Source organism: Cantharellus anzutake, assembly GCF_015039405.1.
Source record: "Cantharellus anzutake strain C23 chromosome Unknown EI90scaffold_44, whole genome shotgun sequence".
NCBI classification, from domain to species: Eukaryota; Fungi; Basidiomycota; class Agaricomycetes; order Cantharellales; family Hydnaceae; genus Cantharellus; species Cantharellus anzutake.
In genome coordinates, this window is record NW_024066994.1 from 113,809 (window position 1) to 184,503 (window position 70,695).

General features: G+C 49.9%; 8 protein-coding genes across 8 annotated transcripts in view; 3 read left to right on the plus strand and 5 right to left on the minus strand.

Annotated features, from left to right (window-relative positions):
• Positions 1-11,214: 11,214 nt before the first annotated feature.
• EI90DRAFT_3069020 (uncharacterized protein) lies at positions 11,215-11,896 on the minus strand (the record flags this gene model as incomplete). The annotated part of the gene is given in 3 exon segments (XM_039061129.1): positions 11,215-11,329; positions 11,381-11,523; positions 11,534-11,896. Coding segments are annotated over 3 exon segments (196 nt in total), but the record flags the coding sequence as incomplete, so codon positions are not given.
• A 29-nt stretch (positions 11,897-11,925) lies between these two features.
• Positions 11,926-13,252, plus strand: EI90DRAFT_1871027 (uncharacterized protein). Its single transcript, XM_039052285.1, has 8 exons — positions 11,926-12,272; positions 12,324-12,387; positions 12,444-12,461; positions 12,511-12,552; positions 12,605-12,670; positions 12,724-12,751; positions 12,808-13,056; positions 13,108-13,252. The coding sequence occupies exons 1-7, from the start codon at positions 12,091-12,093 to the stop codon at positions 13,035-13,037; spliced, it is 630 nt and encodes a 209-aa protein (XP_038913118.1). The 5' UTR covers positions 11,926-12,090; the 3' UTR covers positions 13,038-13,056; positions 13,108-13,252.
• Positions 13,253-15,263: 2,011 nt separating this feature from the next.
• Positions 15,264-15,927, minus strand: EI90DRAFT_3146411 (uncharacterized protein; the record flags this gene model as incomplete). Its single annotated transcript, XM_039065407.1, has 5 exons — positions 15,264-15,309; positions 15,362-15,415; positions 15,475-15,677; positions 15,730-15,745; positions 15,803-15,927. The coding sequence occupies 5 exons, from the start codon at positions 15,925-15,927 to the stop codon at positions 15,264-15,266; spliced, it is 444 nt and encodes a 147-aa protein (XP_038913119.1).
• Positions 15,928-17,848: 1,921 nt separating this feature from the next.
• Positions 17,849-19,914, plus strand: EI90DRAFT_1870759 (phosphatidylinositol-glycan biosynthesis class S protein-domain-containing protein). The gene is made up of 8 exons (XM_039052284.1): positions 17,849-18,113; positions 18,166-18,313; positions 18,365-18,466; positions 18,516-18,692; positions 18,743-18,940; positions 18,992-19,081; positions 19,132-19,514; positions 19,569-19,914. The coding sequence occupies exons 1-8, from the start codon at positions 17,934-17,936 to the stop codon at positions 19,815-19,817; spliced, it is 1,527 nt and encodes a 508-aa protein (XP_038913120.1). The 5' UTR covers positions 17,849-17,933; the 3' UTR covers positions 19,818-19,914.
• EI90DRAFT_3156394 (uncharacterized protein) lies at positions 19,819-21,788 on the minus strand (the record flags this gene model as incomplete). Its single annotated transcript, XM_039066050.1, has 10 exons — positions 19,819-20,249; positions 20,309-20,405; positions 20,461-20,556; positions 20,614-20,944; positions 21,006-21,113; positions 21,180-21,316; positions 21,383-21,403; positions 21,462-21,533; positions 21,599-21,660; positions 21,722-21,788. The coding sequence occupies 10 exons, from the start codon at positions 21,786-21,788 to the stop codon at positions 19,888-19,890; spliced, it is 1,353 nt and encodes a 450-aa protein (XP_038913121.1). The 3' UTR covers positions 19,819-19,887.
• Positions 21,789-44,830: 23,042 nt separating this feature from the next.
• Positions 44,831-45,296, plus strand: EI90DRAFT_3127575 (uncharacterized protein; the record flags this gene model as incomplete). The annotated part of the gene is made up of 3 exons (XM_039064020.1): positions 44,831-44,985; positions 45,040-45,225; positions 45,281-45,296. 3 exons carry the CDS (start codon positions 44,831-44,833, stop codon positions 45,294-45,296), a joined length of 357 nt encoding a protein of 118 aa, XP_038913122.1.
• An 8,322-nt stretch (positions 45,297-53,618) lies between these two features.
• EI90DRAFT_3069045 (uncharacterized protein) lies at positions 53,619-55,741 on the minus strand (the record flags this gene model as incomplete). Its single annotated transcript, XM_039061130.1, has 5 exons — positions 55,509-55,741; positions 55,385-55,460; positions 54,914-55,322; positions 54,411-54,863; positions 53,619-54,384 (listed from the first exon to the last, which is right to left on the minus strand). The coding sequence occupies exons 1-5, from the start codon at positions 55,689-55,691 to the stop codon at positions 53,622-53,624; spliced, it is 1,884 nt and encodes a 627-aa protein (XP_038913123.1). The 5' UTR covers positions 55,692-55,741.
• Positions 55,742-68,053: 12,312 nt separating this feature from the next.
• Positions 68,054-70,695, minus strand: part of EI90DRAFT_3127578 (uncharacterized protein) — a gene marked incomplete at both ends in the record, with an annotated part of 6,576 nt that continues 3,934 nt past the window's right edge. The window contains one exon of the mRNA XM_039064021.1: positions 68,054-70,695. This exon is cut by the window's right edge and continues 3,934 nt beyond it. Within this exon, the coding sequence (XP_038913124.1) occupies positions 68,054-70,695 (2,642 nt within the window).

Below are 70,695 nucleotides of genomic sequence, written 5' to 3' on the forward strand. Positions count from 1 at the left end.
ACGGAAGTTACCAGTGTTCCGTACAATTATTACACATGGAAAAAACGCCTGATCTACATCCAGGATCGTGTAGATGACATTGGTGGACAGCCTGCCAAGGTCAGACCTATCTTTGCTAAGTGTAGTCTCAGCGAATCCACTTTCGACTTTAACACCCGTCTGGATGCAGACGCAGCATTCGTATACAACGTGGGTCGTGGGGCAAACAGTGAAGACCCCGAAAGACTGTCCCACGGCACAGCACTCAGATGGGTGCTGGATAACTACCACCGATTCTCACAACCGCCTGCGGCTCCAGAAGGGAGCAAGAGGTGTGTAGACCAAGTTAGGTCTAACTCAGGAAGAAGGCCCCGTCGTCCGAATGGGGACGGTGATGACGAGATTGGTGGCGAGGGTGGCTCGTCCTGGGCCAACCCACCATTCCTTGACCCATTTGGCACCGAGATAAAATGGGAGCCTTCATCCAACTTTCCAAACCGCTCGTCTGTACAACCCGGTTTGTTTGACTCAACCATGCGTTCATACGCAGCACCTGCGGCACGAGTAGTGCCTGATCCATCTGAGTTCATGACTCAGCTTCTTGAATCTGCACACCGAAGTGTAGAGGTTCGAATCCTACAGCCACTGCCTGCAGATGTACGCCCAGAACTGCTCAAAAAGATGCAGGGACTGACTCCGACCATCAAATGGTCTGGAGAGAATAACTCGAAGATATTCCACAACTGGCTGCACTCCTGGCTAGTGTCATATCCATACAATCCTGACCTCCGCTCTGGGCTCCCGGAACTCCGAACTCCGACTTCCGGAGTCCTACTTCCCTTCCGTCACCTCCTCCTTGCCGACTCCCAAGAGGTTATCCCACCTCCGGCTCGGACACCACCTTCGGTCCGACTCCGGAACATTCCGGGTCCGACCCCAACCTCGACACCTTCCAGACGAGTACGCAAAACCTATGCTCCCAACTCCGGACCTCCGCTCCGGTATCCCGTTCACGTCTCGTCTCCGGAACCTCCGGTCTTAGCTCCGACCTCGGACTTTGACCCCACCTCCGCTTATACCCATTGTATTGGTTAGCTCATTCCATTTAATTACGTTTGCCAATATTCCGGAGTTTAACCTCCGAGTTCGGACTTTCCGGACTTACTCCGGACCTTGCAACTATTGCATTGTCCATTTCAATTCCGCTATTCTCCCTCATTCCTATTTGGGCTGCTGCTTCCTTTCTATTCAGTCAGCTAGCCATTCCCCACTCCCAACCTCCTTCCTTCCTCCTTGGGCCTTGGCCCTTCATTCCTCCTTTGGGAAACACCATTGAGTCAAACACTTGACCCTCAGTGTTGTTCCTCTTTCCATCTCCCTTTGTCTCCTTTTGTCCTACCCTTGTTCCTTTTGATTCCGGACCCCTCCTTATATACAATGTACCTAGTAACTTGTAACCTCAGTCCGAAATCGACATGAATTCCCCCCAAGAGACTTTCCCCCTGCTAGATCCGAAAGTAGGGACCCCTAGGACAACCAGCAATGGCACAGCGCTCCGCCTGAGTCGCTGAGGCCGAGGTCCTTCCACGCTAAGTCTCCGATTCCACTCCGGAGTCGTCCGAATCCACCCAGTTCTAACAGCTAGCCTATATGTCGTCGTGTGGGTGGAAGGGTGAAGCTTATAACGAGTTTCACATCCACACTTTGACAACCGCCGTTGAAGGCGAGGTGCAAGACCTCCTGATGCACTATATACGCATTGGAGTGCAGAACGGGGTAACTCCCCCATTCTGGGATCTACTAGAGATCCTTATTTGCACCTTCATGAAGAAGTCTGCAGCAGTAGCATCTACGAAAGCATTCAAAACGCTTTCATACGATTCCACGAAGGGAATCAAACACTTCTATAATCAGCTGTATCGTGCAGCTGAGGAGATGATCACACCTCCTGACCAGGCAACGTTCAATGAACGTTTCCTGAACACCATCCCTGGCGAGATGTGTCGGGAGATGGTTATGCGCCACGAAATTTCCGTGGACTACACAACGAAAGATGAGTTGTGGACCGCCGTGCTCCGCCTGGACCACGCGTACAATTCTATTAAGGCAATCTCTGCGTATCGTAACGACTTGCAGGCGCCAACCGCATCGAAAACGACGCAAAAACATAATACCAATGCTGCAGCAGCTCCCAAAAAGGCTGCTGATTCTTCGTCTGCCAAGAAAGTTTACAAAAACACATTCGGGGGAAACACGTCAACTCTGAAGAGCAGACAACGCTCAACCTTCCGTGTGAGCTATTCGCCGGCTCCAAAAACAGAAAAGTCGACGTCGTCTACAGCGACGAAATCGACACCATCCTTGGATAAGGATGGGAAACTGTGTTGTTATAAATGCGGGAAAGTAGGGTATCAACGTGATTGCCCAAATCATGACAAGCCCAAACCGTGCATGTACAACATAGCGGTTGAGTCTGACGAACGAGACATACAGGACTCGGAGCCTGTAGAAGAACCGGAAGGTGTTGAAGATCCTGCAGAGGTGCAGGACTATATGGCCGACGATGAGGCGTTCGACGATAAACTCGTGGACGACCCGTACGACCCCAACCTCCTCGCTGAGGCGGAGGAGGAGTACGTAGAGGTGGACGCCGACATGTTTGTCGGTGCTATGACGTTCGTGGATCCCATGGACGAAAACTTCTCCATTAAATTAGCGTCTGCTTGGCAAGCAGACAAACTGCCATCTGATGAGCAGATAGTAGCTGAGCTTGTCGACGACGCAGTAAAAACCTACAAGAGGGACGGTGTTATACCAGTCCCAAAGTCTTCATCCAGCAAACCGTCAATGCAAAGTGTGACGAGTTCTTCAGTGCCTAACAAGCTTCTGAAGAAAATCCTGCCAATATTCGATGCGAAGTTTAGAATCTCACGAGAGGCAGGTAAATACCCTGAAAACCGCAGCGCCGACTTAAGGTGGACGCTCACTGGCGAGGTTAACATCGCCGGGGTAAACGCTTTTGTCCTATTTGATAGTGGCACTGAAACAGATGCCCTATCTCCAGATTTTGTCCAAGCAGTACACATCCCACTGCTCGAGTTGCCAAACCCCTTGGTTCTCCAGATGGGGACCAAAAACAGTCGTTCGTGCATAATGTATGGCACGAATACTCCCGTAACCATTCACGGGGTTACGTCTACTCACTATTTTGACGTCGTCAACATTGACCACTACAATGCCATTCTCGGAGCTCCTTGGCTGAATGCCAACAGAGCGTCCCTCAATTTCGAAACTCACACCATCCACATAAAGACGGGCGACATCAAAACGTTTGATGTCCTGACGGAACGGGGTAAAACCTCCGTGGGGGCTGCTGCACGCGGTCGCCCCAAACTTCCCCATGCACCGAGATCCGAACTGCCATCTAGACAGACAGCATGACGCAATACGGCGAAGGCTGAACACCCTTCGCCATGCATCCTTGCCATGTCCGCTCAAAAGGACACGGATACCTCCCAGTGGCCCAATCACTGGCCAAGCCCGAGGTCGAAGGACCTCAGGCTTCCTGACTGTTCCCATTTAGAAGGGCTGCCAATGACAGACCCTGAATTCGTGCCACTCAGGAATTGGTGGCGTGAACGTTTCAAGGACGTCATGGCACCAGCCCCTGAGGTCCTACCTCCGTTCAGGGAGGTTAACCACCGGATCAACTTGATTGATCTGAATAAAAAATATATAGAAAGAAGGGCTATGTGCCCTCAAGCCCTCGAACCGCAGCTTCGAGAGAAAATCGCTCATTATGAGCGTGCCAAGTGGTGGGAACGCAAGGCAGTCGCAACGGCTGCTCCACTTCTTTGTCTTGCAAAGAAGGACGGTTCTTTACGGACTGTAATCGATGCGAGAAATCGCAACGCGAACTCTATTCTCGATGTCACGCCCATGCCTGACATGCGTTTCATCATGGATAGCATGGCTCGGGTAACTTATCGATCAAAAATCAATATGATGGACGCGTACAAACAGATTTGTATCGAACTAGACTGCGTACAATACATGGGGATGAGTACCCCGTACGGTACTTTCATATCGAATGTGCTGCAACAAGGGGACTGTAACGGCCCTTCCACATTCCAGCACGTTTTGACTTGGATCCTAAGGGACCAAATCGGTTGAGCTGTCCATGTATGGTTCGACGACATATTCACTGGAACTACAACAGTGAAGCAACACAACGAGAAATTCTTGTGGATATATACTCGTCTAAAGGACGAGAAGCTCTATGTGAGCCCAAGGAAATTTGAGCCATTCGCCCCTGTACTCGACATACTGGGGTGTAAAGTGGACTCAAACGGAATCCACGCAGATTCCGACAAACTAGACAAAATAAGGAACTGGCGGACACCAGAAAACCACACCGAGGTTCTGCGATTCCTGGGTCTCATTGAGTACCTAGCAAAATTCCTGCCCAACATCAGTGCATACACTGGACTGTTGCAATCCATATGTACCAGCCATATGCTGTTCCGCTGGAGCGCCCTACACGAAAAATGTTTCGCGCAAATCAAAGTAATCATGTGCAAGACGCCGATTCTAAAGCCCATAATCTGGGATATACCAGATTCAATTGGTTCAGAAGACCAAGACAAGTACCGTGTCTGGGTGATCACTGATGCCTGCCCCACTGGCGTTGGGGCCATGCTCGCACAGGGTGCAGAATGGCAAACATCTAACCCTGCTGCGTTTATGTCAAAGAAATTCACCCCGACTCAATGGGCGTATTTCGCCTATGAGCTGGAAGCTCTAGGCGTTCTGGAAGCGCTCACCAAATGGCTCGACAAGCTGACTGGTGGGCGAAAATTCACTGTGGTCACCGACCACAAGGTGCTTACTTACTTCAAAGAGAAGAATCACACTGCGCCGTGTCACATTCGTTGGCAAAATTTCTTTCACAGCTTCAATTGTGACATCGTGTATGTACAGGGGCACACAAACAAAGTGGCTGATGCCCTGTCACGGTACTATGAATCCTCGTCAGATGAGGATGTCCACTATGACGATTACGTATCCGCAGATATATGGATTGATAGAGGGCAACAACCTGCCCTTGGCACATGCTGAGGAAGCACGAGAATTATTACACCTGCACAGGTTAAGACTGCAGTGCATACGCCTGGGTGCGTCCCACTCTATCGGAGACGCTCAGGAGCCACGAGATCTCGAGGCATCGGAGCTTGATCCCCCTGACAATCGTCAAGGGAGGAGGGAGCTTTCCCTCGAAGATGTACTGCCACCATTGGCAGAACTATGTCCTCATGTGGAGGACAAAGCTTTCATCGCAAGTGTGAAAGATGGCTACTCCAAGCACACTGCTTGGAAAGGGATCCTCGCAAAACCTGAGGATTTCCCTAAGTTCTCGATCATCGATGGCCTAATTTTCCGTCTGAATGATTCAGGCAAGCCACGACTTGTCCTCCCTGAATCTATTCATAAAGGGGAGAGGATTATGGGCATCGCGATCGAGCACACACACCGAATCCTTGGTCACCTCGGCGTCAAGAAGATGCTCAAGTACATACGCAAACACTACTGGTGGTCTTCGATGTCAAAAGACATCGAGAAATTCTGCACATCCTGCGGGACGTGCCAGACGACCAAGAAAAGCAAACTCAGATATCCGGGACTGCTTCACCAGCTCCCGGTCCCTGAGAAACCTTGGGAGTCAATCGCCATGGATTTCGTCGGACCATTCCCGACAAGCCTGAGTTATAACTACCTTTGGGTAGTTCTGTGCCGACTAACGTGCCAGGTTCACCTAGTGCCTGTGACGACCCAGGTCAAGACTATTGAGCTGGTGCATCTGTTCCTGCAACATGTCGTGCGCTTGCACAGCATGCCAACATCCATCGTGTCAGACCGTGACATGAAGTTTACGTCTCAATTTTGGACTGAGTTACACCGACTAATGGGTGTTAAACTCAAGTTAACTACCACGTTCCATCCTCAAGGGGATGGCCAAGCAGAACGAGCGATCCAGACGGTGGTCCAGATCCTTCGGTCATTCGTCCGACCCGATCAGCGAGATTGGGCCGTGCATATACCCATGGTAGAATTCACATTGAACTCAAGTGCAAATAAATCAATGGGATTCGCCCTGTTTGAGTTGGTATACGGATACCTCCCACAGATGACCGTGTCCCTGCCGTCATCCGAATTGCCGGGGGTAAAATCCTTTGCCCAGTGGGCCCTGGACAACATCCAGGCCGCTCACGACGCTATTATTAAGAGTCGTGTAGAACAGGCTATCCAGGCGAACCGACATCGGCGCCCTGATTCCCCCAAACTGAAGAAAGGGGACTACGCATATCTTTCAACGAAAGATCTGAACCTCCCCAAGGGGAGGGCGCATAAGCTGTTGCCAACTTATATTGGCCCCTACGAAATACTGGAGGTATTTGAGGACTCATCAAACTACGTCCTCAGGCTTCCCCCAGTACTGACGCAAAGAAATATCTTTGCAAAGTTCCACGTCTCACGGCTCGCACCTCATGAGCCGAATGATTCTGTGCTGTTCCCTGGATGCGCCGTAGAAGTATTTTACGACTTTGGCGACGACCCAGAACGGGAATATCGGGTCAAGGAAATCGTCGACCATCGATGGGACGACGATAAATCTTTATGGTTCCGTGTCCGATGGGGACTTGGTGACCTTACTTGGGAACCCTTGGCCAATGTAAACGATCTAATTGCGTTGGATGACTACCTAACAGTACAAGGGGTAGAGAACGTCGAGGAACTGAACCGTCAACGACAGGATCAGATGCCGGACAATAGATCCAGCAGACCATCACGACTGCGGCATGAACGTTGCCTACCGGTCCGATACCAGCAGATATCAATGCCTTATCACGGCCAACTATGGCGTTGAAGCCATGAGTTGCCTAAACTGGCAAGTCCGGGAATATCCGAATAATATCGGATAAATGCGACGAAAGCGGGATCAAATCCTGCTTCCTACCATCAAATTTGAAATCGCTCAAATGAACGCGACTGAATCCCCCCTCGCTGATTCTTCCCTCGACCTTTCCCCCATCAAGGAGGCCCTCATAGACTCCAGCCCAAACTCCCCACCTGTAAGTCCCACCACGGATGCTGCCATGTCATCGATGGACGACAACTCCACAGTCGCTCAGACTGTCACACCGGAAGCGCCCAGCACGGGCGTTTTAACCCCAAAACAGGACCATTTGGTCCTGCCCACTCGCGCAAGTGCGAGTGAGAAATACCCCCACCTGCCGCATTCCACGCAGACAGGGCTCGATCAACTCGAAATGATTACAGAAGTCGTGTGGGCCCATATCGAGAAGAAACTCGAGAAACGTAAAGAGACTACGTTCGAAGACGAACGTAGGAATGATGAGCTCGATGAGCTCAGGAATAAGTATGAGATGCTGCAGAACGAGGCCGACAACCTGCGTTCTGAAAATGACCATCTTCATCAACGGGTCGAATCCCTCCGAAAGGCCAACGACAAACTCAACGAGGACGTCTTTAGAGTTGCACGCACGGCAAGGGGACACCCTGCGTCTCCCAAACCCACCCCGATCCAATCTTCTGCTCCCTCGTCGTCACGGCCCACTGTTCCCCAAACCATCGTTATCCCCGGGGTTGGCCTGGTGGATCCTGCGTCGGCCAAGTCTGCGCCGTCAAAAAAAACCACCTCTTCCAAGAGATGGGCCCCCACGTCCAACGATGACGAGATGGAAGGCGAATGGGTCGTCGACCCTGATGCCCCCTTCGAAGAATTCGTCGCGAACCGTCCACCCAGCTACCACTACTACGAGTACTACGACGCCAAACTCACTGAAGTGCATGGCGAACCCCTACCCCCACCAACATATTGTCGATCGGTGGCCCTTCCTACCCGCTTCTACGACATCAACCATGTCGATAGAATCGAATTCCCAGATGCGGCTGCGCTCGTCCGCGACAAAGAACCTAAGTGGTTCGAGTTGGTTCGAAACTACATACACACCGAAGAAGGTGTGAGGTTCTATGCTACAATGTACCATCTTGCCTGGTCGTTCAAGACGGGCAAGCCCTCGCAAGAGGACGTTGACACCTGTACCGACTGGTACAGGGTGGCTACAAACAACCGTACCTCACGAATGCATATGTCGCGCGACGATATTGAGACAGAGGCGAAAAGACTTCCTGACCAGTACCCCCCGGCTCGTATTGCATGGATGTACATCCTCGCGTGTCGATGGATAAAACCAATGACTGACGACGCTTGCGAGCGTCGTAAAATTCAATGTCAGGAACGAGCACTTATGTACTCGAACCCTCCCCCAACATCGTACTCAAACCCACCTATGATGTATGCGAACCCACACCCTGTGGCGTATTCGAACGCCCCACCTCCACCGCAATACCCCCCTCCAACGTATGCACACTCGTCGGTGTACGAATCCGCCCACGCACCACCAGTGCGAGGGCGTGCTCCCTCCTCTTCTCATGGATGCGGCCATCCCATGCACCATGTCCATTACTCGCACCGTCGACAAGACGAGGATTCGTCCATGAACGACGCTGACGTCGAGACTCGTCACTACGATGACAACTATCTCAGCGATGATGTCACTGTCGATGCAGCTAGGTCCACGACAACTTGTAGGACTACATCAAATCGCCCGTCCGGCTCTGGCCCATCCGGGTCCGCACCACGTAAACGAATGAGGAACTGAGCCCTCATATCCATACCTTCATCAACGACAATGCTGTCGTTGGTTACTCACTTTCATCAACGACAAGGCCGTCGTTGATTAATAACTTCTTACCTTCGTCAACGACAACGCTGTCGTTGATTGTATATTCTGTACCCTTCGTCTTTCGCCAATGACAACGTCGTTGAGTATTCAATTTCTTCGTCAGCGACAACACTGCCGTCGACGACCTGCACTGTCAACATCGTCACGGTGGACGATGATATTTAATAAACTCACAACGACGAGAAAGTCATTCCATCGTCGACAACACTGTCGTCGAGACCTGGGTGCATATGTTCCAGGAGAAACTCTAAGTGGGCCTCACCTACAAACTACTATTATAGCCTCCTGCAATGAGTGTGCCCCCGTTTGCATACATCTTTTGTATGTAGAACGTTAAAATTTTATTTCTTTAAAACTGCTTGCTTTCCTCTTGTGTATATATGCTTGTACCCTGTCTGCGATTTAATATCGCAAGGGAGGAGGATGTGAGGCCCCGGCCCATGTCTATATTCTGCCCACAACATCAGTTGATGTTGTGTTGTGTAATAATTATGTCGCGACGCTAATTTAGCGTCGCGGAAGCTTCTCTATTTATTTGTGCCAAGAATGTATTAGATTGTATATAAACCCTCGGTAGCTGTAAAAGGCGGATCAGCCTTTACTTCTACCCCGTTAATATACAGCAAACTCAAGCGTATACTTAGACGGACTTCTGAGGCCTGAGGCGAATGGGGGAACGGAACATTACCGTCCCCAAACTAGTAAGAAACCTTTCAAACCCGGTCTCAGGCTGCTACCTCAATTGCAACTGGAACTGTTGGAGGAAGGGATCAAGTGATCTCCCAAACCATCAGGGAAGGGGTACCCCCCCCTGGCATAATGGGCGAGTAGTGTATGGATGCACACTAGAAGTCCTGGGTTCGATACCAGGCTTGTCCATTTTATGTCATTTGTCCAGTCACGTTGGTTTATGTCATAAGAATTTGGAGCTCCGGATAAGTCCAGTAGTCGCACCGGATACAAATTTCCTCAGGAACAAATGGAGGCGATACTATTCAGATGATAGTGCCAATTGCTTCCTCAACTGATGAAGTATATGGCCTTTCACACCATCTTGCAGCCAGTCAAGCTCGATGTGCCCAAGAAATCTCAAGTGATGATCCTTGTGCAGAACTCGAACGTTATCTTATCAAACCACTTGCATTGCCAGGAACCGACATTCTCAACTTCAGGATGGTAAGCCGCATTGCCAGCACTCATTTTGATCTCAACTGCAACCTGGACTTATCCTTTCCAACTTCCAGAAAAAAGGCGCTGCATATCTGGTTTTAATGTCTATTGCTCAGGACTTACTTTCGGTTCCAGCCTCGTCCATTCCGTGTGAAAGGGCATTTTCTGCTGCGAAACACACTGACAACGACAATCGGAATCACCTCACTCCTGAGCACCTTGGTGCTATCCAAATTGCCAAGGCTGATATACAGTGTCGTTATTGTGAGGAAAGGGAAGCAAAGAAGACCTCAGAGGCAGTGAAGACCCAAGAGTGGTGTGAATATGGCTGCATGTCTGCAGAGAGATTGAGAGTGGGAATCAACCTAGATTCTTAATGTTTGGTTGAAATTTCGTGTTCCAAGTATTATTAGTGCACTTCATAGTGTAATTACAATAATTAACTTGGACAGTAATACGAGGCTTGCTTGAACCATTCCAAAACCGAACCAAACCGTTCCAGAACCGAGTTGTGGTTCAGTTTGGTTCATATACTGGTTCGGTTCTGGTTTGACATCATCGCCCAAACACAGAACCGGTTCAGTTCTGGTTCTCAAAAAATTGCCCCAGAACCAAACCAAACCAAACCACAGCACCCCTACTTTTATTTACGTTCTGGTGATCTGGGAGACCCAGAAACGGCGTTAAACATGCAGGCAGAATCCAATTAATCAAGGTGACATGCAGGTTGACACCGAATGTGCGGACCCCTACCTTCTGCTCCGGGAATTGCCGACCACCCCTTCTTCCCATTGCGACTTTGTCGCCTAGCCCACGTGATTTTTCCCGCGGGTTCGCGCACATAGGGAAATGTGAGTGATGGCAGGGAAGGTAGAGGGGACAGGGACAGGGTTGGGTGGTCCACGTGCTATGCCCTGACAACCAGCCCCGGAACTTGGCCCGAATTACCTGCACAGCAGTGTCACTCTCCACCTAGTGAAATTACGTAGTTTGTGCCACTTGTGCTTACGTGTTTGACTCTTCTGTGACATCACGTGTATAATACAATTGAGTTGGTGTCCCCCAACAGCCAATCCGATCAAACGTTCATCTTCCATCTCTAGTGTCTTGCATGATGTCTTCGTGAACAATGTAACGTACACGTTAAATGGTGTATCTCAAGGGCATACCGATGTACTCGATAATCTGTAAAAGCGTAAGCAACATCCATCGTTATCTGATCACTTTCTTGTCTCCATTGCGCATGTTTACCTCGAATGTTCGTTGGATGGGGAAGACTGGAATCGTTGACTCTCCCAGCTCTTCTATTTCCGAACTTCGATATCACTCTAATTTCACTAGAGCGCAACTCGGTGGGTATTTCATTTCTTGCACCGCACCCGTCATGTCTGAGTCTTCCCAAGGATCAGCCCATATTCCAACTATCTGCCCTTGAACTCCGTTCACCACATCGATGTCGATGTCTAAGTTCGTTGTTATAATGACTTTGCCTCTGATTGCTATTTCCACGACACTTGGGAACCCTCCCTGCCACCCCAATCTGCCTGTATGACCCTCTTTGAACACGTGGTGGGCTATTGCCCATCGTTCGGACAGTCTCAATTCCCCCGTTGTATCCTCGGCATGAAATCGATATAACACTGTCCCTGTTCTGCAACAATGTAACCGTAATGCAAGTTCGTTGTGTTCGAACTGCATGACACGCTGTCACCAATACCGCTTCACACCAGGGAGGTTCTTCTGCATGGGTTTATTCCTAACACGATGACATCTTGTACCATAACTTGCATGTACATAGCGTCCCCCTACCCTCGTGTACTATTTAATTTCGTTGTACATAACTTCCGATGCTGATTCCTCTGATGTACCATTTCTTGACTGTACATATCATTCATTGCACTTTCCGCGTTATCCTTCATTCTTCCGTGAATGCTGTGCAGGTCGTTGCGATGCGAAGCACGCCCTCTAGTCTTGAAAATTCTCATCACGTGTATTCATCACCTCACAAGCCAAATATCGCGAGGTTCAGATTTTATCTTTTAACGTTCTCGGGCCTCTATCTAGCTTCGCATAGCGCGTTTTTCTCAGCATCACAGATAGCCACTGCGCGGTTATGCATAATTCAAGGAGACGACCTGCAGCCCGACAAACCGTCATTCCTCATGGGCCTCGGTCGACAATACCACCATCATGGAGAGATCAGCAACGAGAAAAAGAGACTATGAAACGCCGAGATGCCGCTAACCAAGCTCGTCAGGAGGCCAAAGATAATGCACTAAAAGTACACTTGCAACCGTAAGTTCACCATGCATGGGGCGCTGCATCGAATCCAACTTCTTTTCTCAGTGTTCCAGGTTCCGCGATACTCATTGAAGGACTTCCGTTTGATGCATTACCTGGAGAACTTGAGGTTTGTCGTCGACGTCAGAATACAGGTTCTACTAGCTAAGCGGCGAACTTTTGTAGGAGCTTTTTGCAACGACGGCAAGCAACCTTCTTTCGAGCACTTGGGAGGTATCTGATTCAACTACAGGTTGGATATGTAGTGGACGCGTATCTTCTGTATAATGACAAAGTATGCTTTTCCATATCCCGATCCAAGAATTGGCGCCAACCAATTGCGACAGGGCTATCCCAAGGGGAAGGGATATGTCCAGTTCAGTCATCCTTCTGACGCAGCTTTAGCACGAAGGGTGAGGATTGCTCTCGCCAATGTTGCATCACTGATCAATCCCCTATCCCTTAGAAATACCATGGTCGAGTCATTGATGGACGTGAGTGCCAATGTTGGTGTGATTTCAATGCTGGACGCGTAGCGAGTTCACTCCAGGCTCTCCGATTCGCGTGAGACTCGTTATCGACACTGAAGAGCCAGAGTTTCCTCGCGGTGGCCTGAATGGAGCCACCCAGCCGCGTAGCTTAGCCGGCCGTATCCATCCTCAACCAACACAAAATGTCAACGCCCCTCCGCCTCTTCGCCTCTCCCAACGTTTGGGCCCCCTGTGGCCTCGCCTCTCCCAATTCAACGCCTTCCCCCAACGCCTTCGGCCGTGGCTTTAACACTTCGATCCAACACTACGTGAGTTACAACACTCGATATTAAATGTTTGCTCATGCATGGTCCCACCAGCTACATCAACCAACCACTTCGAGCCCGCGTGAAGAAAGGTCCCAGACGTACGGCAAAACGGGCCCAGAGACTCGCATTGGCGCGTGACCGTCCAGCGGTTGCTGCCGATCTTGATGCCGATTTGGATAAATACATGAGTATGACTCAGACTGGACTTCTGCGATGATGATCGGACAACGGATCTCAATCTTTTTGTGTATATCTTTATCATTTCTTGTTGCAACATAGCTTTGTCAATGCATTAGATGTCGCTGAGGTCCATTGTGTCGAGCATCGATGCGGATTAATACTGCAACCTTTGGTTCAAATTACAATAAGTGAGGGAGTGAATATTCTTCTGCTTGTCCATGAGCCACCGAAATCCCAATGCCTCTTGAGCCAAGGGTCTCGCCATATGGACCCAACCCAACACCAAGACGAGCACCAACTTCATCTATTTCCTTCATCTCAAACTCTTTGTTGAACTTCTGCTGTAAGTCAGTGATGATGGCAATGACTTGCCGGCATGCCTCCTGAAGCTTGAGAGGGGGGTATGCAGCCATTAGTTTGGATTCGGAGGACGAAGCGAGGTTCCAGCAGGTGGGGGACTTTGTAGCCTGCGAAGAGAACGCTGGGTCCTCTGAGACACTGTCTGTATCAAAAGACGTGGCAAAACAAGGAAAGCAGAACATGCGCCAGAAGGAAGGGATGCAGGCGAGCGGGTTACGAGCGTATCATATTCGCCATCGTGTGATCTTGTTTGTTGATTCTGAACATCGCCGCATGGGAAATTTTCGTGTCCTCCTGAATTTCTGATCTTGCCCATAGCAGCGGGGTACGTCCACTCATCAAAATCGTAATGATCTCCACAACTTCCCATCCCCTAACGCATCAAGTCAAATCGATTTGGAATATTCATACCTACAGTCAAATATGTCAGATGCAACGTAGATCAAGAATCATTTAAACTCAATTGCCCGTTGAGCTCGGAGGATTGACAGATTACTCTTTACTCTACACACAGAGTCACTAACCACTCCCAATACGCAATTGGCGACGCTGAAAATTTGTCATCATTTTCCCTTTACATGCTTTCTTTTACGTCAGCTCACCTGTCCCTTCTCTTTTATTTTCCTTCCACCATTTTCCGCTCCCACTCGGCTCCCGCCCTCTGGTTTGCCTCCTCCAGCCGTTTGTCCTTTTCCAGAATTTCACAGGGAGTTGTTGTGAATAATGTGTCCTTAGAGTCACGGTTTAACCATATGTTTTTTCTTCCTCTTGCACGCGACAATGTCATCACCTAGACTCGAGGCAGGGGAAAGGGGGGGGGTGGTAGTGATTGTGTATGTGGTTGGGAGGTCCGGGTTTTGGTCTTGGGGCGCTACCGTGTCTACTAGAGCCTCAACTAAACACTCATGTACGTCTCTCTTGGATGTTGTAAAGCCTCCCGTTTCTACTTCACCTGTAAAAAGATATCACTCATATAATTATAATAAAATGGCAATCTCCTTAACCCCCAGCCTGTACGTTATCCTGAATTCTCAATGCCGTCTCAGCTCGTGACACCACCGGACTCCAGCCATCACGACAGGTGATAGCGACATATGTGCGGAGTGCGATGCTGGCGTTGCACCGACAACATCTCGACTCCCCTTACCGCAGGCTCCAAAAACGGAGTCGAAAAATCTCCTCACTCTTGGTTGGAAAATGTCACAGAAGCCGCTATCCCAGGCTCAGACACCCTCCGTCATTGCCATCAGCTTCCAAAAAATGAAACAAGGGAGCATTGCGGAATCCACAAAAGCGGGCAGTTTGGCTTCATTAGCGCGAGGACGTGATATATAAAGCAGTAGGAATCTACTTAGATTTGGAGGCGAAGGTTGGGACGCATATCTCTTGACACCCCTGGTGAGACGTCGTTTGATGAAAATGGATGCCTGTGCGCACCGACAGCGTCGCTATGCTCTCGTTGCAACACGTACCTCCGGTTCCGTTCACTCATGACGATCACATCCTCAAGCACGTTGGTATCTTGGCTTCTCTACAGTGGTTTAATGACCTCACTACAGGTGCCGTGCGGCGTACGTTTGAATACTGCGAATGTACCCTCCCGCTTAGCACCATCCAGTTCGCCTACTTTCCTGGGTCACCTGTGATACCTCAGGTTGCCTTCGAGATTATGCTATAAGCTTGACAACACCACCAGCTCTTCTTATCTTTCTCCTATTGGGGAATTAGACGATGACGGCAGTTCAAAAGATGGGATCGGACGCACTCTGCTTTGGAAGAAACCGACCGAGTCTTTACGATCAGAGGCATTTTTGGCAGACTGAAAGAATAATGACATTAGTGAACAATATCAATGCAACTATGGATAAATGTACGCACAATCCTTTACCCAAAAGTTTACTATACCCATGGGCGAGAATATCGATGACAGGCACAACCTCGCTTTCTGAGCTGAGCCCTGCCTTCTCCTCTTCAGGAACGAGGGACCATAGCTTGTCCACATTGATAGTCGGGGACCAATACGGGTTACGCTTCAAGTGGAAATAGCGCATACCGACTTTACCAAAATAACCCGGATGGTACTAAGTTTGTGAAATGAGTGGAATTCTCATTCGCCAAATCCCCCAACCGCACCTTATCCATGTTTGTCCTAGAGTCGAGGGTGAGGAAACTGAAAAAGGAGTTGGTGTGCAACGGGAGCACTCACCGGTGGTGGTGTTGACCACCAGCAAGACCGCGACCACCCGGGTGCTTACGGTGCTTCCCTACACGTCCATAACCAGCGGAAACATGTCCGCGGTGCTTACGGGTCTTAGAGAACCGGGTCGGCATTGTCTGTTCTTCAGGGAAAAGCAGTCAGCCCAAATACATCCAAATGTACTTGTGTGCATCCATCAAAATCAAGGCTGAGACCATGCGAATTTCAAACACCACCCCCTTGAGGAGCATCACAGAGCATGGAAGTGCAGCAGGAAGGCAGAATGGCCTAGTGATCCAACGAGATTTCAGTACCTTGAAGACCTGGGTGAAGGTTCAAAACTGAATTGATACTTTTGCTTCCGAGTAAGTTGACCTTTCCTTAATTTATTTCCCCTGAAGTATTTAACCGCCTCAGTTTTGGTGGTCCCCGATTATTTTTCAGGAACGGGTCAAGTGCTTGGTAAGCTTCCGCAGTTGCCCTGTTCAAGTGATTATTTCCATATCTATAACTAGAGTGCTTGCGCGCTTCCCTTGACTCTGCACAGCCATTGTTTCCTTTCGCCTGTCCCAGCGTGGATCTGTTTCTATTTTTTTTTCATTGTTTCGCGAATATAGGCTATAAAAATATGTGTTCAATTCGGAATGCAGACCTCCGACAAACACGATCCAATTTTTCCAGTCATTCGGAGTCTGGAATTATTTAAAGGCAAAGCGAAAAAGAAGGTGGCACGGCGACAATTCACAGTGGAACCAGCATACGCCTTCACGGACTACCGTGCGCAAGGACCGACAATGAAATACCTGTGGTCAGACATAGGAACATCACCAAGAGGGACGTTGACACCTTTTAATGCAGGTTTGTATCTCCTCGGCATGGTGTAGTTGCTTTGGAAAGCCAAGAACAGGGCAGGCCCCTCAACAAGGGTGCGCGGGTCGCGCTGCTGATCTGTAAATGAAATGCGTGCTCAGCTGAATAGCCATGTGGATGGTGGCGGGGGTACACGTCGGGTCAGGTTCTGTCCGATTGCACCGTCTGGGATTGACCAGCACCGACTGAGGAGTTCGCGGTTACTCAGACCCAATGTGAATGTGATCCCACTAGGGGTAGCGTGGAAATCGGGGTGCAGAGGGTTGCGACAACTGCCAACAATCCCGCCGGCTGAGGCCATTCGATGGAAGTAGACGAACACAGAGTTTTGATTACTATTCTGGGGATGTCCCACAACAGAGAGCAAGATCTAAGTCTCCGTGCGCGAGTGAGGAGCAGGGTAGGTAGGTATGTGTTCGCCGTTCAGAGGAAATGTGGGGATGAAGCGGCTCGTACTGGTTATGCCTGTGAAAGGTGCCATACGGAATCGGAGTGGGAGATCGGCCTTTGTAGCGCGTTGCCTGGACGAAGGAAACGACAACGAGACGCCAGCGGTGCAAGGGTACAGCCTCCAGCCTCCTTAGTCGGATATCTCTACGAAAAGGCTATGGAACTGCATGGGACGTCGAAAGCAATCACCGTTCCACACAGATGACGTATTTCCCGGAGGCTCGATTGGCTGAAGAGTGTCCTTTAACCGCGACGCACTAAGCGCCTCCGGTCGTGTTCAGTTAGCTGCGACGAGGGGATTCTTCAGCAATATCTGTCGAATACAGGGTGTGATGTGAGAGGTGTCGATACAGGCAGAAGGTTCGACGAGAGTGCCCTTACCAGCGAGAGGCCTGTCAAGAACCCCAACGATAACCGACAGGGATGAATGTGCGTGATGGCCTTGAGGTGGGATCAGATGCGATTTTCACATGACGTGAACCACGGATTTTGTGCCCCCCCGGATATGGCCCCTATTGAAATGGATAGGACGCCGAGCCCAAACCAGTGATCAAAGCCTATCTACAGTGCAACATACGGTCAGATCGGGGGTTGGACGATGTTTTTGTATTACAATTCAGTTTCGAAGTTGAGTTTATATACGTAACATGTGACTTTTGTATTGGACTGTGCCTCTGAAACTGAATTGTAATACAAAAACAACTTGGTCGAGATTGTGCGTCCACGTAGCGGTGAGTAGTAAGTACTACGTACTGTTACGGACGGTTGAATCACGTGGTGCCCGTGCCCACCTCTCACGTTACCTTGCCTCGTTCGCCAGATGGATGAAGATGAGGCTGCCAACAAGCTCCTAGAAGAGCAGCAAACACCTACGCGTCGAATTGTAATTCTTTCCTACTGGATCATCATCTTTGTCAGCGTACCTTTATGGTGGTATACGACTCGCATTGAGCGCTTACCGCTTGCGGAGAGCCAGGTGCACGACGAAACGGCAAGGAAGGTAGGCATTTTCAATTCTTTCAACCTGTTGTGTGCTAAATATCCTTTGTAAGATTGTGTTCCCAGTTTCTGCTTGCTCCAAAGGGCCGCCTCAAGCGCGCCCCGTAATGGCCCAATTGGCCGATTTGCTTGAGAGAGAACCATTCCCAGACGGCGTCAACTTCACGTGGCTCACCGAATGTCCCAAACACCTGCCTCTAGGGGAGAAAGCTTTTTCTGTCACTTGATGGTGTGACTCACGCTGCGATGTAGATGATGCTACCCATTATACTCTCTCCATTCTTCCCTCGCATGCGGGGGGACCAGAAATATTTGTGCGTGGACGTGAACTGACTTCGAAAGTTCCCTTAGACGGTAATCTACTTCGCACTGCGGGGTTAAATGGATTAATGACTATTTAAAGTGCCATCACAATCAACCGACGCCGTTATTCGTGCACTTAAGTCCCTCATCAATCCTCTTTCACCGCCAGTCAAGGCACAATATTCGCCAACATATCGCCTCGCATTCTCGCTTTTAAATGAGGACTCGTCCCTCGGAGGTTTTGCTATGGCATGGGACATTGAGGCTGCGATTACCCGTGAGTCCCTCCAGAACGGATTTTGATTTTGAGTCAATTGGTATTCCTAGGGCACCTGCGCCGCTCATTAAGGGAGCTTTCTATGATTTACAAGTTCACCATCGAGAGTCAAGTTCAGTATCATGCTCCATTGGCCTTCGAGCCCCATATTGTGACCACCATGATGGATGATAACGCGTCTGCTCCAAGTTATCATCTGGATCAGGACCATATCAAGACATTTGTGAACTCCGAAGAATGGACACTCGGTAGGATGCTTCAAAGGGGTTGTTCATCACTGACACATGCTGTTGTTGCAGCCTCGACCATCAACAATGACGTTGTTCTGCATTTCCTACTCTTCATACCCTCTGTAGGGCACAGACCAATGAAGGTCATCAAAACCAACGGTAAGTGTACTAGTATCCCAGAATTCAGATGCGACAACGGACGAAAACAGGCACACCGTCCAGCGCGAACGCTTTCGTGATCCCACAGTGGGGCGGGATTGTCATAATGAACCCCCCCGCCACTCTCCAAAACTCGACGGGTTACATTTTATCCGTTGAGGATTTATTGCAACCATTTACGCTCTTCAGGTCTCAGCTTTATGCGCTTCTTGGCGTCCCTGAACTCCCTCCTGTGTTGAACTCTGCGGATGATCCCTTCACCCTAAGTCAATGGCAGATTGATTATTTGGTTCGGACCCGGGCACTCGAGAATGTCAAGCACAGCCAAGAGGCTTTGGAAAGTATCGTAACGCTTGTTCACCAAATACAGGGTATGCCAGTGAAAGCAGACGTTCAGAAATATGTCATGAATTCCTTAGATTACCTCGAAAAGGTAAGGTGCAGGTGCAGCATCCAGCGGTTGTTCAATATTGATAGCCTCGCATAGGCGCACTCATCACCGTCGGCCCTGTCGATATTGCAAAACTCTATTCAAGCACTTACCCTCTCTTCTCGTGCATTCTTCAACCCAGGAATGCTTGCCATGCTCTATTTTCCTCCCGAGCACAAGTACGCCGTGTACACACCACTCTTCGCCCCAATATCTGCCCCGATTCTGGTGGCGACGATCAAAGAACTGATATCTATGTCGAGAGCTCCCAGGGGCATCGAACCAGGAAGGAAGGCTCTAAAGTGAAGGGGAAGTCGGTGGGCGGCAGTTATTCATTATTAATTATATACATGCAATACCAAGAAATTTGTTGTATTCACATCGATCTTGTCCTTTGGTTCATTGGCGATGAGCGTCCAAGGCTGCCAGCATAAACGCCAGTGGAATTCAGAGAGCTCGTTCGCATATGTTTCCTCTGCCCGCGGATCGCATTAGGATCGATGTTGACTAGTCCTGCAATGCGTGCGATAACTAAAAGTATGTCCACTACCGAAACGACCCCATACAACGGTGAAGCCGGACCCGTAGTAGGCGAAAGTCCAGATGGAGTCGGAGGTGATGATTCAACGGAATATGGCGAGGGAAGCATCCGCATGAAAGATCCTGAGCGAGGCTGCACAGGGTTGAGAGTAGGTGAGGAGGACGGTGTGGCCGTAATAAATGCTCGATGGGCGTTAGCTGCGGAGAAACGGATTCAGTCATTCGAAATATCAAAAGGACACCAAGAGCACACGAACTAGCCAAGAGCAAATCAATGGTATGTTTGAAGGAGCTCAGAGGAGTCACGCTATACACTGGATATAGATCCTCGCCGTCAGTGAAGCCGTGCTGAAACTTTGACCTCAAAATGATTATCACCAGATTATCTAGAGGGGAGATCATAGCTGACCTTGATCATTGAAATAAACTGATTAAGAGGAAGCGTTAGAACAGCACGGTCTTCAGAAGTAGCCACTAGCTTTCCGATATCGGTGACGGACACGGCCTGAAATTCCATATCAGTTGGCTTTAATGGCTTTATCGGTGTAGGATAACGGTGTACCGAGAGTAAGTTTTGGGTGTCAACGACGGCGACACTGCTGACATTCTCTTCACACATAAGTCGCATTGCATCCAAGACGGAAGCTTCACTCGACAGTGATACAACGTGTTTGTTAACACCTATCTCAAGCTCGCATAGAGGCAATGCCAGTGTAGATTCTACGTCCGAAAACTTGTTTTCCTGTGATGTCATGTATGGTGGGAATTGGAATCCAGGATGAAGAACGAACAGGCGGGCAAGATGGGTGCTCACATCATCTGCAAGCCATCGAACGAATCGTCGATCGGACAAGACACCCTTGACGGTGCCATCCATCTTTCTAATCACAATGCTAAAGTAGTGATGAAAATCAGTTGTTAACAGCGAAATCGCGGAGGGTTCCAGGTATTCACCAATGTCTCCCTTGGGAGAAAGCCTGGAGCAGGGAAATAACAGTTGATTGGTCCTCCTGGAGCAATAGTAGGTCATTCTTCTCAGAAAGGTTGAAAGCATCTTTAACGCTGTAGATCCGAAAGGTCACGAAAATGCCAGAGAGTTTTCAGGGCATAGAGCAAGGCAAGACTCACAAAACATCGGATCCTTCTTTAACAGCAGTTATAATCGTTCGCAGCTGGCCTGCATGTTGGGAGTCTTGCGCTAATTCTTCACTTGAGGGTACATACGCTCCTATAGCCAGAAGAAGGAACACGTTCACATCGGCGAACTAGAGCGAAATGTAAAATCGATTGGTGGGAGTTCATGGAGCTGCAAGTCCTGGACCATCACTCACATCGAATAGTCCAAGGTACTCCTGTTCATGTTTACAGCAAAAGGATGTCCGAATATGAATTGCTGTGGGTCTTACTCACTTCATGAGGCTTGCCATCGGGGGTGGTCTTGGTGACAAGCAAACATGAGACTTCGTCACTGGAAACTAGCCTCTGTTCCGGGGAGCGATTCTCATGAGTCCATCACGTAGGTTCGTTGGGAAAAGCGCATATCTCACTTCACAAGCAGTCTCGACCCTTTCATCACCTGATATCCTCACTATCGTTTCATCAAGTGCGCCTAAAAATCCGATATCGCCACATTTGAGTGGGCAAGAAAACAATACCAGGTGGCAACAAACCATCAGGAATCAGTCTTTCCCACTCACTTCCAATCTTGTCTCCTCTCCCATTGCCTGGGGAGGACATCTTAAGACTTGGGCCGTTGGTAGTGACTGTTCTGTTTGTTGTAAACGCGGCGTTCCAAATATGGCAACCCGCTTCAGCGGTTCACTCGCAACCCAGATGTAATATAGAAAGAAATATAACTGTAACTAACTAAAGAACATACGGTGCTAAAGCATCCATATTTATACTCCTGAATAACATTCCAGGCTCTTCTATGCCCAGCGCTTACGCAGGCGCCTAGTAACCTGTAGAATATTCTCGGATATTCCGGTTCAATCTAATCATGTGACTCGTATTCCAACACTGTTTTATTCTGGATATCTAACCTGCAAACTTCAGGGGCTGCTCATGAGAGCGCCAATGGTGGGGGATCTCGGGGAAAATAAATGCAAATAAAGCAGAAAATAACAAAACAAGTCAGATCTGGAAGTACTTGTCCTCCTTCATCCAACTCTTTTTACTATGGGGCTGGCATGCCCACTGTAAATGGGGGTTGGCAATTCAGGTTGACGACTGTTCGCCCACCCGTGGCTGTGCTGTCTATTGCAAATAAAGCTGGGAACAGTGGGACATTTGACTCTTATAGAACTCAAGTGATTGCAAAATAGTGTTCTTGGTGACCCATACCAGTGCACCTTGAGTGTTTTTTCATTTTGAATATGCTTCTTTGTTGAGATATGGTGAGAAATCACAGTGAAAAACATGAAAGATGCCATTAATTTTAAAAATGAAACCTACCAATACCTAGATATATCCAATACAATAAATATTCAGTTCATCTGTAAAATCAAGACACTATGAGATGAAGGAGAAATTTGGGCAGCGGGATTTGTGGTTATTGAGTGCATGCAGCAGTTGCCGAAGCCCAAATTCGCGTGCAAAGTGGGCCCTTTTCACTCTTTTAAGTGCATTCATAAGGGATGGGGTTGGGTACTGATGAGGGATCCTATTGTAGCATGGCTTCACAGCAGAACCAGGTCAAAAGGAATGGCCATTCTTGTAATCAAAAAGTTGCATCAATTCCTGCTACTGTCACATCCATACCAACTCTGCCTAACCTCCACTCTACTCCACCACTGTTCCAATCCACCTCCGGTCCGTCCTCCCCCCACACCTCTGCCATACCCTCTGGTACACCTCCGGTCCACCTCTGCCTCCGATCTCTGGTACCTTCTCCGGTACCTCTTATGTAATAAAATCGACTAGAGTTTACCCCCTTCAGTTCTGGTTGCCAGTTTAGTAAGTTAGGGCATGGACATGTTACTTGGCACAGTGCTCCTGGCACAAGTCACTGAGGCCAAAGCCCTCCACCATGGAGACACTCCTTCGTCTCAAGGGCTACCCACTATACAGTCTCACTGCCCTGCTGCCATCCAGGCCGTTAGCACTGAGCGTTATGCCATTACCCCCACCTCTTCAGAGCCATCCCTGACAGTCTCTTAGGGGGGAATCAAGTCGATTTCGGACTGAGGTTACAAGTTACGAGGTACATTGTATATAAGGAGGGGTCCGGAATCAAAAGGAACAAGGGTAGGATGAAAGGAGACAAAGGGAGCTGGAAGGCGGGGATCATCAATGTTCCAACATCCTCCCAGGAATCTTCAGCATCAGACAGAGAGTCAGCTGGGAATAATTTGGGGAAGCGGGGCAGGTCTGGCCAGGGGAAGAAAGCGTTGAAGTGAACTCAAACTAGTATTGCAGTGCCTGAGGCTCCGACACTGTACTTAGGGAGGCGTAGGTAATAAATTGAAAAGAGGGGGTGGTGACCATCAAGGGGTACCAAGGTGATTGTGGAATATGGGAGCTCCAAGGTTAGTGAAGAAGGAGCGGAGGTAGACCAGAGGGGTCGGAGGGAGTGGAAGTCGATGGCCGGGGATGGATATGACAACTGCCACTGTCTCATGATCAAGCACACTGCCGCAGAGATCAAGCATCTCCTTGTCCTAATGTCTAAAACCGGGAGATCGCACAGGCGACCTGTCTCAGCAATCAAACAGTGCATCATATTCACCCAACTCGCAGGAACCTCATGCATTAATATTAACGTGATTAACACTGGTGTAAAACCCACTGTAGTACGAAAACCCACCAGGATCATTAATACAGATGATCCTGGCATCCAATATTCTGTCTGGCCTACTGGCACCAACAGAACAGAGTCCAACTGAGTGTCAGGCTCTAGTCCCAACAGGTTCCCTTCTAAGTACCATTGACCCATCTGCTGCGCGCCCACCATGTACCCAGCCTGGGCACTTCGGGCGACTTCCTGCTGTGCCCAGCATGGGTACCATCCAGCAGTAATTGTGCTGATATCCTGACCAAGGCTCTCAGTAAAGATCTCCATCAAGACCAATGCCAATTACTAGGGCTTAGAAGACAAGAGCTAGGTTGAGGGGGAGTGTTGTAGTACATCTACCTCTCGAGTCATGCTCATGTATGTCACGAGAAACTGAAATGGATTTCATTAGCTAGCCCCATCTTTGAGAAGTGAGAAACCCCATGTGCTGGTCCAATCAATGTCAGTGAGAGCATCCTGGATCTCGACGTCGATTGGTAGTGCCACCGGTGCAGTAGAGAAGCAGGTCTCATTTTCCCTTGACCATTGTGACTTTTATATTAGATAGTTAGAAGTCAGATGATGTGTAAGGCAGATGCCAAGAATGACTTTCCTTATCTAATGAATAACCCCCAAACCATCACTTTGTGATTGTAATTGCCACACCACTGTTCCACCACCTGTAAACCTGATTGTAATCTCTGGATTCCCTCATGTCCACATCATCTTCTTGTGGTCTATAACAAAACCCCAAGTAGAGAGGTCTCTGAAAAGCATAAAAGGCTGCCACTTCTGCCCCCTCTCAAACCTCAGGTAGAAATATAAGTTTAATTCTCCTCACCAGTGGTGAGCGCATTTGAGAAAAAGCAAACCTAAGGTGCACTAATATAGGTCACTACAAACAACATCCTATGTTTATTTGCATACTATCTTCATTGTGTGCAGAGGAAAACGTCCCGCTATTTTTGGGATAGCCAGCACAGCCACAAAACTGTGGGCAGTCACAACCTTGGTTGCCGACCCTCACTAGAAGGGTCAAGTGCAGTGAGCTCTCAGATAAATTACAATATTGAGAGATAGTCTACAACAAGCTGACAGGGGCCCAGTACATGTCCACCTTCGACGCCCTGTCTGGATTTACACAACTCAAGTTCGATCAGGAGTCAAGAGACAAAATGGCTTTCCGTACTCACAGAGGGCTATACCAATTCACCAGAATGCCTTTCGATTGGAGGAATGGACCCCCAGTGTTCCAGAGAGTGATGCAGGAGGTCTTGGCCCCCTTTCTATGGCAATTCGCCCTGGTGTATATAGATGACATCGTGGTCTACTCGCTCTCCTTCCGCCAGCACCTAGAACATTTGGATAGGGTTCTGGGAGCAATAGAAGCAGCTGAATACTGCATGGTCTGATTCACAGCATGTGAAGTAGAGTTTGTTGAGTTCAGCTTTCACCTTCTTGTACCAGGCATGTGACGCCTGTTTGAGTCCATAGAGGCTCTTCTGCAACTTCCACACAATATCGGGCCACCCATAATCATCGCATCCAGGAGGGGGATCCATGTAGATTTCGTGCTCTAGATTGCCATTGAGGAAGGCGGTTTTTACATCCATTTGATGAAGTTCGAGATTGAGACAGGTGGATAGGGCTAGGAGTATTTGAATGGAGGTCCATTTGACCACAGGTGCAAAGGTCTCGTCGTAATCGATCATGTGGACCTGACTAAAACCTTTCGCAACCATGTGCGCTTTATAGCGCTCCACTTCTCTGTTTGCATTCCTCTTTATCACAAATACCCATCTCAAACCAACCACATTCTGAGCATCGATGTCTCGCTTTCGCACTGAGACGTAAGTTCCACAATGCTCGATAAGGCAATTCTCTCATGAGCTCGCCAACCTGGCAAGTGGGTAAGTCCCTCTTGGGTTTTCCCTTTGTTTCCAATTTGTCTTGTATTATGTATATAAGTCATGTACTGTAGTTGATGGCACCTCAGTGCAAAATCGACGACAAATGACTATCCCCCAGAGTTCACACCCCTTGTTCTGAAGTTAAGGACCAGACTCTTAAGCGTTACCGAACGTAGGCACAGCGCTCCTCTCCAAGTCGCTGAGGCCACAGTCCTTCCGCCCGTTCTCTACCTCCAGTGTGAGGCCCCAGCCCATATCTATATCCCACCCACAACATCAATTGATGTTGTGTTGTCTGATATGTATGTCGTGATGCTAATTTAGCGTTGTGGAAGCTTCTCTATTTATTTGTGCCGAGAATGCAAAAGAATGTATATAAACCCTCGGGGTAGCTGTAAAAGGCAGATCAGCCTTTCTACCCCGTTAATATACAGCCCATCAAAGCGTATACTTAGACGGACCAACTGAGGCCTGAGGCGAATGGGGGAACAGAACATACCATCCTGTCAGGGACTCATCCGGGGTCGAGGGAGCCCGGGTGTAGCGTCTGGGGCTGAGAGCCTGGTGGGGGGTGGATCGGGCGTGCGTACTGGCAGGCCCGATGCGGGACAGTGGTCCCTGGCCACTTAGACTGAAGTGGAAAGTTGAGAAGAAGGCTACTTCTTCGGTTCCCACTTCAGGTTCGTTTATATACATGCGGCTTAGATCACATGACAAGTGCCACGTCACCCTCGCACACAGCCGTAACCACCCAGGTGTCTCCGTGGGAGATCCCGAGGCCATCTGGTGCATGCATGCATGCTGGGCACAGCGGGAAGTCGCCCGAAGTGCCTGGGCTGGGTACATGGTGGGTGCGCAGCAGATGGGTCAATGGTACATTGATACAAAGAAGGTTGTCCGTGTAGAATAAAGAGAGAATAAAGAAGAAGTAAGATAGGAAGAAAATGAGGAAGGGAGAATGAAGAGAGAGGAAGGGGAAGGGGGAGGAGGTGAGGAAGGGTGGACAGCGGGGTACCGGGTCAGGTTGGGCCGGGTGGAGCCGGGTCAGGCAGGTGTGCCCTGACACATCCCCAAAACAAGTAAGATCCCTTTCACTTTTTTACACTATCTTTTTCTTTCCCATTCTCGGCACCGCATTACCGGCACCGAAACCCCATTTGGCAATGTGCATGTCGTCGGCTCCTGACAATGCATGACTTTGATCAAGTTCTCACACGAACTTGTTGAACGACTGGACACATCCTCTGGATGTCATGGAGATACAACACCAGGAGCACGTCTAACGCTCCCGCCAACACGGCCGGCCCCTCCACTGGCCATAGGGTGGAAGATGACACCACCTCAAGTGATGGTGGTGATCTGGGCCTGCAAGGGCCCAGCGACGTGTCTCACCTATATGAGGGACGTTGACCAAGTCACAACGTCTGAAGCCCTCATAGCTGAGACTCTCGTGGCATATGTCCCAATGCATGCATCGTGTCCTCCATCCCCAACCCACTCCCTTGCGTCTGAAACAGTGTGAGTACTAAGAAATCGCGTCGACCAAGTCGACGACGACATCGCCGACTTGAGGGGTGATGTCTGTAACATGAATACCCAGATCTCTGGGAATAGTGATAACATCGCTCGTTTAGATTGTAACATCATTAAGGTGGAAGAAAGACTAAACGAGAAATTAAACGAAATTCTCCTCATGCTCTCTCGACGCGATGAGCCAAAGCCACCCACAGCAATGGTGGATAACCCACCTGAAAACCCTCCTGCAAACCCATCAACTGGTGGGGATCCTATCGTTGTCTCTGAGCAGACGAAAAAAACCCCTGTTGAGGTGCAAGCACCCCAAGAGGTCCCTGTAGTCCTTGTTAATCAAACGGGCCAACCAATCATTAAACCCACTGTTGAGGTGCAAGCGCCCCAAGAGATCCCTGTAGTTCCCGTTAATCAAATGGGTCAGCCAATCATTGGGGTCCCAGTACCTGAAGGGATCCCCACTGTTACGGGGATGGGGGGAAATCCCCATTCCTCGATCCGTTCTTATAGCGGGATGACGAACATCGTATCTAGTCTGTACCATAATGGGATATGTAATTGATGAGTGATCCCAGTCTTGCAAGGGAGTGGACGATCGAATTCCCATCGATCGTGATTGGTGATGTAGTGAGCTATTAAGGAATTGATGGTAGGCAGTCGGAGACATCATGACGGACGGGTCAGCCACGGGTACTTGGCGCTCCTCAATGGAGCATACCGTGTGCGAGGTCGCGACTCGTGAGGTGGGTGAGAACTTTGTATAACTGCCATCAGGTACTTGGCGTTTGCAGCGCAAACGTACCGGTAGCGAGTTGATATCATGAGCGTGCAATGAGGATTGACTAATGGGGCCTTCAGTGACTTGGCGTTCCCAAAGGGAACGTACCGTTGGCGGGGGAATATGATGACTGATGGTGGACGGGCAGCTACTTGGCGTTCACATAGCGAACGTGCCAGCATCACGGGAAAGTGGACCTCAGAGTATTCACGATCTCCAAGATTGTGATGTGACATCGTCTGTCGAGAACTGGGGGGAGAGCGGAGTGATGAAGTCCCATAGGGTACAGATTCCATAGGATGATACACAGGTCGAGAGTCTTCGACTCGCGACCTCGAGTTCTCACAGTGAGGACCGTTAGAGGACTCGACATAACCAGACTTATAAGACATGTTGTGAGTTGTACAGTCACACGGTTCAGTCGAGTCACAGGATGGGTTGTTACAGAAGACGACACACAAGACAGTTGTAGAGAGTAGTTGTTAGTTAGCGGGAACCGCCTTCGGCAGTTTCCGTACAAGATGCGTGACTATCTACAAATGGTAAGGTCGCGGGAAATCCTGTGAAACACAAGTAACCTCGGCCAGCACCAAAACCCCAATGGGGAAAGCTTTGCATGAGGGGGGGGGGAAGGGGTAGAACGAGGAAGGAGGGTAGGGTATCGGGATAGAGGACGAAAGGGAGAAAGAGGGGGGAGCGATAGAGAGGAGAAGTCTTTGACTATGTGACGGATATGGTTGTTGGAGACTCCGTATCCGTAACACCCACTGTCACTGCCGTTGTCACAGAGGTGGCAAGTTCATGCCTGTCCGTCGAGGTACAAGAACCCGATGGACGATTTGTTCCCATCTTTAGTGGAACTAAGCCACCTACCCCATTGACGGTGCCAGTAACCACTGATGCCAAGGGGAAAGGTAGGGAGATCGACCCAGGACACTGGCTGGATTGTTGACTGCAGGGGAGAGTGGAACTTCTCGACTCCAATTCAGGCCAGGCTTCGTGCCCGCGCCATTCATTCTGTCGTCGCAACCCATGAACAGTGGGGTGAAAATACCACGCGTTGACGCTACTCAAACACGGAGTTTCCCTCCCAACCACGGGAGAAAGAAAACAGTGCCAATGAAGGCCACTGTGGAGACGATACAGGAAGAGGACGATGTGGAAGCCGTCAATGTCCCATATGATTATCACACATGGAAAAAGCACCCGATCTACATACAGGATCGTGTAGATGACATTGGCAGACAGCCTGCCAAGGTCAGACCTATCTTCGCTAAGTGTAGTCTCAGCGAATCTACTTTCGACTTTAATGCCCATCTGGATGCAGATGCTGCAAGCGGGGAGAATGGCTGAAAGGCTGCAGGGGAACACAGACCACCCTCACACACACACACAGGTAACGAAAGGGGAGGAGCGAAACCGCAGCGTTGACAGACTCACTGGTGGACCTTCCCACTTAGGTCCGGAAAACCCAAACTTCCGTCGAAAACCAACTAAACCAACTGGTGGACCTCCCCTAGGGCCAAGCAAGGCGTCCTGCCTCCTCAACGTCGCCCTAAACCTAACTGAACTCGTTCACATGCTCCCAGATGCGGTACTGTCGGACTGGCACTAAAGCGGGGAAGGAGGAGAAGATCTCTTATCATACTAAATACATGTTTGTATATAACCAGAGCTAATGTCCGAGCAATCCGACGGTGTTAGGGACGGACAGAAACGGACAGAACAACATAGAACAAAGAAAACAACAGAAGACATGATAAATATAAGGGTGCGGCCACACAATCGATAGAATTCGACGATCTCCACAACGGCTGCACCAGATCACCCGATGCTGGACTTGTTCGACTCGTCTTGACGGTAGCTTTCTAACGATATAAAATGCGTCTGGATCGGAGAAGAACTGGGGGAGATATGGTGAAAATATTATAGAAGCGGCCTGATATGGAAACTAAGTGGCCGTAACCTGGTCCGGAAAAATATCAAAAAATACAGAGATGATGGGGGAAGTGCAATGGGCTGGGGGATTGTGTGTCGGGTCCCAGGTAGCATCTGTAGACCGTTATATGGTGGTGTTTGGGTACTACCGGCTCATCCCTCCCACAACGCGGCATTCGTATACAACATGGGTCGTGGGGCAAATGGTGAAGACCCTGAAAGACTGTCCCACAGCACAGCACTCAGATGGGTGCTGGATAACTACCACTGATTCTCACAACCGCCTGCGGCTCCAGAAGGGAGCAAGAGGTGTGTAGACCAAGTTAGGTCTAACTCAGGAAGAAGGCCCCACTGTCCGAATGGGGATGGTGATGATGGGGATGGTGGTGAGGGTGGCTCGTCCTGGCCCAACCCACCATTCCTTGACCCATTTGGCACCGAGATAAAACAGGAGCCTTCATCCAACTTTCCAAACCGCTCATCTGTATGACCCGGTTTGTTTGACTCAACCATGTGTTCATACACAGCACATCTGAGTTCATGGCTCAGCTTCTTGAATCTGCATGCCGAAGTGTAGAGGTTCAAATCCTGCAGCCACTGCCTGCAGATGTCCATCCAGAACTGCTCAAAAAGATGCAGGGACTAACCCCAACCATCAAATGGTCTGGAGAAAATAACTCAAAGTTATTCCACAACTGGCTGCACTCCTGGCTAGCCTATATGTTGTCGTGTGGGTGGAAGGGTGAAGCTTATAACGAGTTTCATGTCCACACTTTGACAACCGCCGTTGAAGGTGAGGCGCAAGACCTCCTAATGCACTATATATGCATTGGAGTGCAGAACAGGGTAACTCCCCCATTCTGGGATCTACTGGAGATCCTTATCTGCACCTTCATCAAGAAGTCTGCAGCGGTAGCGTCCACGAAAGCGTTCAAAACGCTTTCATACGATTCCACGAAGGGAATCAAACACTTTTATAATCAGCTGTATCGTGCAGCTGAGGAGATGATCACACCTCCTGACCAGGCAACATTCAATGAACGTTTCCTGAATGCCATCCCTGGCAAAATGTGTTGGGAGATGGTTATGCGCCACAAAATCTCCATGGATTACACAACAAAAGATGAGTTGTGGACCGCCGTGCTCCGCCTGGACCATGCATACGATTCAATTAAGGCGATCTCTGCGTATCATAACGACTCGCAGGTGCCAACCACATCAAAAACAACACAAAAACAAAACACTAATACTGCAGCAGCACCCAAAAAGGCTGCTGATTCCTCGTCTGCCAAGAAAGTGTACAAAAACACTTTCAGGGGGAACACATCAACTCAGAAGAGTGGGCAACGCTCGACCTTCCGTGCGAGCTATTCACCGGCTCCAAAAACAGAAAAGTCGATGTCGTCTACAATGACAAAATCGACGCCATCCTTGGATAAGGATGGGAAACCATGTTGTTATAAATTGTCAGGGATGTGTCCGGGGTGGAGGGGGCCCGGCTGTAGCGCCCGGTGGGGGGACCCTCTCGGGGGACGAAGCGGGCACACGTACTGACGGACCCGATCTGGGACTGTAGTCCCTGGCCACTTAGACTGAAGTGGAAAACATGAATTGTTATTAAAAGGAAGAACTACACTACTTACCTGAAGTGGAAAACGTGAGAAGAAGGTTACTTCTTCAGTTCTGTCAGAGTCCACGCGTCAGTTCGTGCGTAAGGATCTCCCTGGGAAACTAGTCGTTGTAAAAGCTGGGGGGCCAACCCAGCTGGCGATAAGGCCTTATATACATGAGTTCCACAACTCATAAGAGCGCGGCTACATTGGGAACACATGGTAGCCGATAGAGAAGCGACATGAAATAGGAGAATAGATCATGCGGATAAGGGGGCGATAACGGGTGAGGGATGATGCGATAGCGGAAATAGCGCATTGAATACAACCTGCGTTCTAACTACGGCAAATCACATGCAGATATCGGCTTACGGGTACTCAACCTATCCGGATAGGGGTCCGGGCCGGCCGGATAACCGTCCGTGCCCTGACAAGTTCCCACTTCAGGTACATTTATGTACATGCGGCTTGGGTCACATGACGGGTGCCACGTCATCTACGGAGAGGGCCGCAGCCATCCGGGTATCCCCGCGGGGGATCCCGAGGGCGTCCGCGCATGCTGGGCGTAGCGGGAAGTCGCCCGGGGTGTCCAAGCCGGATGGGTCAACAGTACAATGATACAAGGGAAGGTGGTCCGTGTAAATAGAAAGAATAAACAGAAAGGGAGAGTGAAATAAAGGAGAGAGAGGAAAGAGGGAAGAAAGGGGAAGAGGGAGGAAAGGGGAAGAGGGAGGAAAGGGGAAGAGGGAGGAAAGGGGAAGAGGGAGGAAAGGGGAAGAGGGAGGAAAGGGGAAGAGGGAGGAAAGGGGAAGAGGGAGGAAAGGGGAAGAGGGAGGAAAGGGGAAGAGGGAGGAAAGGGGAAGAGGGAGGAAAGGGGAAGAGGGAGGAAAGGGGAAGAGGGAGGAAAGGGGAAGAGGGAGGAAAGGGGAAGAGGGAGGAAAGGGAAGAGGGAGGAAAGGGGAAGAGGGAGGAAAGGGGAAGAGGGAGGAAAGGGGAAGAGGGAGGAAAGGGGAAGAGGGAGGAAAGGGGAAGAGGGAGGAAAGGGGAAGAGGGAGGAAAGGGGAAGAGGGAGGAAAGGGGAAGAGGGAGGAAAGGGGAAGAGGGAGGAAAGGGGAAGAGGGAGGAAAGGGGAAGAGGGAGGAAGGATGGGTAGCGGGGAGCGGGTGAGCGGGTGAGCGGGTGAGCGGGTGAGCGGGTGAGGTGGGCCCAGGTGGGCCCGGGTGGAACCGGGTCAGGTGGGTGTGCCCTGACAGTGATCTCCCTCACGTTATCATTTATTAGTCACCTTCCATTCTTAGCACGACTACCTTTTTACTACCATCCAGTCGGCTAACCCCCTTTGTCCATTTGTCTTCCACATTCATTTTCCGGCCTTCAACTCCGCCCTCCTTGGCCCGACACCTCGGTTCCCCGTTCTAATATCGTTTGGGACCTTTCGTTACCTTTTGGTACCTCTCGGTATCATTCGGTACCTTTCGGTGTTTTCCCATTTGTCGGTTCGGACTTTGACTAAAGTCCTCCCCATCCTCCTTTTAAATACATGCAGATTAGAACCTGTAGTTCCTCAGTTCTAATCTCGACTAAAATGCCACCCAAAGTCCCTCTGAGTGATTCCCGTCCCCGTTCTACAAGACACCTCAGACATAAGAAATACAAGGACTAACTGAGATGTAACGGAGGCACAGCGCTCCCTCCGAGTTGCTGAGGCCGCGTCCTTCTTAGAGCCTCTTGTACCATCCAGCAGAACCGGGCTCCCTGAGAAGCTTCGGTTCACTACCGGAGCCCTCGGACCCCCCTCTAGTTGAGCCCCGCCTGCATTCGGACTCACGCATTTATCCCCTCTTCCACAACCCGGGTTTTTAACACTGAAAACTGAAGCGCTGACTTAAGGCGGACACTCATGGGTGAGGTTAACATCGCCAGGGTAAAGGCTTTTGTCCTATTTGATAGTGGCACTGAAACAGATGCCCTATCTCCAGATTTTGTCCAAGCAGTGCACATTCCACTGCTCGAGTTGCCAAACCCCTTGGTTCTCCAGATGGGGACCAAAAACAGTCGTTCATGCATAATGTATGGCATGAATACTCCCGTAACCATTCATGGGGTTACGACTACTCACTACTTTGATGTCGTTAACATTGACTGCTATGACGCCATTCTCGGAGCTCCTTGGCTGAATGCCAATGGAGCGTCCCTCAATTTCGAAACCCACACCATCCACATAAAGATGGGCGACATCAAAACGTTTGATGTTCTAACGGAATGGGGTAAAACTTCTGTGGGGGCTGCTGCATGTGGTCGCCCCAAACTTCCCCGTGCACCGAGAACCGAACTGTCATCTAAACAAATGGCATGACGCAATACAGTGAAGGCTGTAAACCCTTTGCCATGCGTACTTGCCATGTCCGCTCAGAAAGATGCAGACACCCCCCAGTGGCCCAATCACTGGCCAAGCCCGAGGTCAAAAGACCTCAGGCTTCCCGACTGTTCCCATTTAGAAGGGCTGCCAATGACAGACCCTGAATTTGTGCCACTCAGGAATTGGTGGCATGAACGTTTCAAGGATGTCATGGCAACTTGATTGATCCGAATAAAAAATATATAGAAAGGAGGGCTATGTGCCCTCAAGCTCTCGAACTGCAGCTTCGAGAAAAGATCACTCATTATGAGCGAGCCAAGTGGTGGGAACACAAGGCAGTCGTGATGGCTGCTCCACTTCTTTGTCTTGCAAAGAAGGACGGTTCTTTGCGAACTGTAATCGATGCCAGAAATCACAACGCAAACTCTATTCTCGATGTCACCCCCATGCCTGACATGCATTTCATCATGGACAGTATGGCTCGGGTAACTTATCGATCGAAAATCGATATGATGGACACGTATGAACAGATTCGTATCGAACTGGACTGCGTACAATACACTGGGATGAGTACCCTGTACGGTACGTTCATATCCAACGTGCTGCAACAAGGGGACTGTAACGGCCCCTCCATGTTCCAGCGTGTTTTGACTTGGACCAAATCAGTCGAGCCGTCCACGTATGGTTCGACGACATCTTCACTGGAACTATGACAGTGAAGCAACACAACAAGAAATTCTTGTGGATATATACTTGTATAAAAGACGAGAAGCTCTATGTGAGCCCAAGAAAATTTGAGCCATTTGCACCCATACTCAATGTCAGAGACCAGGTTCGAGACGAAGGAAAGTCTCCGTGGCGGAGGGCTTCGGCCTCAGCGACTTATGCCAAGAGCGCTGTGCCTAGTAACACGTCTGTGCCCTAACTTACTAACTGGCAACCAGAACTGAAGGGGGGTAACTCTAGTCGATTTTATTACTGAGGTGTAACCTATGTACAAGTGTCAGGGACGCGTCCGGGGTCGAGAGGGCCCGGGGGTAATACCCGGCACTGAGGCCGTCGCGGGGTGTGGAGCGGGCGTGCGTACTGGCGGGCCCGATCCGGGACAGTGGTCCCTGGCCACTCAGACTGAAGTGGAGAATGTGTTATTATTATTAAAGGGGAAAACTATACTACTTACCTGAAGTGGAGAATGTGAGAAGAAGGTTACTTCTTCGGTTCCCACTTCAGGTACATTTATGTACATGCGGCTTGAGTCACGTGACAGGTGCCACGTCATCCTCGGAGGCAGCCGCAGGCATCCGGGTGTCCCCGTGAGGGATCCTGAGAGCGTCCGCTACATGCGCATGTGCTGGGCACAGCGGGAAGCCGTCCAGGGTGTGTGGGCCGGACGGGTCAATAGTACATCGATACAAAGGAAGGTGGTCCGTGTAGATAGAAAGAAATAAACAGGAAGAGGAAGATGAGAAGAATGAAATAAAGAAAGGGGAAAGAAAAGGGAAAAGAAGGGGGAGGAGAGGGAGGAAGGAGGGGGGAGGGGGATAGACAGCGGGGAGCGGGTGTGGTGTGGCCGGGTGGGCCCGGGTGGGCCCGGGTCAGGTGGGTGTGCCCTGACAACAAGCTGGAGATATATATATGGTTACAGCAAGGATGGGTCTGCAAATGGCGGAGCCGAACGGAGCGGAGCTAACGGGGTTAAACATTAGCTGACTGAATATTACCGACAAGTCGGGTCATGGGGTTAACGGAAAGGCAGGCGATAACCCAGAAACGGAAAGGAGGGATGGGCCCGAAGGTGGGCTCTGCAGGGCAGGCGAGTGTATTGCCCAGCGGAGGCAGGGGTGCGCTAGCGGACGTCGGAGCTGTCCGGAAGTCTTCGGGGCTCCGTACTTAGGGAGGCGTTGGTAATAAATTGAAAGGAGGGGGTGGTGACCATCGAGGGGTACCGAGAGGATTGCGGAATACGGGAGCTCCGAGGTTAGTAAAGAAGGAGCGGAGGTAGGCCGGAGGGATCGGAGGGACCGGAAGTTGATGGCCAGGAATGGATATGACACTCAACATACTAGGGTGTAAAGTGGACTCAAACGGAATCCATGCAGACTCCGATAAATTAGACAAAATAAGGAACTGGCGAACGCCAGAGAACCACACTGAGGTTCTTAGGTTCCTAGGTCTCATAGAGTACCTAGCAAAATTCCTGCCCAACGTCAATGCATACACTGGACCATTGCAATCCATATGTACTAGCCATATGCCATTCCGCTGGAGCGCCCTACACGAAAAGTGTTTCGCGCAAATCAAAGTAATCACATGCAAGATGCCGATTCTAAAGCCCATAATCTGGGATATACCAGATTCAGTTCCTTCTGAAGACCGAGACAAGTTCCGTGTCTGGGTCATCACCAACACCTGCCCAGCTGGCGTCAGGGCCATGCTTGCACAGGGTGAAGAGTGGCAGACTTCCAACCCTGCTGTGTTTATGTCAAAGAAATTCACCCTGACTCAATGGGTGTATTTCACCTATGAGCTGGAAGCTCTAGGCGTTCTGGAAGCGCTCACCAAATGGCTCGACGAGCTGACTGGTGGGCAAAAATTCACTGTGGTCACTGACCACAAGGCTCTTACTTACTTCAAAGAGAAGAACCTGTCAGGGGACATGCGTGCTCGCACAGGATGCTCCGATAACCTAGTTGTAATTAAAGCCGGGGGAAAGGGATGTCCCCATCTTAGGGTCAGCTATATACATGTAGAGTCCGGCAATAAGGAAACCAAATGGATTGCCGATAGAATCACGTGATCATAGAATGTTCCAGAACAATGTCGGAGATGATCCGGGTCACCGGGGCTTAGGTAAGCGGAGTAGAGGGAATTACCGGCATACTTCCCATGTGCATATGCGCAGCTGGCATAGGGTCCAGGGTCATTGCTGATCCCTGACAGAACCATACTGTGCCATGTCACATTCACTGGCAAAATTTCTTTCATGGTTTCAATTGCGACATCGTGTATGTACAGGGGCACACAAACAAAGTGGCTGATGCCCTGTCGCAGTACTATGAATCCTCGTCAGACAAGGATGTCCACTATGACAATTACATATCCGCAGATATATGGATTGATAAAGAGGGCGACGACTTGCCCTTGGCACGTGCTGAAGAAGCACGAGAATTGTTACACCTGCACAGGTTAAAGATGCAGTGCATATGCCTAGCTGCGTCTCACTCTATTGGAGACGCTCAAGAACCACGGGATCTCGAGGCATCCGAGCTCGATCCCCCTGACGATCATCAAGGGAGGAGGGAGCTTTCCCTTGAAGATGTACTGCCACCATTGGCAGAACTACGTCCTCATGTAGAGGACAACGCTTTCATCGCAAGTGTGAAAGACGGCTACTCCAGGCACACTGCTTGGAAAGGAATCCTTGCAAAACCCGAGGAATTCCCCAAGTTCTCAATCATCGATGGCCTGATTTTTCGTCTGAATGATTCAGGCGAACCACGACTTGTCCTCCCTGAATCTATTCATAAAGGGGAGAGGATTACGGGCATCGTGATCAAGCATGCACACAGAATCCTTGGTCACCTTGGCGTCAAAAAGACACTCAAGTACATATGCAAACACTACTGGTGGTCTTCGATGTCAAAAGACATCGAGAAATTCTGCACATCCTGCAGGATGTGCCAGACGACCAAGAAAAGCAAACTCAGATATCCGGGACTGCTGCACCAGCACCTGGTCCCTGAGAAGCCTTGGGAGTCAATCGCCATGGATTTCGTCAGACCATTCCCGACGAGCCTGAGTTATAACTACCTTTGGGTAGTTTTGTGCCGTCTAACATGCCAGGTTCACCTAGTGCCTGTGACGACCCAGGTCAAGACAATTGAGCTGGCACATTTGTTCCTGCAACATGTTGTGCGTTTGCACGGCATGCCAACATCCATCGTGTCAGATTGCGACACGAAGTTTACGTTTCAATTCTGGACTGAGTTGCACCGACTAATGGGTGTTAAACTCAAGTTAACCACTGCATTCCATCCTCAAGGGGATGGCCAAGCAGAACGAGTGATCCAGATGGTGGTCCAGATCCTTCAGCCATTCATCCAACCCGATCAACGAGATTGGGCCATGCATATACCCATGGTAGAATTCGCATTGAACTCAAGTGCGAATAAATCAACGGGATTTGCCCCATTTGAGTTAGTATATGGATACCTCCCACAGATGACCATGTCTCTGCTGTCATCTGAATTGCGAGGGGTAAAATCCTTTGCCCAGCAGGCCCTGGACAACATTCAGGCTGCTCACGACGCTATTATCAAGAGTCGTGTAGAACAGGTCATCCGGGCAGGCCGACATCGGTGCCCTGATTCCCCCAAACTGAAGAAGGGGGACTACACTGTAGGAGAAATAACGGACACACTATGGAAACCCATTATGGAAATATGCCAGATAAATCACAGAACCCCATACGACAAGTAGATATGAGAAAATAGAAGGACCTGAACTTTAATGAATTTTAACAAATTTCTTTATGAATTATTACGATTATATGCGATAAATTGAAAGAAAGAAAAATTAGCAAAAATACTTCAAGCTTAGCATCAACAAGACGGAATTCTCGGGGGAATTTATAACAAATACTAAACAAAGAATTAGGACAATCGACCAAGATTTGACTATAAAAACAATCAGAGAACCTCCACGGAAACTACTTTCCCATGTCCGCACAAGTAGCCAAGGATGGAAGTACCGCGGAACAAGGATTCCTCAGGAACTAATGCAAAATTCAAAGTCGTGTTTATAATAGGAAATGTAGATGTCCCCCAAACGGACCCAATGAAAGTAATTACAGGGAAAACTACCCATAAACGACGGAGATATGACTAAAACTCCCGCAAAACGAGGACAACGCTTAAAAGCAAGCGCGAAGAATAACCAGTAATGACCGAGACGAGCTTGATAGCCCATTAGAAAGGAAGGGATCTAATCTTAATCCACCCAAATTTTCATAATAAAAGGATTACACATTAATGAGATGTCCAATAACAGGAATAGCGACATTGTCAGGGGATGACTCCCGGGTCCCCATGACCCTCCCCTATGGCCCACAGCCTCAGGTCTGGCCAGCCCTATCCAGGGCACAATCCTACTGTGGGTAAGAAGATGAGAAGGAAGCTAACTTCTCATCTTCCCACAGTGGCCCCAATATCAGCAAAACTTCCGGGGATACCCGGAAGTCACATGAAGGGGTAGGAACCGGGCCCGGAGCATGCGGCGCGCGGAGCATGCACGTGTGCGGGAAGCGCAGCGGGTGGAAGCGGGTCCGGATGCGGGTCCGGGTCCGGGCTAGTCAGGGTGTGTGCCCTGACAGACATCAAAAGTCCGAGCTCAGGGAAAAGATGATGTTTACGTAGGATCCATAATTAAAACATACAACGAAATTTACACGGAAATTATGAAAAATAGGAAACTATAGTTATGCAAATTTTCAGCCCAAACGGTCCAGCCGTTGTAAAGTTATACCAATGATGGGAATATAGAAATCCGCATCATGTTTAATGACACGTGAGGGTGGCAATGTGAAGGGAACTGTCAGAACCGTGCGAATCTTTGCCGATGGTAGCTGTAGGCGACCGAGCATTGCCCGCTAGTGGAACAGGCATCCTACACATGACCGAGCTTTAGCGAGGGATAAACCCCACCGATCTCGAGGCCGAGGCTACTTAGGCGAGTGAGCCGGGATTTCGGCTTCAACGACTCGAGGAGGAGCGTTTGTCAGGGACGCGTCCGGGGTAGAGGAGGCCCAGGTGAGACGCCCGACACTAGGAGCCTTGCGGGGTGTGGAGCGGGCGTGCATACTGGCGGGCCCGGCTCAGGAGGCAGTCCCTGGCCACTTCAGGTATGTTTATATACATGCGGCTTAGGTCACATGACGGGTGCCACGTCATCCTCGCATACAGCCATAGTCACCCAGGTGTCCCCGTGGGGGATCCCGAGGGCGTCCGCTGTGAACACGCGAGCTGGACATAGCAGGGGTCGCCTGAGGCACCCGGGCTGGGCGTGTCGTGAGCGCGCTGCAGGTGGGTCAATGGTACATTGATACAAGGAAAGGTCGTCCGTGTAGAATAAAGAGAAAATAAAGAGAAGGTGAGATAAGTAAAGAGAGAATGGAATGGAGGAAGAAAGAAAGAAGAAGGGGGGAGGAGGTAGGGGAAGACTGGGTGGCGGGGTACCGGGTGAAGTGGGGCTGGGTGGGGCCGGGTCAGGCGGGTGTGCCCTGACAGCGTTGCACCTCGTTCTCGATGCGGTCCCGATACTTCAGAAGGTTGGAGGTCTCACGGGGGACAGAGGTAAGCCTAGGGGGTGAATTCTAGTTGATTTCGAACTACAGTACAAGCATTAGTTACAAGCCGTATATAAGCGCTAGGGAACTGAATAGGGAATAAGTCACCAGATCTCGCGGAGATTGCAGGCAGAGAAAAGAAGCAGGAAAACAAACAAAGAGCACGTGTTCAAGACAATGAAGGTCAAGTGTGACCTTCGCCGTGAGATAACAAGGTGCGGCGAAACATGGAACAACGGGTCGCGGCGCTCTGCGCCGCTAGGTCGTTCAACGACAAAGAGGAAAGGTGTCGTGGAGAGGTGGCGGGAAGTGGTTAGATGGTGACGGGCGGCGAGCGGAGTGTGCGGGGAGTGTTTGGGTGTGGGAGAAGGTCAGGGAGGAGGTCGTCTGGCCCCGGGGAACGCCAGGTCGTGACAGGAACCGGCCATCGGAACCGAGATCCACACTTCGGCAGATTGCGAAGACCAATTTCCATCCAAATAAGGAAGAGCCCGGTCAAAACAAAGCATGGAAAGTGCAAAACAACCTTAGATCATGAGGGAAAAATCTGAAATAAATCACAGAAGCCCATATGAAGGATATAAACACCCGCGCATACCATAAATCCCGAACAATTAAACAGAAACAGTGCCCGCATACGAACGACTATGGGAACAATGCACATGATTACTGAATGTGCACGCAAACTTTTGCTAACTCGACGAATACCAGGAAATAGAACACAACTTTAGTACCATTGGAAAGGTGGGAATAAATGAAAATTTATGATACCAAGAACGTGAGAAACCATCCAGAAATGAATGAGATACAAGGACATGAAGTTAGAAACCTGATAATGTGCGGGAAGACAGCCCCAAGAGGCCCAGAGCCCCAAATAAAATACATAAAAATATGATATCTTAGAGGACGACCTACTATAACAACGAACAATACATATGGAGGATTAGGATGTGATAATACAAAGGGGAATCAGGGAAGATGAACGAAATCCACGAAAACCACTAAACTATGACGGACCATGGCGGGAATTTTAGGGAATGATATTCTAATGAAGTGGAGAGCTATAATACATTCGTTTGAGTAATTCTTGACTACTAGCAACTTTTTCTTTCGGTTTTAAACCTGAATAATTCACTCATTTACCATTTCAAGTCTCATTTTAACTAAATGTCGCTGAATAAAAATGGAATAAATCAGCTGAAGGTCTCAGCACAGCCGCACGCATAGTAATGCGAAGTTTGAATTCAGAATCACCGAGTCATAGCAAATTTAATGGTAAATATGAGGAATTTGAAATAGGAAAACTGCGACAAATGCAGCGCAGTCAAGGTTTAATTAACCATTAAAATAGCTTAGGCAAGGAAGGACAATAAGGATTCTAGGCGCAGTCTGACCGCGGTAGAGCCGCAGTTCAGCACAGCAAAGCGCAGTAGAACTATAGTGTGAAAATTTCATTTTTTATTCAGTTTGAGAAAAACACACTGTAAATAAATCCTGTAAATAGGAGGTAGAGCATGAAAAAGGAAGGCAACCCAAGGAGTATAAAAGGGAGACCCTTTCTGCGACTTTTCACCCCCCCCCTCAGAGAAGTAAGAAAATAGAGTATTATTTTTCTCAAGCATTTCTGGTTGTCACTCCAGTGCGAAAAAGTGATATACAGTTAAGATTGCCACTGTAGTAAAAGGCAGCAATTAAGGAGAGAAATATTAAGTAGATATTTCAACAGGAGAGCTGGTTAACACTCCAGATTTCAAAGTGTAAACACAAAACAGTTATTTTGCTACTGTTAAAACAAGCAATAAAATAAGACAAAAATAAAACAAACTCAAGGGACACTCCAGACACAATCCAAATCCATTAACTGAGTAGAATCTTTGAAACTTCACCAAGTAGAAGATTTAATTCAAGTTAAATTCCAAATTAAACAACACTACACAGAATTACACCTAGACAAATTAAGAAATTTCAATAAAGGAACAGCTCCGCAGGGCTCGGTTTATCTGTAAGTCAATTCCCAGAAACTTTTAGACTAACCCATAAAAATAGAATTAGCCAAAACACTCGGATTGGTACTATATTTACAACTAATAATACTAGTACACTTCCCCATCCTAACTAAAGAACCAGGGAACAGCTTGGTGGTGGTCTCGTTTGAACCTCCCAACTGACCTTCCTTCGTTCTCTCCTTCAACGGTGATGGGTGGCGAGCAGAGTGTGCGGGGAGTGTTTGGGCATGGGAAAAGGTCAGGGAGGAGGTCGTCTGGCTCTGGGGAATGCCAGGTCATGACAAGATGGTGAAAAGGCCTTCAGCCTTTTGAGGAGGAAGTGGCACTTGGAAGTTGATGCCCATCTCTATGCACCTGGTGGCTCAGAAACCTTCACCCACATGATGGCAGGCCTTTCATTGACTTCTCACTCAAAGTCCCTGATCGTGCTGGGTGTCATATCCATACAATCCTGACCTCCACTCCAGGCTCCCAGAACTCCGAAACTGACTCTGGAGCCCCACTTGCCTTCTCCTTGCCAACTCCCAAGAGGTTATCCCACCTCCACCTCCAACACCACCTTCAGTCCGACTCTGGACCATTCTGGGTCCGACCTCAACTGCAGCACCTTCCAGACAAGCACACAACATCTACACTCCTGACTCCGGACCCTGACTCTGGAATCCCATTCACGTCTCCATCTCTGGAGCCTCCAGTCTTAGCTCTGACCTCGGACTTTGACCCCACCTCCACTTATATTGGTTAGCTAATTCCATTTATTTACCTTTTCCAATATCCCTTTTACTTCCGAGTTCGGACTTTCCGGACTTACTTCAGACCTTGCAACTATTGCATTGTCCCATTCAATTCCGCTATTCTCCCTTATTCCTATTTGGGCTGCTGCTTCCTTCTATTCAGTCAGCTAGCCATTCCTGACTCCCATCCTCCTTCCTTCCTCCTTGGGCCTTGGCCCTTCACTCCTCCTTTGGGAAACACCATTGAGTCAAACCCTTGACCCTCGGTGTTGTTCCTCCTTCCAGCTCCCTTTGTCTCCTTTCAGACTACCCTTGCTCCTTTTGATTCCGGACCCCTCCTTTATGTACAATGTACCTAGTAACTTGTAACCTCATGCAAATACTGAATGGTGCTTCCACCTGAACCTCTGTGGTTCTGTGTGTGAGTTCCTCAATCACCATGGTGATCTTGGGTTTGACCCCACTGGGCAAATGCTCCACATTGTGTCAGGGCACACACCCTGACTAGCCCGGACCCAGACCCGCATCTGGACCCGCATCCACCTGCTGTGCTTCCCGCATCTGCGCACGCTCTGCACGCCGCATGTTCCGGGCCCGGTTCCCACCCCCTCATGTGACTTCTGGGTATCCCCGGAAGTTTGCCTGATATTGTGGCCACTGTGGGAAGATGAGAAGTTAGCTTCCTTCTCATCTTCTTACCCACAGTAGGTTGTGCCTTAGGATAGGCTGTTTACACACAGGGCTGTGGGCTATAGAGAGAGGGGTCATGGGGACCCAGGGTCTGTCCCCTGACACATTGGGACCAAGGACCATGACAATGTGTACCTGTCAGGGCACACCCACCTGACCCCACTCCACCCGGTCCGACCCCACCCAATCCCACTACCCTCACCCGGTGTCCCCATCCTCCCTCCTCCCTTCTCTCTTCCCTCCTCTCTCCTTCCTCCTTTCCCTTCTTCTTTCTTCTTTCCTTTCTTTCTCCTTCTTTCCTTTTCTACTACATGGACGACTTCCTTGCTTGATGTACCATTAACCAGGCTACGCAACACGCCCGGACCCGGACACACTGGGCGACACCCTACACACCGGACGCTCCTGAGATCTCTTACAGAGATACCCAGGCAGATACAGCTGTGCACGTAGATGATGTGGCGCTCCCCACGTGACCTTCAACCGCATGTACATAAACACAGCCTAAGTGGGAACTGAGAAGTAACCTTCTTCTCACACTTCCCACTTTAGGCAAGTAGCTTACATTCCCCTGCTAATAATAATAACACACTTCCCACTTTAGCCTAAGTGGCCAGGGATGCCCTTTTGTGCCGGGCCCGTTAGTACGCGTGCCCATGCTACACCCTACCGGGTCCTCAGTGCCAGGTGACACATCTGGGCACCCTCGACCCCAGGTTGCTCCCTGACAGTACCTTTCCATGGCACCCAAAGGGTTCCTGGATGGCACTGATGACCTGGTTGCACCTGGCACACATACTGGGACCACTCTGATGACCAGGGCTCATGTGTGAATGGCAACATGCATCATTCCCTGGGCAATGGGTGAAATTCCACACAGGGACTACTCAACCAGGAAACCTAATACCTATGTGGAGTTGGATGGTGAGCTTAAACAATACATGCAAGTCACAGATTGGGTGTGAGCAAAAATATTACTTATTATGATCTACTCCAACTAACTCCATGCCACAGGTGCAATCAGTCAGGCAGGGCCACATTAAGACTCCGTGATGTGCGCTCAATGCACCAGACACTGATTGACAGATATGAATCAGAATTTGTTCGAAATGCCCCAATCAACACCACTCATTATCACCATGAAGTATGGCCAAGACTTGGAATTTGACACTGAGCATCTTGAGGAGACTGTGGCTCATTTCCACCAGAATCATTCATTTGAGCACATCTCACACTGGAGTTTTGCGCTTGCCAGCCACCTTCGGTAAGCCCCAATATATATATATTTCACAGTGCTTTGACCACCTGCTTCCTAAAGTGCCTGTGTAGTTAGGGGAACAGAAATTATCGATCCTGCTTACATCGTGGCAGAACATGGACAAGTCTTTGATGAATATGGACAGGAAATTGATGACTTGGATGAGCTTCCATATGGAAATGAAGATAACAACCCCATCAATATTTATGATGCTGGTGGCAATATCATCAACAGGAAGATATCTTTGTACAGACACTCTGAGGCCCCTGGGGGGATTCTTCTAAAACTGGACAATTGTCAGGGCACACCCCACCTGACCCCATGCCGCGCCGCCCTACTCCGCTCCCCCGCTATCACTCCCTGTTTCTTCTTTCCCCTTTCCTTCTTCCTTTCTATTTCCGTTCCATGGTCGACTTCCCCTTCTCTATGTATTACTACACACTTAACCCCGCTCCCCCAATCGCCGCGCCCGCCGCGCGCATTCCCGCTCACAGAGCGGCACACCTCTGGGATCTCCCACGGAGATACCCAGGGGAGTGCGGCTGTGTGCGGGGATGACATGGCTCCTCCCACATGACCCCAACCGCATGTATATAATAGCAACTGGGGTGGGAACAGAAGAAGCAGCCTTCTTCTCAACTTCCCACTTCAGACTAAGTGGTCGGGGACGCTCACCCCGCAACAGGACCGCCGCTACACATAGCCGACATCTGTCCCATCAAGTCCCTCGCGCCGGGACCTCACCGCTTTCGGAGCTGTCCCTGACAACAATGTCCACACCATGTTCAATCATGTCTATGGGAATCATCAGCAGTCAGACCCACACCGCACTGGCAAGGTTGTTACAAAAACATACCCCCAAGCTTTCATGACCTCCTTTGGTCATGTGCAATCCAACACTGTCTTTCCAGAATTCCACCAGACTGCCCACTCCATCAACCAAAGATTGCTGTCACACAGATGTGTCAGAGATGGGATTATTGTCAGAGTCGGGCAGGCTGTCGGAAGATGGATGGAAGATGGACTGGGTTTCTGTCTGAGTCGGGGTCGGAGATTGTGGCGGAAGCCTGTTGGAGCGCGTATGGGCGGATATGTGGGCGGAAATATGCGGTGCATCCGGAAGCGCTGTTCAAAGTTAGCAGAGTGGGATCGCGGCCTCAGCGACTCAGGTGGAGCGCTGTGCCCTGAGCTTGATGTTTGGGGGAGATCCTGTATTTACAGACTGACACTTACAGCGGACTTCAAACAAGACTTGCGGGCGGAGCGGACCTGTAGGAGGAGCGCGGACTCCGTGAGCACGGACTCAGAGGGGGGAAGCCCCCTTTGCAGAAGGAGGGACTCAGACCAGACAGGGGGGGTACTCTAGTTGATTTCAGACTGAGGTCCCCGAAAGTATTTACAAGGTATAAGTAGGTAAGAGAAATCAAAAGAGGGACCAGTCGGTCCGGTGCGGAAATAAGCAGAAATGAGCGGGGACTTATCAAACTAAACCAAGGATGAGAACCCAGGAAATGGGAGGCAAGGAATGAATAAAGTCAAAGCGGATCAGGTACCAATATTGACAGATTAAATGAATGAATAGGAAAGTGCAATAGCACACAGATCAAGTGCCAATATTGGCAAGTTAAGCGAATGAAATGGGTGAACATAATAGGCACTCAGCAAGGAATGAATGAATGCTGCCGAGTGGCAGAAGGCCAAAGGAAAAGCAGGGTCGGCACGTGGCACCGACACAAGTCCGCGAAATGGGATGCGGGAATCAGCGCGGCACTGATAAGTCCACAACAGAGGGTGGTCTGTCAGTGCTGTCACAAATGAGGACAGCATGATGGCCAGCAAAGGTATGGAGGGGAGTGTTGACCTGACTACAGGGTGTGGAGGTCAACCAGGAGTGGCAGGGGTGCAGAGGGTGCAGAGGTGGGCAGAGGTCCGGATGTGGAAGATGTGCGGAATATGGAAGATGCAAAATATGCGGAGGATGTGGAGGCAGGGATGTGAGACTGAGTTGTGCTATAGGCCTAGGAGGAACCAGAGGGACTGGATGCTGGGAGCACCAAAGGCTCGGGAACTGGAAGTGAAGTCGGAATGCTGGCAGGGTCTAGGGTCTGATTGTTGGCAAAGTCTCACTTGGTAGGGCAGGGGGCCAGACATTGGATTGAGGGCTGGTTAGGATGGGTTTCAGGTCGGCGGATTCGCCTATCAGCATTGGTTCACTGCTGATGGAGCCCCAGGATTTGTTGGTCATGACAAGATGCCAAGGTGGGACTTTTGCAGAAGACAATGGCAGTGGAGGAAGTGAGGATGATGATGGTGATGATCACATGCTCAGTCCTTCTGAAATTGACACTGTGGAAGAGGTGCAAGGCCTCATGCAACAGCATGCTCTTGAGCTGTCACGACCCGGCATTCCCCGGGGTCAGACGACCTCCTCCCCGACCTTCTCCCATGCCCGAACACTCCCTGCACACTCCGCTCACTGCCTGCCGCCGTCTAACCACTTCCCACCACCTCTCCATGACCCCTCTCCTAATTGTCGTTGAACAACCTAGCGGCGCAGAGCGCCGCGACCTTTTGTCCCATGTTTCGCCGCACCTTGTTATCTCACAGCGAAGGTCATGTTTGACCTTTGCTGTCTTAAACACATGCTTCTTGTTTGTTTTCCTTCTTCTTTTCTCTGCCCGCAATCTCCATGAGATCTGGCGACTTATTCCCTATTCAGTTCCCTAGTGCTTATATACAGCTTGTAACTAATGCTTGTACTGCAGTTCGAAATCAACTAGGACTTCTCCCTAAGCTTGCATCTGTTCCCCGTAAGACCCCCACCGTCTGAAGTATCGGGACCGCATCGAGAACGAGGTGCAATGCTCCTCCCTGAGTCGTTGAAGCCGAAATCCCGGCCCGCTTGCCTAAGTAGCCTCAACCTTGAGATCGGTGAGGTTATTTCTCGCTAAAGCTTGGTCGTGAGTAGGATGCCTGTACCACTAGCGGCCAACGTTCGGTCACCTACGGCTACCATTGGCGAAGTTTCGCACGGTTCTGACATGAGCCTGTCAAAGGTGTCTTTTTCCAAGCTTACAACCTGCTTCAACATCACATTGCTCAACAGTCAGGGGATGCTGAGACCATGCATGGCATCATGCACAACCCCATGAATGTGCTACAGCAGAACGATTTCAGTCATACCTGGAGATTGGGATACCCTTTAAACGGATGAAAGAGAAGTTGACCTCTGTGGCCCATGAGCCACCAACAGATCTCAGACTGGGGAATTACTGGACAGTCAATTTCACTGGGATCGCAAAGGAGAAATGGAATGGACAGTGAGTATGACGATATATATTTATGTCCCTAGTATCATATGCAGTTTGCATTTGCTAATCCTTCCATATAACAGATGGGTATTCAAGCATATTATCACACCCCTCTTGAATGCTTTGCTGAGAGAAAGCCAGATCCTTCAGCATCTGTTTCGGTTACCAATTACCCAAGCCTGGTGTTCAGGTTTAGAGTCATCAGGTGCTTGTCAGGGCACACCCCACCTGACCCCGTGCCGCGCCGCCCTACTCCGCCCCCCCGCTATCACTCCCTGTTTCTTCTTTCCCCTTTCCTTCTTCCTTTCTATTTCTGTTCCATGGTCGACTTCCCCTTCTCTATGTATTACTACACACTTAACCCCGCTCCCCCGATTGCTGCGCCCGCCGCGCGCATTCCTGCTCACAGAGCGGCACACCTCCGGGATCTCCCACGGAGATACCCAGGGGAGTGCGGCTGTGTGCGGGGATGACGTGGCTCCTCCCACGTGACCCCAACCGCATGTATATAATAGCACCTGGGGTGGGAACAGAAGAAGCAGCCTTCTTCTCAACTTCCCACTTCAGGTAAGTACCGTAGCTTCCCCTTTTAATGATAATTCAACTTCCCACTTCAGACTAAGTGGTCAGGGATGCTCACCCCGCAACGGGACCACCGCTACGCATAGCCGACATCTGTCCCATCGAGTCCCTCGCACTGGGACCTCGCCGCTTTCGGAGCTGTCCCTGACAGTGCTGTGACATTTTTTCCTTCGATGTGGTCCCAGATGTGATCAAGAGCTACCTCAAGGTTACCTGCCCATATGTGCCAATCTTCATGTCCCTTGAGTTTAGGAATGGCAAGGACAGCTTTGTTGATAGCAGAGTCTTTGGGTAGGGAAGCAGTGGAGGTCATATCAGTTCTTCGGTGCTAATCCAGAACAGGGCAGAGGCAGCGAGTCAGAATGGGGCAGTCCTATTAGACAACAGTTCAGCAGTGCCTAGTGTACTGTCAGAGTCGGAAATGCTGTCAGAAGACAGACTGAAGATGGATGGGGTTTCTGTCTGAGTCGGGGTCGGATGTTTGGCAGAGGTCTGTTGGAGCGCACACACGCGGATGTGCAGGCGGAAATATGCGGCGCATCCGGAAGTGCTGTTCAAGGTTAGCAGAGTGGGATCGCAGCCTCAGCGACTCAAGTGGAGCGCTGTGCCCTGAGCTTGATGTCTGGGGGAGATCCCATATTTACAGACTGACACTTACAGCGGACTTCAAACAAGACTTGCAGGCGGAGCGGGCTCGTAGGAGGAGCGCGGACTCCACGAGCACGGACTCAGAGAGGGGGGGAAGCCCCCTTTGCAGAAGGAGGGACTCAGACCAGATAGGGGGTACTCTAGTTGATTTCAGACTGAGGTCCCCAAAAGTATTTACAGGATATAAATAGGCAGGAGGGAACACAGAAGGGCCGGTCAGTCCAGTGCGGTCCGGCACGGAAATAAGTGGGGTTGTCAAACTGAATGAAGGACAAGAGCCCAGAAAATGGGAGGCAATGAACTAAAGCAAAAGCAGATCAAGTGCCAATATTGACAGGTAATAAGAAGTGCATCAGCACACGAATCAAGTGCCAATATTGGCAAGTTAAGCGAATGAATGGATGAACAATATAGGCACTCGGCAAGGAATGAATGGTATGCTGCCAAGTGACAAAAATGGCCAAAGGACAAAAGCGGAGGTCAGTGTGCGGCGCCGATACAGGTCCGCAAATAAGCGGGGTCGGTGCAGTGCCGACACAAGTCCACGAACAGAGGTTGATCTGTCAGTACTGTCACACAAGGACAGCATGAAGGCCAACAGAGGTACAGAGGGGAGTGGGAGTGTTGACCTGACCAGAGGTGTCAAGGGCAACCAGAAGTGGCCAGAGGGTGCAGAGATGGGCAGAGGGCACAGAGTGGGCAGAGGGTGCGGAATGCACAGAAGCGGGGCATGGCTGTGACCACATAGCAGGAAGCAATGAGTGTGGTTCAGATGGAGACAAGGCAGGCATAGGAACTGGAGGGACTGAATGCCAGGAGCGCCAAGGGCTCGGGAATGGGAGGTAAGGTCGGAATGCTGGCAGGGTCTAGGTTCTGATTGTTGGCCAAGTCTCATGCAATAAGGCAGGGGGCCAGACACCGGGTTAGGGGCTGGTTAGGATGGGTTTCGGGTCGGCAGATTCGCCTATCGGCATTGGTTTGCCGCTGACGGAGCCCCGAGATTTGTTGGTCGTGACATGTATGCTTTTTGCTTTGCACTGTGGTTGTAAGGAGTGGTAACCCCACCCCTTAATTTCTATCCATATGTGTCTCATAATAAACATGTATAAACAATGTATATAGAATAACGTGGGAATTTGGGAAAAGGAAAAAAAAACTCCTTTTCCTCCCCATTGTTGATAATTAAAGCTCCATACAGCTCAACTTTATTGATGACCTGAGGATTGAGGAGAACTGGGGTTGGAACCTACACCAACTGTCATATCCATACCAACTCCACCTAACCTCCGATCTACTCTGCCACCGTTCCGGTCCACCTCCGGTCCATCCTCCCTCCTAACCTCCACCATACCCTCTGGTATACCTCCGGTCCACCTCTGCCTCCGATCTCTGGTACCATCTCCGGTACCCCTTATCCTAATCATAGAAGGTTATTAATATTCCTACCTACTGTTAGAACTGGGCGAGGGTGGACGATTCCGGAGGGGAACCGGAGACTTAGCAAGGAGGGACCTTGGCCTCAGCGACTCATGTGGAGTGCTGTGCCATTGCTGTTTGTCCATTTGGTCCTTAATTTCAGAGGCGATGAGCAGGAAGTCTCTAAGGGGCATTTCAGGTCGATTTTAGACTAAGGGCCTAAAATGAGTATGTACAAGCACCTGTATATAATGGAGAGAGGTGAAAGCATGAGGAAACAAAGAGGGTCCGAATTGGAACAAAGGCATCCAAACGGGGACAAAGGGATGATGGAAGCAGAGTGGCACTGAAGGTCATAGGTTAGAACCTGTGGTACATCTGAAAGGAGATAGGTAGGGCAAAGCCCAGAGGGGCAGGAGGATGAGGTGAAGTGGGGATGATGACTAACTGGCTAAAATGGAGAGAAGCAGCAGTCCAAATAAGGATGAGGGGAAAGCACGAAAGATACATTACAATTGGGAAAGTGCTGGGTATGATCTGTGGAGCTCAGAGGTCATGGAGCTTACGGAGGTTGTGGAGGCGGGGTTGAAAGTCCGAGTAATGTTGGCAATGGTGTTTACGTAGTATGAGGTCACCAATGCAATGGACTTAAGCCAAGGTGGAGTCAAAGTCCGAGGTCGGGACTAAGATGGGATCTCGGAGCGAAGGTACAGGTGGTGTCTGAGTACAAGGTACGGGACAGCTGTCATATCCATACAATCCTGACCTCCGCTCCAGGCTCCTGGAACTCCGAAACGAACTCCGGAGCCCTACTTCCCTTCCGTCACCTTCTCCTTGCTGACTCCCAAGAGGTTATCCCACCTCCGGCTCCAACACCACCTTCGGTCCGACTCCGGAACATTCCAGGTCTGACCTCAACCTCGACACCTCCCAGACAAGCACACAACACCTATGCCCCTGACTCCGGAATCCCGTTTCACATCTCTGTCTCTGGAACCTCCAGTCTTAGCTCCGACCTCGGACTTTGACCCCACCTCCGCTTATACCCATTGTATTGGTTAGCTCATTCCATTTAATTATGTTTGCCAATATTCCGGAGTTTAACTTCCGAGTTCGGACTTTCCGGACTTATGTCGGACCTTGCAACTATTGCATTGTTCCATTCAATTCCGCTATACTCCCTCATTCCTATTTGGGCTGCTGCTTCCTTTCTATTCAGTCAGCTGGCCATTCCCCACTCCCATCCTCCTTCCTTCCTCCTTGGGCCTTGGCCCTTCATTCCTCCTTTGAGAAACACCATTGAGTCAAACCCTTGACCCTCGGTGTTGTTCCTCTTTCCATCTCCCTTTGTCTCCTTTCGTCCTACCCTTGTTCCTTTTGATTCCGGACCCCTCCTTATATACAATGTACCTAGTAACTTGTAACCTCAGTCCGAAATCGACCTGAATTCCCCCCAAGAGACTTTCCCTCTGCTAGATCTGAAATTAGGGACCCCTAGGACAACCAGCAATGGCACAGTGCTCTGCCTGAGTCGCTGAGGCCGAGGTCCTTCCATGCTAAGTCTCCGATTCCACTCCGGAGTCGTCCGAATCCACATGTTCTAACAACAGCGGTGGAAGGTTGTAACTTGGTGGAGGTTTGGCGGAAGAGGGGAGGAGGGAGGAGAGCAATGAGAAGAGTGGGGAGAGGAGTGGAGGAGGAATGGTGTCAGGTCCGAAGGTGAGCATCGGAGCAGATGGAGGTAGGGTAGGAGAGGGATGGAAGGGTGGAGGTGAGGTGAGGAGTGAGGAGGAGGGTGATGAGAGGAGTGATGTTCGGTCCAAAGGTGAATGTTGGAGCGGACAGGGATAGGGTAGGACTCCAGAGATGGTGAAGTGGAGGGTCCAGGAGTTGGATCGGGATCAGGTTTGTACAGATATGACACCTACCCAACATTACTACAGACCTTCTAGGACCTCTGCCAATCCCGCAAAGGTTTTCCCACTATCCAATAGCTGTTGCTAATCCCACCCTTCAACTACTCACTCCACAGTTCTCGATAAGGTGATTCTCTCACGAGATCACCAACCCAGGAAGTGGGTAAGTCCATCTTGGGTTTTCCCCTTTGTTCCTATTTGTCTTGTATTATGTATATATGTAAGTCCTGTACTGTAGTTGATGGCACCTCAGTGCAAAATCGACAATAACGACTATTCCCCCAGAGTTTGCACCCCCCCCTTGTTCTGAAGTTAAGGACCAGACACTAAGCGTTACCGAACGTAGGCACAGCACTCCCCTCCAAGTCACTGAGGCCATGGTCCTTCTGCCCATCCTCTATCTCCGGCCTCCCTTCCAGGGAAGGTCCAGGCACGCTGCTCCCTCCTCACCGTGTCCTGACACCAACCCCTTACAGTGGTAGAGTAATTTGGGCTAATAACCTGGACATTATATACATATTTGGGTGGCCAGCCAGGATAAAAGAGTACAAAGTGGTGCGCAACATGAGATTAAGAGAATAAAAAAGTCCACTCCACCACCAGAGCAGGTAGTCACAATGTGTGTGCCTCAGTGTGCCACCTTGGCAATAAGGTGCCTGGTGGCTCATCCTTGCCACTGCACCACATCGGGTTGCTACGTTAACACACCCTAGTTACCTACTTATATTATGATTATGGGGGCACATTTGCACAACCAGCCAAAGGCAATTCAACTATCATTACAAAATGACCAATGGCCAGCATCACAAGCTCCTCCAGGGCACATACTCCTTACAGCATCCTGCATATATTCTTCATCAGGCTTAAACATTTCAGGGACATCCTTTAACAACCTCAGCAAGACATCATATGTTCCATCATCCTGAGAACGAATGGTGTGAAAAGTTTTTGAAGAAGCCCCAGCACACCAGATATCAAATGAGGTGAAGGCACTTGACTGGACCGGTTTGTCTTGCCTTGATGGCTGCACCCGTTCAGGGGGCACTATAACAGAGACTTGGGATTCCTTTGATGCCAGTGCATTCACCATTCGAATCACTGGGGGTGGTCCTGTTGACTTGGCAAAAATTCCAAGCTTGAACGGGTTCATCTTGTCAAATAAGTGTCGCTTCGGGCTGGTCCCGTAAGAGTGATCATTCTTCGACTGTATCATGAGGACAGACATATTGTTCCTTCGTAGTATTGTGTCTTGGTAAAGAATTGGAATGACCACATCAATGCCATGTTGATTATCCGCACAGACAACTCCGACGCCCCGAGCGGCAAACTTAAAGAGATATTGGACAGAGAGTACCTTGGAATCATAAACCTTGATGAAATGCGTAACGTAGATTCGTGAGCTCTTGAATGTCTCAGCAAATGAGTTGTTGCAACTGTCTCTCAGCAGCCTTGAGGGCAAAGAATCCTTGATCGACTTGTGATAGATGTCGTGGGTAAACAGGGCCTCGAACAACGAGGTCACCATGACCCCCCTGGCTTCCATCTCCCTTCCCTAGACATAAGGTCATCTAGGGTGTCGATAATAATGTTGCACGTAATGAGTTCTCCCCGATCTCCCTTACTCATTCCAGGCCACTGCAAAATGTCTCGTAACATCTGACAGGACCGGACCTTATCCCGGAGGGTGCACAAGATGATAGCCGCGGCCTCAGTGAGGATTGGTTCCGAGGCTGCAACCGTGACGACAGACTCAAATCCTTCCTTGACACCCAAGCATACACGCATGTGCCTCTCGACTTGGTTCATCTGGTTCCTTACTGCAAACATTCGGCGCTGACCAAAGTAAATGCTCGTATTGAAGTCCAGCACAAGTCGATGAGACATCACGGCAAACTGTTCATCGGGGGTCAAGTCGTCCTCTTTCCACGCACGGCAGAGAAGTTTTTGGACAGCAAATACGGTCATTGTGTCTTTGATGCGTTCTCCGCCCCCTTGGTAGTGTGTTAGCCATCTACAATGACATAAAGCTATTATAGTTAAGAAAGATCTGGGAGAACGCACAAGGGACGACCTAATGATAGCCTGTACGGTAACTCAGTGACATCATCCAGAGTCATACCCTCACGGAACTTCATCGCCATGTGATCAAATCCTAGTGCGCTGAACGGGTTGACAGCGGAAAGTTCGCCTTGGAGAATGCGGCTCGATGGATCAAGGGAAGGTGGTGGAGAGAACTGGTCAGATTTTCCTGTTGTGGATAAGAAGAGGCTCCAGATAGGGAACGACCGTAAACCCCGCAAAGCACGTCTCATCGATGTGAATGCAGACCACCCTCCACCAGTATTTGAAGGCGCCAAGGTGTGGGCTTCGTCAAATGCCAAACTCAATATGGGAGTGTGCTGCGCTCTGAGCCAACCAGGGTTGATCTTCTCTAATACTTGTCTGACGACAGTAGCAAGTTCAACCATGCCTTGTTTATATAAAAGACATTGTATCAATCAAGACCACGCTTAGGGAAGTAATGGGTAATACCATTTGATTGTGTGTCGAACTTCCCGGGCCGTGTTTCCTGTTTTGAAGGAGTCATTGGCCTACTACTTAAATATAGCTGCCTCGACTGTGAGTGACGTAGCGGCGACACAGAACAGAGACTTGCCTCGTCCGCTCTGACCAATACGTCATTGTAAAACTGCACACGTAGAGGAGCTTGCTGTCCAAACCGCTGTCCAACTGTCATAAAAAGTCGAAACTGCCCGGCGAGGGATTTAGGATAGTCCGATAATGCCGCCGACTTCTGGGCCTTTGAGAGCTCAGAAGAAGAGTCGATGATACTTTTCATTGAGTTATGTGGTCCAATGACGTCGGATACCTTCTCGAACAATGCAGTGAGAAATGCGCTGAAACGAATATCGCTTTCACGCTCTTCAAGGCCAGTGATTGTGAACCAATTCAAGACATTATGGTCAGGAGCCGGATATCCTAAATTGAAACATTAGAATCACACAGAAGAATAGGGAAGAGGATATCACCTCCAGCTCCCTGACGGAGATTGAAGGGGACTACAATGTGCTTCTTGGAGAACTCGTCGACCATTCGCGATTTCCCCATGCCAGAGGACTGTACGATTGGTAAGAGGCGAGCATATATACCAGAAATATCTCGTTTCGTCATGTACTTGTAAAGAATCTTGGCAGCGTCTCCTCTGTATCTGGAAGACCACGACTTTACTGCTGCTGGAAGGAGGTCGGAAAAGGAATGACACAAGCAGGCGACGCTCTACCCACCATCTTCAGATGATTGAGGATCAAGAATCGCTTCAGGGTCGGTAGAACCCGCAGGCTGGGCGGTTGGAAAGAGAATTTCTGTAACGATCACTCACAGTTTATCAGAACCATCCAACGACGCCCAAAGCCTCCGGTGCATACCCAAGTTTCGTATCTCCTTGAACGATTGAGCCTTCCATGCTTCATCTAACCTATCCCCCAACGCCGGATGTTGTGTGATTAACGCACCCAGTGCCGATAAATTTTTCGAGTCGAGCAGTCCGCCTGATTGGTTGACAATTTCTTCGAGAAGAATAAGACGAAATGTTCCGTCGACCAAAAACCGTTCAGCCCCGCTCATGAACCCGACGACACGTGCGTCGAGTCTTTTGTGGGTGGCTTCGTCCAGGGTATTGGGACGAACCGCGAGAGTCGTCTTGGGTGCACGTTTAGAGGACGGCTCACCCATTGACGGCCCAATCTCCAAATTGGATCTCTTCAGAGCTGACTGATTTGGGAGCGGGACCTGAATTTCGCGACTGCCGTGCGGATGTTGCTGGGGAGGCGTCAAGTCTCCGTCGTGGTCTTGTACTTGTACCACGCCGTACTCGTCAGCGCACGTCGCTGCTTCGGCGTCAGGCACTCCCGGATTCCCGAAGGCAGGCTCGGTGACTTCCACCGACGAACCTCCGATGTGCACAGGTTCTTCTTCCATTAGTGTTTCTGGGGCCAAGGCATCTGATGGAACGGCTCGGGCGCGCCTACCCCCTTTACCCCGCCTGCTTCGCAAATTTGGCATGTTGCAACGTGTTTAGTAGAGTAGGAGGACTTGAGATGGACAGTCGCGAACTGTAAATGTAAGGTAGGCGACTTACACAAGTTATCACTATCATGGTAGATTCCGATCAATTCAGTTGTGTGGCTGTGGCGGCAAAAATCTTTGGGGTCAGTGTGACCTGCAGTTTTTTGCCTCTTGTCTCTCCATCTTGCAGTGGTCACATAAGCTATATGGGTTAGTGGTGGGTTCCGCTAGCACGTGATTTAACACTAATGAATTGTGGCCATATTGAATTGACCTTCCATAAATGGAAGTGCACATGTTCTCAGAGCAACAAAAGTTTCCAAAGTCCTCAGATGGAAAATGGAAATTTAGCAAATAGAAACATATTATGTAGAGGCTTAGAAAATTCAATAGGAGAAAGTCATGTTTCATTTTGAACTGAGTAAAACCAGGGAGGTGTAGAATAGGTCCTCCTTGTCAGGGACAGCTCCGAAGGCAGCAAGGTCTCGATATAGTGCCTGGTGCTAGGGACCCAAGGGGGGGCGAGGTGGTGGTGCATAGCAGTGACCCTGGGTGTGGGCAGACTGTGAGGCCCCAGCCCATGCCTACATTCCACTCACAACATCAATTGATGTGTTGTCTAATATGTTGGAGTAACAACAACCCATGACTTACCAACCAACACCACATGATCTCTCTTACATCCGTATTCACCTCGTGACACAATGTATATAATTGTATATACTCTACTTTCCTTTTCCCCTCAGTTCTTCATTTACGGAGACTGAGGTTAGTATCATTGCTTTTAGTTAATTGTTACATTACTTACTCTGTACACTTCTGTACTATAGCTCCCGCTTTAGGTTAGTACTAAACGTAGTATCATTTACAGAGACTGAGCTCCCGCTTTAGCCCTCCTATTATAATAATTATGTTGCAATGCTAATATAGCGTCGCGGATGCTTCTCTATTTATTTGTGCCGAGAATGTATTAAATTGTATATAAACCCTCGGGGTAGCTGTAAAGGGTGGACCAGCCTTTGCTTCTACCCTGTCAATATACAGCCCATTACAGCGCTTTTGAGGGAATCTGTCCGATAAAAAGTGAAAGGGGTATGAATATGTTTCGCGGGAAATCACCCTCAGAAATTGGCCATTCAGTGAAATTTTTATTATCAATACAGTGAAATTATATTGCAATACAGTATGTTAGTGCCACCAGCCCATTGGCAATGACAACTGGTCCTCATTGATGATGGCTCCAGCACCGAAGGACCCAGCTCTCGATTGGCTGAAGGACATGTTTAGCTCTGAACTTCCGCCCACCACTGTCAGAGACCAGGTTGAGATGAAGGAGTGTCTCCATGGCGGAGGGCTTTGGCCTCAGTGACTTGTGCCAGGAGCGCTGTGCCAAGTAACACGTCCATGCCCTAACTTACTAAACTGGCAACCAGAACTGAAGGGGGTAAACTCTAGTCGATTTTATTACTGAGGTGTAACCTATGTACAAGTTGAGTATATATATGGTTACAACGAGAGCGGGCCTGCAAATGGCAGAGCCGAGCCGAGCCAAGCTAACGGGGTTAGACATTAGCCGATTGAATATTACCGATGAGTCGGGTTACGGGGTTAGCAGAATGGTAGGCGATAACCCAGAAATGGAAAGGAGGGATAGGCCCGAAGGTAGGCTTGCAGGGCAAGCGAGTGTATTGCCCTGCGGAGGCGGGAGTGCACTAGCGGATGTCGGAGCTGTCCGGAAGCCTTTGGGGCTCTGTACTTAGGGAGGCGTAGGTAATAAATTGAAAAGAGGGGGTGGTGACCATCGAGGGGTACCAAGGTGATTGCGGAATATGGGAGCTCTGAGGTTAGTGAAGAAGGAGCGGAGGTAGACCGGAGGGGTCGGAGGGAGTGGAAGTTGATGGCCGGGGATGGATATGACAACTGCCACTGTCTCATGATCAAGCACACTGCCGCAGAGATCAAGCATCTCCTCGTCCTAATGTCTAAAACTGGGAGATCGCACAGGCGACCTGTCTCAGCAATCAAACAGTGCATCATATTCACCCAACTCGCAGGCAAAGGATCCCCTTTAGGAGAGTTGGCAACTGTGGGGGTAGTCACAAACTGGTCTGGATGTGAGTACAATAGATCACAGTCATCAGTTGATTCCACTTATTCAACATTCCAACAAAGTTATTATGACAGTTACAAAAGCCAGCTTTTGAGTGCAATGAGGAATTACGCACCGCATACAGGCAACATACAGGTCAGCATCATACTGTGGAACAGCTTGTTTTTGTGGCTGAAACCATAACACCTCTATGCTCCCTACCCTCAGCGTTGAGGGCATACTCCATGTCAATATTCAGGAGGGAGCGGTTATGTTCAACGATTTCATTCATTCTATCTCTCCTCACATGAATCTGTTCCCCCTCCCTCAGTCTCTTCTCAGTATGTATAACCCATCAATCCATAGATCCGACGAGCTTGAAGAAACATGTGCTGACCAGTTTGTAGCCATTCAAGCTCAACCCCAATATCGCTGAGGTGTTCAACTTGTGTTCCCCCAACTCAAACTCAATGAGGAACGCAGAATAGCTGGGTGCTAATGTACTGTATTGAAATATAATTTAACTGTATTGATAATAAAAATTCCACTGAATGGCCAATTTCCGAGGTGATTTCCCACAAAACATATTCATACCCCTTTCACTTTTTATTGGACAGATTCCCTCAAAAGTGCTGTAAAGCATATGACTAGACAGAACACCTAGGCCTGAGGCAAACAGGGGAACTGTCAGGGGACGACTCCTGGGTCCCCATGACCCCTCTCTCTTTGGCCCACAGCCCAACCTGTAACAGCCTAGTCTCAAGGCACAAAGCTACTGTGGGTAAGAAAGTGTATAAAGAAAGGCAATGTAGGATACACTTGCCTACTAAGTGAGAAGAAGGTTAACTTCTCACTTTCCCACAGTGGCCCCAATATGGCAAAAACTTCCAGGGATACCTGGAAGTCACATGAGGGCAGGATCATGCGGCGCACGGAGCATGCGGCACAGGAAGTGCACATGGGAAGTGTAGCAGGTCCGGACACGGGTCCGGGTCTGGGCTAGTCAGGGTGTGTGCCCTGACAGGAACGGAATGTTACTGTCCCCAAACAAGTAAGCAGCACTACACTTTTTTACGCTATTTTCTTTTTCCATTCTCGGCACCGTGTTACCAGCACCGAAACCCCATTTGGCAACACATGCATCATCGGCCCCTGACAATGTGCCACTTCAATCAAGTTCTCATGCAAACTTGTTGAACAACTCTCCTGATGCCTAACACCAGGAGTCAATCCTACACTCCTGCCAACACAGCCAGTCCCTCCACTGGCCACAGGGTGGAAGTCGACACCACTTTGATAGATAGTGGTGACCTGGACCCACAAGGGCCCAGCGACACGTCTCAGATGCATCAGAACATTCCAAGAGATGTTGACCCTGTTACAACATCTGAAGCCCTCATAGCTGAGACCCTCGCAGCATTTGTCCCATTTGTCCCAAGGCATGCATTGAAAGAGGGCTCATGGCTCTCTATGCTGACCAAGCTTGTGGGGGACTACTCTCCAAACTCTTACTTTCTTGACTAAACTTTGCTACTCTCGATCCTTAACTCTGTGTGGGTTCTCCAGGATTTCTGCAAGGTCCAGGCTCAGTGTCCACTACTCACTTGTTGTGAGCTAGATCACTGCCCTTATTCCTACTGTTGGAATTCCACACACTCACTCCAACTCTAGCGCGTCCTAGCACCTTAGAGAATTTGGGGGAGGGGAGAACTTCTATTCCAGAATCTGGTATGTACAGGATATAAGGAATAATTATTTTTAGAAATAATAGATGGGAAATATTGGTACATATGGCACCTGCATACCTTATTAGGCGAAATAATAAAAAAAGGGTAACAGTAACAATAAAAGAATATCAATCAATAGCTGAAATGATGGCAAAATATGAAATTATAAGAAAATAAGTGATTTCTCAACGGATTTACGGAGTTAAGAGCCGAAATTGGAAATGTGACTGAATAGAACTATTATGCAGCCAATGAGCATTTTTACCGATTTATTAGACCCTGTGGGAACGAGTGAGGCTGGAATTCTGGGTTGCCGCTTGAGATTCCCACGCCTGCACATGCTCGTGACCTGCCGTGCCTAACTTGTCCAATGCAGAACTCTGTCAATTCTCCACCGTTTGGGACGTTCTTGATATCGTCGGAATCGTAAGAATTAGGACTATTTTTATATGTCAAACCCGCATCGGGTTGTAGCATGAATGGAAGGGGTTTTCTGAATGGTGGAAGCAGGTATCCGAGCCGAGTCTGTGCATGGGCGATTGTCCCACCTACAGCATCACATCCTCCATCACCAACACACTCTCTCGCATCTGAGATGGTGCAAATATTAAGAAATCGCATCAACCAAGTTGACAATGACATTGCTGATTTGAGGAGCGATGTCTATAATATGAATACCCAGATCTCTGGGAATAGCAACAATGTGCTCATTTAGATCATAACATCATTAAGGTGGAAGAGAGATTAAACGAGAAATTAAAGATTCTTCTCACACTCTGAGCCAAAGCCACACCCGGAAACGGTGGAAAACCCACCCCCAAACCCATCAACCAATGGGGATCCCATTGTTGTCTCTGAACAGATGAAAGAAAACACTATTGGGGCACAAGCACCCCAAGAGTCTCCTATTGTTGTAGGAGTGCATAATGGGTGTGCTCAATTTCATGGAACCTTACACAGCAAAACGTCAAAATTGGGCTCCCACACTTGTACATTATTAGGAAAAAGGAATTGTAGGAAGGAGTAATAAAAAAGAAGAAAGAGGGTTCTCGTACAAACCGCCTTTCCGTGAAGGAATTGGTTGAGATTTGGTGGAGAAATTCAACCTGAGATGTCCTCATGTGCAAAGTCCGTGCACTTGACTGCGACCATGGGAACAAGGTCAAAAGTTGACAGAAGAGGACAATCTTGGGGGTCATTAAATGCAGAAAAATGCCCAAAGACTCAGTGATGAATTTCACCCCAATCGGCTCAGTGGTTGTAGAGATATTCTGATTGTTGGGCATGACGGGAGTCACAGGACGATATGAACTGTTCGGATGCTCACGTGTGAGCTAGCCTCAATGAAAATATGGGCTAGTCAAATAATATAAATGCTGAAGAAGTCATCGGAGGAGTCTTGGAATTATGGCATTTTATTTGGACCAAGTTTCCCTGTGCATGGATAATTGTGAGGGATCAGCAATGACCCTGGACCCTATGCCAGCTGCACGTATGCGCGTGGGAAGTATGCCGGTAATTCCCGTCTACTCCGCTTACCTAAGCCCCGGTGACCCGGATCATCTCCGGCATTGTTCTGGAACATTCTATGATCACGTGATTCTATCGGCAATCTGTTTGGTTTCCTTATTGCCGGACTCTACATGTATATAGCTGACCCTAAGATGGGGACATCCCTTTCCCCCGGCTTTAATCACAACTAGGTTATCGGAGCATCTTGCGCGAGCACGCGTGTCCCCTGACAATAATGAAGATATGTATACCGCATCTGAGAATTCCCATTCTCAGTCAAATCTCCACCAAATTTCACAAAATCGGTATCGTTAGAAAGCTATGGATAAGGAGAGTCGGATGGAATAAAGGGACGGAGGTTTGACGCAGTGTTTGGAGTGCTATGAGGAAGTTTGTGTTTTTCCTTTTCAATTTCTTTTGTTGTTTGGAATTTTATTGTAAGCCAACGGCAGCCGAACCTTACCGCCATTGTTGGTGGAGGCTTGGCTCAGCCAAACCCATATATTTCGGACTCTTTTCACAAATTGTATGTTTGCTGTATGGGTATATGTACGTAGCGATTGAAACGGAATAGGTGATTTCCCCCCTGTTATAGGAATGGAGTCTCTCGTGACCGTGTCGACTGAACGTACACTACAGTGGGTCCTCCTTCTCCACATCCTCCCTTCTCTTTGTTACCTTCTCCCCGCTTCCCCCCTTTCTTACACGCTCACTCCGTGCTAAGCTTTCCCTTATTGGGTTTTGGTGCTGGCCAGATTATTTATTCTATTTCGCGAGATTTCTCGTGATCATTTCTTATTCAATAGTTAGCGTCACATTCATGTATGACTACAGCCGAAAAGACGGAACCTAACAAATAACACACCATCCTCTTCTGTGCAACAACTGTAAACCTCCTTGTGCCAACACTGTAATGTCTGTGTAAGATTGTGTATGTCTCGGTCACCATCTATATGGGTCATCCCTACCGAGGTTGACGACTCTAGCCACGGATTGTCGAGTTCACGTGCGACTCAACTCAGGTATGCGCGAACACCTTTTGTCATGACTGTCAGGGGACGGACCCCGGGTCCCCATGACCCCTCTCTACAGCCCACAGTCTAGCCTGTAAACACAGCCCATCTCAGGGCATAACTACTGTGGGTAAGAAAGTGTATAGATAAATGAAGAGTAGGCTACACTTGCCTACTGTGGGTAAGAAAGTGAGAAGAAGGTTAACTTCTCACTTTCCCACAGTGGCCCCAATATGGCGAAAACTTCCGGGGATACCCGGAAGTCACATGAGGTGGGATCCGGGGTCGGATCATGCGGCGCGCGGAGCGTGCGGTGCAGGAAGTGCGTGGGAAGTGGAGCGGGTCCGGACGCGGGTCCGGGTCCGGGCTAAGTCAGGGTATGTGCCCTGACAATGACTCACGTCGCTCGCCCAGGTACTGGGCTCATGTCTGTCTCACCTTATGGTGAGCATCTGGTTAATTCTATGGACGGATTGGTATTCGATACAAGCCCGTTCCCCTCGTTGCCGGTATGCTCTCGCGAGTGCCAAGTAGCCGTCAATCCCACCACGTGTCGTTCGACCTACGATCGACTAACCCCTCCGTCACCGGTACGCTCTTACAAGTGCCAAGTACCCGTTGACATGAATACAGACCGTTCGCCAGACAAACGGTCTCATACCTCGTTGCCGGTACGCCCATCTGGGCACCAAGTATCCATCAACCCAGCCTCTAGTAGCTCCCTCAAGGAGCTAGAACATCACTCGTTGCCGGTACACCCAATTGGGTGCCAAGTACCTGTCAACCATATCTCAGGAAGCTCCCTCAAGGAGCTGTTATCTCACTCGCTACCAGTACGCTCCCTCGAGTGCCAAGTACCCATTAGCCCTTTGTCCTCGACTGGTCCCGTTCTGGATATTCCCTTAACCTGTGATTCTATACACCCGTGCATGGTACACTCACGTAACGAGCACCAAGTATCCATCATAGCAGACTCCCATTCACCGCGAGGTCTCAGCTTTCTGTCAAAAGCTCCAAGGCTATCGGACAATTCTAATTACATGACTAGGCCGCCCTACATACATGAGGTGGACAATTACAAGTCATCTATAAGGACGGAAAGAAATGGATTACCCATAACCCATTTCTTTAACAGTGGTGCCCCAACCCTGGTGCGACTAGATCGCACCATGCCTGTTACAGGAATGGGTTCCGGGGAACCCAACCTGAGCCGTTCGGCTCACTAATGGAGGTGGCTGCGTAGCCATCGGAGGGAGAGCGGAATAGGGTGAGTGTACGGAAGTACCACCTGTGTGTTGGCCAACGGTAACTTGGCGCTCCTGGGAGCGTACCGGTAGCGAGTATGGTGTGGGCTCCTTGAGGGAGCCACCTGGCTGTCTGCTAACGGGGACTTGGCGCTCCTGGGAGCGTGCCGGTAGCGGGTATGCTGGGGGTGTTTGGCTAGCGGTAACTTGGCGCTCGATGGAGCGTACCGGTAGTGAGGGATACTGGGACTCCCAAAGGGAGTCACCCAGTTGGTGGCTATCGGTGACTTGGCGCTCATTGGAGCGTACCGGTAGCGGGAGTTGTTTGGGAAAGCAGGCTGGTGGACCAGTGCATGGTAGAGGGTGACCGTGGGAAGTGGGACCCGTGGGTGCGTGGCCAGGCATCCTGGAGCTGCCTGGACCATATCCTTCTCCTGAGGAGGTGGGATAGGCTACAGTTCCTGATAGGGAACTTCTGGTTGGATGGGAGTAACCACTCAACCACCCGGTGGAATGGTGGGAGTGGGCAGCAGGAGGTTGGGCGTGGGAATGCCCTCCTCGCTGCGGTTTTGTCATGGAAAGGAGGAATAGGGAGGTGGACATGGTTCCAAGGTTACAGGTTGAGTTTACAGTGGTGGCACAATGGTGAAGACGTTACAATTGCGGTACAAGGTTTTTGGGTTATGTATTCGATAATGAGAAAACCATCTCGGCAATTGCCATACATATCATATGACTTGTATCTATCTAATACAACTGTTATAATGGCCAAAGGAAGTCCTTTGGAAATCAACAAATCCCCCAGCCAGCACCAAAACCCAGTGGGAAAGCTTGGCATGGGGTTTGGCAGAGAATGAAGTGAGAAGAAGTAAGAAATATCTTACCTGTGTGCCTGGTCTATAGGAGTCTAGGCCCATTTCCCTAGCGAAGGGCCTCAAGGTCTGGTTGCCTGTCACGGACCATAAGATTCTCCATTTCCATAACATCGCCCCCCAGACTCTTATGGGCCAGTGTGACAGCAATGTCTTTCCTCTGATTATCCAAGAGCCCAGGTTCCCAGTGTTGCTGGCCTTGGTTTAGGAATGGAGCTTGGAGACCATCCTTACAGATGTGGTCCTAGACTTCATCTGGCTCTGGTCCAGCAACGAGCTTGGGCAGCATGATCTTGTGTGCAATCATGTTAGGACTAGACCAGGGATCCTAGGTGTCCTGAAATTGGATCATCTGTCTGTAGTCCAGTTAGACGACTCGGACCAGGTAGTGTGGCATGTCCTGTTTCCCACGTGGAAATCCCCCTCCTTCACATAGGGTTGTGCTTGGCTTAATATGGACATTGGCATTCTAAACACAACAGCTTGGAGGTGGCCTGTGCGCGATAGAAGATCCGGGATGGTCACCCAACCCACATAGGAGGAGTTGGAGGGATAGAGCTGGGATTGAATGTAGGTTGTATGCCGGCTTTGTCTCATTTCATCTGTACTAAATTGGTTGGAAGCCTCACAAGACAGCCTGGGCGATCATTGGTTCTTGCATTCGCTCTCTATCCTTCCGAGATGAATAATCAAAGACAGAATGTAGCTGTTGATTTGGCACCCCAATCTCCCCTAGTTTTTCCCGCGCTCTTCGGCAGCCGTTTCCCCACTGGTAGTCCACCTTGAGTCATCGGGGTGGTGCGGTACCTGGTGTCCGACTCGGGAGTTGGGTCTATCTACATGGGAGGGAGCCGGCCTCATCCATTGGCAAAGGGAATTCACCCTAGAGATCATTGCAGCATAGTGATGGACACCACCGAGGGTATAATAAGGTGGGTGATCCTGTTGGGGTCGGTGTTGCTGGGTAGTGGAACTTCCGGGGCCGTCAGGTGTTGAAGTAGCTTTGGGACCACGCGGTTTTGAAACCACGGGCAACAAGGCCGACCCTGGGGTAGCAGCCAAAAGTGTCCATAGTTCTATGGCGGTGCTGACTGAGCCCAGCTGCTTGGGTCCGTTGTCTGTGGTACTCAGCCACGGCCTGAACCTGGGCGGCTGTGGTGAGGTTGTTTGGCATCCTAACAGTCAAAACCGTTACGTCCGCTGGGGAGGGAACCATCTCCGACTTGAGTCAACAGTGGCACCCGGGACGGCATCCAGGACGATCCGGGTTAAGGCGTCATCCCTTGTACCTGAGCGAGACAATCATGCCCTCATCGTCTGACTTGAGTAACCCTGGGCCAAAAGGAGTTTTCCCGCCTAGACCTGTCCATGTCTTCTAGGGGACGAAGTCGGATTGGCAGATCGAGCCCATGACTTGGACATGAGAAGTCCCCTCCACTCTGCACCTATGCCAGTAGATCATCGTTGGCGGCGGAGCCGTTGGTGTGAGCGTAAGGACGCAGAAGGGACACCTCGCGCATACTTGTGCTCCATGCGAATATTACAAACGTTGCGTATGAGCGACGACCTGCAGGGGCGCTGTAGCGATCAGAGACACCGTTCTTGGCACGGTTCGCAGCCGGTACGACCAAACACCGCGAGTTCGCAGATGGCAGTAACGAGAGCAGACAATCCTCTCCAGGAGACGTGGGGTCTCGTGAGACCAGCGCATTGAGGGTGTGCCGTAGCCGAGGCTCCAAACTGTAGGCCTCTCTTGTTGGCGCATTATGTTGTGAGGGTCATACTTTTAGCTCACGAGTGAGCCTTCCGTCATAGGCACCATGATCGAGGTCGAAGTTCGATCCGATAGGAGATCCTTGGGCACAACGTGTGCGTTGACTAGCCCACTTCATTGAGTCTACGTGGTGGAACGACCAGCACGGGCATGGCGTATGGGGAAACATGCTGTGGCTGGCGGACTCCCTAGATGGGACGTGCGTTGAGTGGTCGGGTTAGAGATGTCTAGTGAAGTCGGGTCCGGGAACTACCTAGCCAGAGTGACTTGGCAACGACCGGGTTAGGTGCGAAGATTCGTGCATGGTGCAGTTTGGGGTAGGATTAACCTCCCCTGGGATCCCTGAGGGGGTGACGATCGATGGCTTGGAACTGGTCGTAATAGAGACGTGAAAACGTAAGGGATTAACCTCCCTGAGATCGATCCCTGAGAGGGTGACGATCGACAGCTTGGAACTCGATGAGTCTGGTCGTAATAGAGACATGAAAACGTATGGTACAATAAGGAATGGAAACTGTAACTGGTGATACCGGATCCGGATAGCCGGTAGTATTCGGTTGGCAGATCGAGGGTAGCCAACTGAACTGAAGTCCGTTGCAGGTACGGATAGTTCCCCTCCATGACCAGAGGCATGGAGGTCGCTGTTGAGAATTGTTATCGGCGGCTTCCGATATACCATGACCACGCTGTGGGCTTTAACTCCCATCCCAGCCACTGATGCTACCCAGCGAATTTCGATCAGCCATGGCTGCCTTCAGAGGCTAGGAATGGGTGCTGAGGGGGGGGCACGGAGAGAGACAATGTCCGGGAGTTTTCGAAACAAACAATGGTAAATAGGTTCGCTGAAGCGCGCGTATCCCTTCCTGCATCAGCCCAATATGGAGCCGAGTTGGAGACCAGGGGTCTCAGAAATAGCTTGGAGGGAAGGAGGGAGAGGCTGGTCTGATTAGACCCAAGTTGAATCTTTCGTCCTCTGTATTTAATGAGTATGACGATAGGACCTTGCCGATGACTTGTTTAATGCAAGTCCCTTTTGGGGCGGTCCTCTGGCGGAGGGACTGGTTTTCTGAGAACCCGGTCATTGAATCTCGAGGGCTCAACTCCTCTTCACCTACACTGGACCGACGTGACTGAATGGAGGGTGAGTGTGCAAGGACGCGGAAGGACTGCGTGGGTTCGGAAGTTAGTCGAGATAGACCAACCACGCAGTATGATACTGGGAAGACAGAATGGACCGGGCTGGGAAGCGGATTCCCTCGTTTGATCAGATGATTTGACCATCTCAGAGGGTGTGGTAGGACGATCGGATTTGACTGATCTGACGATGCGGCTGTGGACCTGGGAGTAGTTGAGGACACAGAGACGCATAGGCAATTGGCCTGGAAGAGGTGCCACTGCGAGCTTTCGGGCCGAGTCATGGCGACGGTTTTTCTGTCGGAGCTCGGGTTCTCACAGTAACACGGTGTAACGTTTAGTCTTCCAGCAGGGAAGGAAGCAACTTGTATCATAATGCTGCTGTTGCCATGCTTATAAATGCCATGTGGATGATCATGGCCTTGAATTCGCACAACACCGCGTGACATGTAATTTGCCAGGCTTGGTACGACCTGAGACCACCAACGGGGTATAAGGGCTCTTCCTAGGTCCACTCTTGGTCGGGTCCGACGTGTAGCTGACCACACAACCTGAATGAAAACCACGTTTGATGACTGCCACAATGTGGGGTGTACCACATCCGGTGGGTACCGCGTCTCACGAGGATGGTGCCATGGCGGCGCTTGCATCGTGCCTGTCATTTCCAAGCACAGCGATACGGTGTATATCCGTTTGAGAGATTTGGGACACGACATGGACAGTGATGCTCGTAGTGGCTCCGTGTGCGACAACTCGAGCTCTGGCTGTGTCCATACCCGTGAAGGTACTTGCTCAAGGGAATACGTCGCAGGAATTGCCGAGAAATCTGACAGACCAAATGGGGATGACGGCTCAACTACATAATGGATCACGGTGCACGCCAAATCTAGAGGACGGTGGACAGGAACCACCGGTGGATCCGACTGGTCGTGCAAGGGCGGCTTGACCGTACGTTGCGCTGATCTGATGGGATGCGTTTCCGACGATGTACAAACCATGTGTGAGCCATACGAAAGAGCCGGCTCGAGAAGATGGTAACCTGCATCAGCTAGAGGACCTGAGTGGACATGCGTGAATTCTGGCTCAGACGTCTGGCGCGTCATCCTGGTGAAACGCGCCGAGATCGATAGATGGGCTACTGGCGAACAACATAGCCCATGCAGGTATGCTGGCTCAGGGAGTTGACAAGTGGGTACTGCACGGAGACCCAGCCAGTTGTATGAGGATGTCGACTTGTCTGCACAGTGCAATGTACTAGCGGGACGAGTCTTAATTAGTGTGTGTGCTGATACCGAGTAGTGCGACCACTGCCAGTGTGCTGCCTCGAGAAGGGAGTGCATAGAAACAGTCAATAGGCCTACAAGAGTAGATAAAGGGGTCGGCTTGACCGCTTGGCACGATAAACGGATGTGATTCATCACAATTGGTCGACTAGTCAGGGCTGAGTGACACAGATGGCGCGAACACCCAGGTTCGAGAACGCAGGATGTAAGAACAGCCAGATGGTCCTTGTTTGATTCTCCTACCCCTGAGTAATCTGTCTCACGCGAGTATGCCGACTCGGCCGGGCAACGCAAGGGATCGGCCAGAAGGTTCATCTGGCGATACGCTAAGGTCAACGGATGGACCACCGCTGAACTGTATGACTCAAGTAGACGCGCTAGCTCCAGGGGACGGCGTGAAATGACAGTCGACAGGTTCGACTGGCCCAGCGAAGACGTCAGCTCTATCGCACAATACGCTGCGGTGACAGTATGCATCGTGTGTAGTGGGTGCGCCATGGTTGAGCATTGCAGCTCGCGTGAACACTTTAGCTCAGGAGGATGACGCAAAGGGGTGTCCGGAGGAAACGACTGGGCGAGAGGTAACGTCGATTTGGAGGCATGACACTTCATACTGACGTAGTGTGTCATACTTGAATCATGGACCACTCCAGGTAATGACACCGGCTCGGTCATTTGGCCCATCAAATTGATGGAAACCACAGCAATCGACGAACCGGCCATGGCTGAATGGTACCGTTCATCTAGCTCATATGAATGATGTGGAGGATCCGCCAGAGAATCCGACCTGACAAGCAAAGGTAGCAGTTCACGGATCCAACCATCAAAGGGCGAGGTAGTTGGGAAATGGCCGCCTTTGGCGTCGGTAACGTGCCTTGACCACATCAGCGTCATAATCTGAGTTCCACCCAGCTGGGGGTTGGACATAATGACTTCACAGCGGAAAACTCTGTTGAGCGTCTGGACATCAATGACGACTGAATACGCAATCGCTTGACGTGTCGAACCGGTGTAACTTGTCACCCGTGGTGATCCAGCACTAGCTGGATGGTACGGATCATGCCAGCCTCCCAGCCCACGAGGGTGACGGGAGTAAGCTGCTGGAAGGCCCAACAGAACGGACAAGAGCG

Excerpts from the sequence above, each read along its gene's own strand:
- EI90DRAFT_1871027 (XM_039052285.1), top strand. The coding sequence starts at position 12,091 with ATGCATAATTCAAGGAGACGACCTGCAGCCCGACAAACCGTCATTCCT. Across the intron at positions 12,273-12,323 it reads CTAAAAGTACACTTGCAACC|TGTTCCAGGTTCCGCGATAC; the intron begins GTAAGTTCACCA and ends TTCTTTTCTCAG. Across the intron at positions 12,752-12,807 it reads TGGTCGAGTCATTGATGGAC|GCTCTCCGATTCGCGTGAGA; the intron begins GTGAGTGCCAAT and ends AGTTCACTCCAG.
- EI90DRAFT_1870759 (XM_039052284.1), top strand. The coding sequence starts at position 17,934 with ATGGATGAAGATGAGGCTGCCAACAAGCTCCTAGAAGAGCAGCAAACA. Across the intron at positions 18,467-18,515 it reads TTCGAAAGTTCCCTTAGACG|TGCCATCACAATCAACCGAC; the intron begins GTAATCTACTTC and ends GACTATTTAAAG. Across the intron at positions 18,941-18,991 it reads CTCCGAAGAATGGACACTCG|CCTCGACCATCAACAATGAC; the intron begins GTAGGATGCTTC and ends CTGTTGTTGCAG.